The sequence below is a fragment of the Lygodium microphyllum genome, chromosome 1 (assembly GCF_053477565.2).
Source record: "Lygodium microphyllum isolate KBCC chromosome 1, Lygodium_microphyllum_v1.1.10, whole genome shotgun sequence".
Taxonomy (NCBI): domain Eukaryota; kingdom Viridiplantae; phylum Streptophyta; class Polypodiopsida; order Schizaeales; family Lygodiaceae; genus Lygodium; species Lygodium microphyllum.
In genome coordinates, this window is record NC_141135.1 from 151,598,239 (window position 1) to 151,670,327 (window position 72,089).

The 72,089-nt window shown below is 40.0% G+C and overlaps 1 protein-coding gene across 1 annotated transcript; it reads left to right on the plus strand.

The window, feature by feature from the left end:
* The first annotated feature begins 26,308 nt into the window (after positions 1 to 26,308).
* LOC148041829 (FT-interacting protein 7-like) lies at positions 26,309 to 31,931 on the plus strand. Its single transcript, XM_087683009.1, has one exon. It carries the CDS (start codon positions 27,475 to 27,477, stop codon positions 30,682 to 30,684), a length of 3,210 nt encoding a protein of 1,069 aa, XP_087539135.1. The 5' UTR covers positions 26,309 to 27,474; the 3' UTR covers positions 30,685 to 31,931.
* Positions 31,932 to 72,089: the final 40,158 nt, after the last annotated feature.

Below are 72,089 nucleotides of genomic sequence, written 5' to 3' on the forward strand. Positions count from 1 at the left end.
ACATCTCTCGTCAAGAGTGTTATCTCTAGTCATCTTGGCATTTGTAGCTTGCTAATGTTGCATTTCGCTCTGACTAGACATGGTATGAACACAATGTCTTTGTGTTCTCGTGGTGTGGCCTTTTTGCCCTTGATGGCTAGATTGGCCCATTAATGTTCTAGGGTCTTTGTTTCTCTCTGTTCGGGTATGGGCTTTTGGCTGCTCTTCTGCAAGTGAGAATCCATGCTCGTGTAGAGCCATTACTTCACCAGGGTCTTTGCAGGACCTGTCAAGGCGCGTGTTTTCTCTCCAACCTACTTGGGGGAGGTGTGGAGGGGGCAGAGCCCCCTCTGCGGGGGTTCGGGGGGGGGCAATCCCCCCCGGCCCGCAGGGCCATTACGGTAAAAGCCATGCACAATTTGGAGGACCATTTATAGCCAAATTTTGAACCACTTACTCTAAGTTTTAGCCCGGTAATGGATCCATGATATGGTTTTGGCTCTATATGGTTTCTCGGTTAATTTCACTGTCTTCAGGTTAAAATTTGAGAAAATCTAACTTCGGCCTAACAGGTCCGAATTGCAAGGTCTGAGTGGGTCACTCGGACGGGCCGAGGCACATGGGCCGAGGGCTGAGTTCAAACAATTCGGACGAGGTCGCTCGGGCGGGCCGAGGCACTTGGGCCGAGGGCCGAATGTGGGATGTGGTCGAGGGCCGAATTTGAGTCTCAGACGGGTCGTTCAGGCGGGCCGAGGCCAAATGTGCCACGTGGCAAAAGTTTTGACTTGGGCGGCCGAATGGGTTGACTCGGACGGTTTTTCCTCGGACGGTCCGAGGCCTTGGTCGAGTGGACTGGGTGGTCCGAGGGCCAAGTCTGGGCCTCGGACCAGAGTCGACATGACTCGAACGCACCGAACGCCGCATGTGTTTTTTCACCGAAGCTCGCAAAATTCGTCGTGCAAGGCACTGGGGGTCTTCCCCCTTGTCGAGCAACTCCAGATTGGTCCTACTATTGTAGGGGGAGATGTAGAATTACCTGGGCTAGCCAAAGATCTCCCTGATGCCAAGATTGAAGCGGATTTCCTCGCCAAGCTTTCCTCTTCTCTCCTGCTCTTCTGAAACCCTGCAATGCACAATGTGGCCTTTCTTGTCACTTCTGGCCCTTATACCCTCTTTCGGGTATGGTATTGGCACCCCCAATAACTCACTTACCGACCTTAGGCATCACAAGTAAGTTTTTTTTTTCTCCTAACCGCTTTTGCACGATTCTTGCCCTATTTCTGCCCTGTTTTGCAACAGTAACCCTAATGCTTATTTTCTTTGTTTTCTCCTACTCTAATGCATCCAAATCACAAAGTAAATACCTACACTACTCCATCTCACAACATAAATCTCAAGAAAAACAACAAACCTACTTGCCAAGGAGATCGAATACCATCTTCAACCCCCTCGCTTCCTACCTATCTCAAGCACCGGTTCGGGGAAAACCCTACTCCAATGCTCAATTCGAAGCGCACAAGTGCTCAAGGCTTGAATCCGTTTGTCCCGGCAACGGAACCAAAATGTGGGAGTTTTCACTCAACCGCCAAGACCCATGGACCGCTTATTGTTTCAAGCATTCCAAGCCGAGCATTAATGGCTACCTCTTACATAACTGACGCGCCATCCATACCTACGATGTAGTGAGCTTACCTCCATGCCGCTCGAGTTACCTCCTCTCCTGCGCACTCCGGTAGCTCCACGATCCAAGTGCAAGCTTCAAGCAAGCTCCATCCTCAAGCTCCACGCTCCAACCTCCATTGCCACGAGCAAGATAAGAGAAGAAAAGAGAAGAGAAGAAGAGAGGAGAAGATGGAGAGATTCTCTTCCTCGATCCCTCATCCTCACACACTCATTCCCTCACACTCTCACACTCCCTCTCTCAAGCACAAGCTCAAGCAAGCAAGCAAGCAAGCAAGAAGAAGAAGAAGAAGAAGAAGAAGAAGAAGAAGAAGAAGAAGAAGAAGAAGAAGAAGAAGAAGAAGAAGAGAGCTACTTTTGGCCACACACAAGAATGAGCTTCTCATTCACTTTTCAACTTTATATACAAAACCCTAAATCCCTTTTTGGGCGGTCATCCCCTTTTTCCCTTTTTACATGGCCGGCTGTAGCCTAGGCCCTTTTTCCCATTGTCCTTCTATCTTCCTAGCTTCCTTTCCACTGCCCGTCTACATTTATAAATTGCATGGGTGAGAGCCCGACGCTCCTTGAATTAAACCATGATGCGCTTGCACTCTTTTACAAAAGTTTTGACTTGCGCTTTTCCTTGTGCGCCTTTCTCCCTTATTTAGGACTCTTCTCCTTGCGTCTTTGTCTTCTGTTTCTCTTTGACTTGGCCTTTGTCTTTGTCTTCTGCTTTAGCTTTTCCGGATTTTCCACCTTCATTCATTTGAGGGTTAACACCGGGCATAAACCATGATGTTATCAAGCATCAATACATCCAACAGGACACCCAAATGTCAACAAAGAGCATTATGCATAAGCCGTCCCTGATAAAACCTTGCTGCCCAAACAATGTACAGTAGTAAATCCCTGCATAAATCGAGGTATGGAAGCTCAAACCAAGTCCCAAAGCATCTCAAAACATTGGGAAAAATTTTCCCAAAGTATCTGGGTATCAAATACCAAGCCTCGGGAGCATCACATAAGCTAAGAGCATGACATTTTCTTGCTGTAAATCAACTCAGATCTGGTGCAGAAAATGTTGTGATCAGAAGTTGGCAAATCTCGGGGGGAAGAAGCCATGACTGGCATTGAAGCTCCAAGCTCTAGGTTTTCAATCCGGGCTGAAGTAATGTTGGGCCAAGCTCCATGATCAAGCTCTAATCCAAAGCTCTAATACCAGTTGAAAGGTGAGAAAGATCGAAGCTTGCTTAGAAGTGAGCTATGGCGGAGAGCAAGAGAAAGAAGAGAGAGAGACACAAATGGGAACTCCAACAGTCACAATGTGTGACCGGGCCTTCATTTATTCAAACTATCACTAAAAGAATAAAGAATATAGTGACGGTGATGGGCGCCTGCCACCTACAGTGTGTAGTGGCGGGTATTGTTAGTGTAGTAATACGCGGGTGGCTAGGCAAAGGCACCTTTACCCCCAACATGAATATCTCCTACCTGAACCTGAATTGACTTTTGAAATTACCTCTGATAAGGAGATAGAAGCATGGATGTATTGTTCTCCCTGTTACATGGCCATAGCATAGCTAGAGCTGGATACAGAAACAGAGATAGAGATAGAGATAGACGCAGAAGCAAAAGCAAAGGACATAACAGAGAGTTTGTTCTTCTCTTACAAATCCCCCACAAAGGTAGAAACATAATGTGAATAGGAAGAAAATGATAATGCAGAGAAAGACTATGAAAGCGAGCTAGAAGATTCTATCCTACCCGCAGAAGGCAGAGATGAGGAAGAAGTCCTAGAAGTTCCAGAAGCCTTAGAAGCAGAAGATCCCTTTCTGCTCGACAAAATGACTATGGTACCCTTTGGATTGATTAATGAGATACGTCATAAGCAAAGCCTCTATAAAAAAATGGATTAAGAAGAATAGGCATTCCTTCAACAATGGCTCTTGTCACCCAAAGTTACCCTTCTTAAGAGAAGATGATGACGATACACCTTGCCAACTACTACCAGTTCAGCAACTTAAACAGAATGCAGAAGGTTCCTGTTATGTGACATTCTTGGATTCATCCTCGGAAGACAAGTCTTCGTGCCAAGAAGTAACTCATCCTCAAACCTAACCTAAAACCACAATGATACCCTTTCAGCATCCCAAAGAGCGAGTTAAGCCTCCATTAAAAGAGAACATCAGCTCCAGTGAATCATAAGAAGAGGAGACCACTTCCTTGAAGGAGTCTGATCTCTACCTAGAAGCAATACATTCATCTGCAAAGTGGAAGGTGAAAAGCAATTGACATTTGTGGATGCTGAAGGTACTAAACACCACCTGAAGGTGGGTATAAATCTTCTAGAAGAAGAACTATTGGTCCTGCAAGACCTACTAAAAGAAAACTTGGATGTGTTTGCATGGTCGTACAAAGATCTAAAGGGGATTAATCCCATAGCTGTCAACATCACATTGATCTAGAGCCTGATGCCAAACCTATGAGGCAAAGATAGGGGTGCATAAATTTAAATTACTCTGCCCTAGTGAAAGCCGAATTATTGAAACTTCTTGAAGCTAAGTTTATTTATCCATTGGCCAATAGTGAATGGGTTTCACCCACTGTGGTAGTACCCAAGAAGAATGGAAAGCTATGAATATGTGTGGACTTCCAAAATCTGAATTCCAAGACAAAGAAGGATCATTTCCCTATCCCTTTCACAAATCAACTATTGGATATAGTGGCAGGCCATGAGCTCTATTCCCTCTTAGACAAATTCAACGGATACAATCAGGTCCAAATCGCCAAAAAAGATCAATCCAAAACGACCTTCACAAGAGAATGGGGAACCTATGCTTACAAAGTGATGCCATTTGGGCTCTGTAACGTCCCTGCTACATTCTAATGAGTAATGATGGCTACATTCCAAAACCATCGGTATGACTTCATTGAGGTATACCTAGATGCTTTTGTGTCTATAGCCTAATCCGTGAGCATTGGGGACACCTAGAGCAGTGCTTTGACAAATGTCGAGAGTATGGGATTTCTCTCAATCTTGACAAATGCATCTTTGGCATCTCATCAGGAGTTCTTCTAGGCCATATTGTCTCTACATAGGGGATAGTAATAGATCCTGCAAAGATTGAGAAGATTGTCACCTTAACAGCATCAACCAACCTCAAACAATTGAGGGGATTCCTTGGACATGTAGGCTATTACAAAAGGTTCATTGTGCACTTTGCAACAAAGGAAAACCCTTTGCATAAACTCCTCAAAAAAATGCAAAGTTCACGTGGATCATTGATTGTGATGAGGTGTTCAACACATTGAAATAGTGCATGGTTGAAGCACCCATCCTGCAGCCTCCTAATTTGACAAAAGAATTCCATGTGCATACTTATGTGTCAGTTGAAGGCCTAGGTGCATTCTTATGCCAAAAGGGCCCCTCGAAGTTAGATCAACATATCTATTATACAAGTCAAACTACACAGTGACGGAGCTTGAGTGCCTAGCAATGGTGTTTACCTTGGAGAACTTCTGACACTACCTACTGTCAACGCGCTTCAAATTCTATGTGGACCATGAAGCCATGTCCTTCTTGATGAATAAGACCGATGTGAAGGGGAGAATGATGATATGGCTCCTTTTGTTTCAGGAGTTCGACTTTGAAGTGGTTACCAAATCTAGTCACTCCCATGTCCTGGCTGATCATCTTTTGCAGATCCCTTAGAGAGTGATGACAAAGAGGAGTAAAATGATCCAAGCCTCCTTGATGCTTTTCTCTTTCTAGTTGAAACTATAGAAGAAGAAGCTTCCATTGGAATCAACCCCCTACACCTTGTTAGGTGGTGCTCTGTACAAGAAAGGAAAAGATGAGGTCTTGCAAAGATGTGTTGCAGGAAAAGAGATTGGAATCATATTGAAAGCATGCCATGATGAGTCCTGTGGCAGACACTTTGCAAGAGAAGAAACAACCAGAAAGGCCTCACTTGCAAGATATTGGTGGCCAACCCTCCATAAGGATACCTATGACTATTGCAAACGTTGTGATGAATGCTAGAGAATGGGAAAGCCTACCAAATCCAACGCCATGCCACTGCAACCCACTCTTTCCCTAAATTCATTTGAGAAGTGGGGAATTGATTTCATTGGTCCCATTGATTCACCAACTAGAAGGAAATAGAACAGATACATCTTGGTTTGTACAGATTACGTAACCAAGTGATGTGAAGCCAAAGCTCTAAAGTGGGATGATGGCGATAGTATGGCCATGTTCCTATATGAGAACATCATCAGTCGTTTTGGCAGTCCCTTAGATCTCATAAGTGATAGAGGTACTCACTTCCTCAACAAGATTATGGAAGAGTTGACACAGCTATACAAGATCCGCCATCGTAAGTCCACACCCTATTACCCTCGAGCCTACGGCCAAGTTGAAGTTACAAGTTGCATTCTCTGCTTGATCCTGACAAGAAGGGATTGCTACATATTGTCATGATTAGGATGATTGACTTATAAAGGTCCTCTAGGTATATAGAACCTCCCATAAGGCTACTACAGGACAAACCCCTTTCCATGGTGTATGGGACAAAAGATGTCTTTCCTATTGAGCTCAAGCTACCCTCTTTGCGCGTGGCCATCAAAGAACGCTTGGGAGATGATGAGTCCCTGCAGCGCCATCTCTTGCATTTGGAATGTCTAGATAAGACTCGTAGGATGGCCCTACAATGCATAAAAGCCACGCAAGCTCATAGAAAGGTCTATCATGATAGCTTCATCAAGCAAAAGGAGTTCAAAGAAGGTGACTTAGTCCTAGCCTATGATTTGCGATTTGGCAAGTTCCTAGGCAAGCTTCAACAATGATGGATGGGCCCCTATAAGACGTATTACCCTCCTTAGGGATCCTAACAATCACCGCTGATAGCTTCCTTATCCCTTGCACAACAGTTGATACGACTTTACCTGATACTTCTGATAGCTCTCTTGTTGATCATCATGATATGGCTTCGTTTTGTCAATCCCCCTCACAACCACCTTCCAACCCTCCTTGGCTTCCTTTCCTTTTGATGCATCAAAGGTGGCAAGGATGGTTTAGATACATGTGGTGTTCCTGCCATTCTCCTCCTTCAAAAGAGAAAAAGAAAAAAGAAAAAAATATATAAACATATATTGGTCATGGGAGGAAGGACTTCAATCCCTATCATACCGACCTATTCTTCGAGAAAAGGTGAAAACACCCTTAGGAGTAGGGTAAAAGAAAAGAAAATGAAAAAAATATAAATATAAAAACAAAACTGTTATGGGAGAAAAGGAAGAAATTCCATGTCATAACAAGCCTTGTTCCAAGAAAAGATGGCACACATCCTTGGACAGGAAGGTGATTGTGGAAAAGGTGGTAACACCCCGTAGTCTAGGACAATAGAATCTCTAGCAGAACTCTTGCTACAGAAGTTCCAAAGCCGCCTTCCTTGGTGTGCTGAATCCTGAAACCTCATCAGGTGCTTCTGACCCCTCCAACAGATGACATCTTCTACAAACAATTGAAGTACTAGACCTTTTGGCTACCTCCTTGGGTACGTCTCTTCATCAACCAATCTATGTTGACACTATCAACCAACTGAAGTTGATCTTCATCGATAAACCTAGAGCGATGTGAGCTTTTATCCTAATCGGATGGGGATGTGAGTATGGGCGACTCTTTGTATTCATCAATAGAGCGTGAGATAGAGGGTGGGCTAAGTGACTAATCTTTGCACTTTATATCAAATAGAGAGGTGAGATATGTGAATAGAGTGTTGCACACATTGGATGGGCCTCTCAATGCACAAAGCACAAAATTGTTCCTGTGCACAGCACTATAAGGCTCTCTGGCCTTCCCTTCTTGCACCGTATGCCAACACAGGGTGGGATGCACTGTTGCACAATCAATTGTGTACAAGGCTTGCACAAGTGGTTGTAAGGATTCAATCAATAGGATGTGAGGAACTCAGTTGCCCTCCTGTATTCATCAATCGAGCGTGAGACCAGAGGGGGGACTGAGCGTGATTGATTTCCCTTCCATCAACTGAGAGGTGAGGATTAAGGGTCGTTCCGACACTTGGAGATATGTACGTTTTCATTTCCCTATGCACACACGAGAAGAGCCTCCTCTGCCACACTCTACACCTCATTTTGTTCAGCACATTGCATAATAAGGCTCCCTGGTCTTCCTTCTTGCACCTATGCCAAATGGGTTGGAATGCACTTATGCACCATCAACTGTGCACATTGACATACTCCTTCTGAACCATTCCCTTTGTCGATTTCTAAACTTGAGGTGAGCTATGGGTTTCTATTAAGATTCCTAGAGTGACGTGCGCCATGGGGTGAGTGACTGATCTATCATCTCCACATGCGTGACCATCGAGATTGAGTTTTGTATACCTCGCCATTGACAACCTAACCAACATTTCAACAACAAAGCTACCTTCCAGGGTGCTACTGCGTGGTCCCTGACATGCTAGATGAGTGTGTTGTGGCAAGACCTAGTACCTCCTGCTACAACTACAAACCTTCATATGACAGTGATAGTTTCCCTCGATCGTCTACAAATCGGGCCAAGTTTTTCTAACACTACCCCTTTTGATTTCAAGAGTCAATCATGTTTTAAGTGTGGGGACATACACATATGGGTTATGCTCCTGTGTTAGGCCCTTATCGTGTCATCAATCTAATCTATTAAGGTCCTAAGTGTGGGGACGTTTCCTTGCACATCAATTGTGCATACTTTTTTAGAAGCATTCCTCTTGGACGATTTGAGTATACCAAGTCTTGGTCCTACCCTAATGGAGTCCCTTTTCTACCCACCCATCCTCTTTTCAACTCATTTTGGGGAGGTTTTTTGTATGTTTTCCTTTTGAATGCACCCTACATTCACCAAATTGACAATCTCGCATTACATCCATGTTTGTCTCTTTGAATTGGCCACTTTTCCTTTTTACAACCTCCTGTTGCAAGCCACGGATTATGCGTTTTTTAAGAATTTTCTATCGATTTATCGTGTTTTCATGTGAACGTACATTTTTCGCTTTGGAACAGCAATCTAATGTGACAGCCCTGACCTCTTTTTCCCTTGGATATTTTTCTTTTTTGATGCCTGTCTGTTCTTAATTTTTCTATCATTGCGGGTATTTTTGGGTGCATTTCTTACCATTTTTTCCATGGAAACCTGCCTTAACCACCTCAAATTTTAATTTTTGCATTGCCTTGTCTGGCTTGGTCCCTTGCCTGACTTTCCTTTTTTTCCCACCTTGTTTCGACCTACCGATTTTATTTTATTGATTTTTTCATGAATTTTTGTGCTTGTTTTTCCAAAAATTTTCCATGTGCACACCCCCTAACGCCATCGGAACTACATTTTGACCTAAGAAACCTATCCCACAAGCTTCCCGTGACATTTTCCCTTTTTGTTGTCCTCCATTCCAATGCATGAATTTCTCTGTATTAATTTGACTTTGGTTTTGTTTAGACATAGCCATCATGCTTCATGGTTGAACTTCTTGAATGAATAAGAGAATGTCCAAAGTCCCATTATTGAGCTCGTGTAGCCCAACATTTTGGCTTTGTTGCTAGGACCAAGAACACATCAATTGTGCAGTTGCTTGCATGCTTTGAATAGTGAAATAGGAGGAGTGCACACGAATCAACTCAAAAATGCATGTAATATTTAGATTTCTATTTTAAATTGTTGAAGAGAAACATTTGTCTTAATTTTCATATAATAATGAAATGCTACTTTTTGTTTTTAATTTAATGAAATGACATTTCAATGGAATGCAAAAATAAAAGGATAATGTATTTGCTCACTATATCACATATGGATTATAAACTCCATGTTGCATAAGGAAGGAAATGAATGAAACACTTTCAAAAGAACATTGGGGAAGTTAGAGTAGAGCAAGCACAAGTAAGTTATGGTTGGTAATCTTACAAATTAGATTAAACAAGTACAATGCACAAATGTGCTTGATGCATCATGATGTGATGCATAGAAGAAAGGTCTTGAATGATGAGTGAGAGCTTGGTGAGTAGGGAGAGAAGTGATCCACAAAGAAATGAAGGATTGTGTAATTGGAAGAGGAAATGAGAAAGGTACCATGCAACTATAAGGCCTTTGCATGAACACTCGCCATTATGGTGTGTAATCAATTAATTTATTTTCTTAAGCAAAGCAAAAGCAGGGGAGAAAATAGAAAGAAGTGAAGCAAAAGCAAGAGTATTCGTTCTTTTGGGAAGCACCCTACTACTATCTCCATATTGCCTAATCGTGGTCTACTGCTACCTATGGTGGGGGCTCAACTTCAACATCATCATCTCCACCTCCATCTTCATCATTAGAAACAAAGATTAAAAATATTTACCTATGCCTTAGGGGTAATACATTAAAAGAAAGAGACTAGGGGTGGTATTATTTATGCCTTGGGGATGCAACATTAAAAGAAAGAGATTAGGGGGAGGCCACTTAACACCTTGTACATGATCTTCGGTGCATGTGCTGCATTTATTAAGATCGTGATATGGTTACTTTCCAATCTTTAAATCTTTGTTAAGTTTTTAATTTCTTCTTTTTGTCTTTGTGAGCACTCCATTGTGCAAAACATTAATCTAGTTTCTTCATAGAGCTTGTGTTACGTACCTTCTTCAATGCACCTAGAATTTGCTATTGATCAAAACTAGAACCTTGAATATAATTGTAACATTATTTATTCTTAGGAGCGTTCCCAATATATTAGCAAACAATGTTGACAAATATTTTCAAGCTACTCTTGGATGAATACTCATGTAAGTATGAGATTCTTTGCAGGTCAAATCCTAACATTTTTGTGAAGCTTTTCGTACTCTTGCTTTGGCTTCTTTAGCTATCTACCTGCTCTTCGTCTACCACATTCATTTCTTCTGAGTATGTGATGCTAATCACATGGAATGGAAGTTCTTAGAGGTCATCCACATATCTTTTGGGTCATAAAGAGTACTAAGGAGATAAAGGGGGCACTTTATTTTAAGTATTCCCATGCTTTTTGCCATGCAAATTGTCATGGGGAAAAGGGGTTGTTCAACACAAAATAAGGCAAGCATCAAGTACAATCTAAGGAGGGAGAGGGAGAGGGAGAAGACAAACAGTTGACAACAATAAGGTATGGGGACTTTTCTAAATCAAGATCACAAATTTGCAAAGTAGGAGGGGAACTGATCAAGGAAATTCATGCATATTTCTATCTATAACTATTGCTAAATCTAAAGAAAATTAAAGCTTTTAGAAAGCCCGTTTACCATAACTATTGCTATTTAACAAGGTTTGTTAAAGAGGAAAGAGACAAGCAATCTATATGATATTTATAGCATGCAAGAAGGTAGAATTTGGAAGATATGGTAGGGCTTATTTTAACAAGTTTAGAATTTATTTGTGAATGCTAAGAACAAGTACATTATTAGTTAATATTGCAATGACTGCTCCTTACTCCATATTGAATGTCTTGCATACATAGTAACAATGAGACTTATGACAACAATGGGACGCATCGAAGCTCTTGTTTGCATTAGGTTATGGTAGTAACAATGAGATTTATGTCTTGCATACATAGTAACAATGAGATTTATGACAACAATGGGACGCATCGAAGCTCTTGTTTGCATTAGGAAATGGTAGTAAAGTTCAGCATGCAATAATTTCCATCTCCAAGGTTTAATGCCCTCCTTTCTATCTAACATCCATTTTTTAGTTTCTCCTCTTTCAAGTCCTTTAACATAGTTAGAAACACTAGTTGCCCTCTATCTATCTAGCATCCAAGACTCTTTTAGTGTGATTCATAGATATTCACCCTAGATTATTGGTTTTAAAGATAAAATCATCACTAAGCTCATTATCTCTAAGCTAGCCTATCCCTTATTGTGTTAATTCATTATCATTCACTATATTCTTTGTCTTTGAGTAAGCTTGAATCTAATTGTGTTAAAAAATTTATCCATGCCTTAAAAAATTTTATTGATGCTCAAATCATGGTTACCTCATAGCAATTGCTTGATTATCTTCATAACATCATGGATATAAGTATCTTCAATTCAACCCTTTTTCTTGCATAGATTCTTATCCATAGGATCATCTTATGTGGTGTATAAGAAACAAGACAAACCTCTCATATGATCATGTTGTGCAATACATAAGAAACAAGGCAAACCTCTCATGGAAGAGCACTATAAATATCTATCTACAACATACATGGATTGCCTTGCACTTTTCCTCATTTAGAATAGCATGTATGCATGGATTTAAAACAACCCTATTTCTCTTATAATTATGAGCATCTCTATACATCTCAATTGAAGACGATAAGCCCTATTCTAGGCTATGGACAACCCTCTAGTTTAGCCCAAAATACCCCTTTTATGCTTCAAGACAATAGTGAACTATTCTTGAAAGTCTTTCAAGTCTTAGCTCTTCTTCAAGATTTAAAACAGTGAAGAGATAGTCCTCTGATCAATCCTTATTCTCTCTTAATGAAGTAGAGCACTAAATACCTCTTCTATTATAGTTGATGCCTATTCTAATTTAGTCCTGATTGTGCCCTATTTAAAACTTCAAACTTGCTCTATTCAGACCCAAAAGATTAGCCATGCATAACCACAAATAAGTCCCCTTAGTTTATGCATGTTGTCCACTATTTATGCCCCATATTCTCCTTGTCTTCAAGCCTTTTTCTCTTACCATACTTTAGCCTTATTCTATTCCATCCTTATTCTATTCCAACCACAAAGTAGTCTTGCATATTATTGTTTATGAGAGCTCCTATCTATGATAGGAGCCACCACTAAATCAAGTATGTAAACCCCTTTATGATGATTCTTGTTGTGCCTCTTGTTCTCACCCTTCTTCCCCTTACTTCTTATATTCTCCCTCATACATATTATAGCACTCTATATGCTTTATTGTTGTCCATGGGATGCACACACCTATTTAGGCCTTGAATTTGCACCCCTAAACTCTATGCCTACTACCTCTCAATTCATGTTGAATGCCTTTTTCCAAAACTATGCTTGCTTTTTCTCCCGTCCAATTCACATTGTTTCCTTCAAGATATACCGCTTCCCATCCAATGTGCAAGCTCAATGACAAATGCAGTGTACATCAAGCACGGTTACTTGTTGTTGAGCCTAATAAATCTTCCTAATATGTTATCTCACTGACTATTCATATCTTGCCTTCAAAACCATATAACATTGTGTGATTGTTGAGATGATTTGTATCTCCTTTTTTTATCTATGTAGTGGTAGGTTTCCTTGCTTATAAAGCATAAATCTTGTTCCACAAACCATTACATGTCCCCATCTCTTTCAAAACAATGATGCTAGCCGAGAAATAAAGATCACTCCTTTGGAAAATGTCACACCTATAAGGTCACTACTTTAGTAGACTCAAGCCTCATTGTGAGAAATTGAGGTATTATGAACTCCTGCAAACATGGTATGGTTCATGCATTATGAACTCCTAATTCACATTGAAGAGCTTAGTCTACACCTAGCACAATATAGACACAACTTAAGCCTAAGCATAACATATTATAGCCTAAGCCATATCAAAAGCCAAATGTAATAATATCCAACATACAACAATCCATTCCTAAGAGCTAGCATGATATAGACTAAGAATAGCTTAATCCTAAGAATAGTCTACTGTAGCTTAAGACTAGCATATCCTAAGTCTAAGCATAGCCTATCAAAATACCAAGCCTAACATAGCCTAGATCTACTAGTGTACCATAAACATGGCCTAGGATAGTCTAACCTTAGCCACATCCTAGTGTATCATGTATATCACTAGTCCTTATAGCCCTAGCTTAAAGATATAGATCTTGCATTCTTGTGTGTTATGCTTTGGCATGTCTTGAGATTGTAAAAATTAAAAATCCAATGTCTTGCATATATTGTTAGCAATTCATAAGATGAATATCTCATGCATAATTTGTGTCTTTCATTGTCATCATTTTGAGTTTTTTTTAGTGTACTTTTCAAAACTTCACATATAGACATTGATACATGTATTTAAGAAATTTGGATGACATTAATACATGTATGCACCACACGTCATCATATGTACATGTACTATGTATGATCATATGTATATGTACTACATGTGTATTTAACTAATGTGGTTTATGTTGTTGCACATACAAGTACCACATGTTTATCTAATCAATCTAGATTACTTTATCACATATACATGTACAACATGTTTATCTAATCGAACTGGATTGTGTCATCACATGCAAATGTATCACATGTAAGTATGTTGCATATTATCATTAGTAGAACACACCACACATTATCACATATATGCATACCACATTTATTTTACAATTTTAGATTGATTAAAATGAAGCAAAGGGTCTTGTATTAATTTAAAAAGATACAACATGCAAAAGGTGTTAAAATGGCTGATACATGGTGCAATTTATTATAACACATTAAAGAAGAAATTCATTAAATCTTGGTTTTCTTTGATGATGGAGATGAAGGGATCTTCTAAATTGAATAGGAGGGTTTTATTTGATTCGAACATGATACACTTTCCATTTAGCTCTTTTTCTGGCAGAAGTGGGTCAGAGACTTTGGCAAGCTCAGATGATATCCTAAGCTTATACATTGCTTCACCATATGCTTAATCAAAGAGGTACAATATCTTTTGCCTCTCCACTAGACCACTTTTTTATTATTTGGAAGTTGCAAGTCTTTCTCGAAGGGGTGAGATTTCTTAATGCTTGCATCTGCATGATCATTTCTTTTCCCCTCCAAGTGAGTATTTCTTATGAAACATCGCTACATCAACAGAGTAAAGTTGCCAATGTACTCCTTCATGGCTAATCCTCACACTAGTAAATATGTTTTAATCTTCCTTGCCTTGATGAATGCAAACTCACCAATATAGAGTATTTCTTACACCACAATGCTAGAAGAATTAGAAACTAACCTCAAGATATCGAAATGTAATCAAACTTTATCTTGGAGTGTATTTAGTCATGAGGAGGTTGTTCATGAGATTTCGGGGAAAAATGCGCTCTAGGATAAACTCTCATCATGTGAATATATATACAAGTTTCAAAACCCGCTTTCCAAGCTCATGCTATATTTAAACTCTTGATTTCCACCCTTTTGAGGAGACCTTCACAAAGAATAATAATATCTAGAATTGTACTATCGTGTGTGTGTTGGTCATGACACAATCATTCTCTCTTTAGCGTCCTCCATCTGTGATACTTGAATATTAATCAGGGATCCCTTTAAGGACCTATCTATAATTTTATGTTATAGAATATGTGACTAAAGTTCTAGCTTCCACTGTAGAGAGTGAAGTGTTTTTTTTTTCTAAATAAAAGAAATCTTATAATCGATCTGGCAAATACTTCCAATGGCACTCATAAAGATATAGAACTTTGAAGGTGTTGTTTTTAGACTAATCATGGTAGAATTTTCTCAATAATAAGATAGCAAAAGCATATAATAAAAGGTAGTTCAACCATGTTAATAGAAAGAAAATAGTATGAATAGATGTATAAAACAACATGCAAAAATTTTAGACAATAGCCCAAATAGAGTCGAATTCAAGCTACCTACTCTTGGAATTAGGTAAAGGTTTCTTTTGGAGACTTGTAGCATACCTTCTATGCTTCGACTTTGCTGAAAAAAACTTTTTTATTTGACTTGCACAACAAAGGCTATGTGTAGATTTTAGTCCATCAATATTGTAATCAATAGCCTATTCGTGATTGAGTCTAATATATGTGGTTGTTTGGTCAAACATCTAATAGGTTGCAATCATAATAGGGTGTAGCATTTGAGGGTTCTCCAAGACCTAGTATCCTTTTCTTTCTCCTATGGTGTGGGCTTGGGGATTGATAGAGGCCAACCACCATTGATTCATCTACCATAGATTTGGAAGTTGGAGAGAAGAACCAAACTATCTTTCATGTTGGACCGTTCATTCTCTAAGGGAACCTCACAATGTAGCAATAGCTTATTTGAGAGCTTTATAATTCACAAATTGAAAATCATATGATGCCTTTTCACAATTATAAGAGCTAAAAGAAGCAATAGTTGAGATCCTCTAGAGGATGCCATGGATTAATATTACTATTTTTGTGCAGCATGCCAATTGGGTAAAGTGAAGGTTGGGACATCTATCATCATAAGTTCTGATGGGAAACCTATTAAGGGGCAGTAAAGCCACAAAAACAATTGTTAACTAGAGAGAAGGGATTGTTGATTATCTTGTGAGAGAAGCGTATGTTGTTGATCACTACATCAAGTGTGAGATGCTATGACATGCAGGCCATGGACTTTGTGTTATGATGCTTAATTATATCAAAGGGAGGTGAATACTAATGGTTCAACTCTCTGTATTGCAAATTGAAAGTAGGGTGCTACATGTTTGGGTCTCATATGGGCGTTGAGAAGCACGATTCATCTCTTCCTCCTCTACTCTTTGTTGATGGATTGAAGTAGTGATTTGTTAGAGACAAAATGCATAGGGAAGCAATATAGGCTATTGTATATTTGTATGTGGAGCCCCAAAAGGAACACCAAGAAAATGGGGTTTCTACTACAATAAAACCTATATTGTATCACCAACAACCATCTCTTTCATATTTGATATGATCTCAACAAAGAAAACATCACCAATAATAAGAAATCTTCACGTAGCTTCATAGAAACAATTCTCCCACGGCTTTAACTTTAACAAAATCCATCATACTCTTCGTATTCTTCATACAATTCATTGATAGACATTGAAAACACAAAATAATAATACACTTTGAATGGAAAGCTATCACAGATGATTCATCTTCAAAGTTTTCGTAGCTTTCTCTCACAATCTCTCATAGGTAGATACATTGTTTTGCATAGAATTGGCTATATCTGACTTTATCTCTCTCTAAATAGTACATCATATCCTCACTAAAATACTCAATAATCACTCACAAATCATCCTTCTTTGGCTATGAATACCCCTCCCAAGAGGTATGTCTGATATGAAAGGTCACCAGAGCCACTACAGTGACTCTTCACAGCTCACTACTATCACTTCACTCTAGTCTTCTCCTGAGTCTTCAACAACTGCTTCTTCCACTTCCTTGAGCTCTTTTGAACTTTCATTCACCTCTTTCCAAGGATAGAAAACTTTCCCAAATCCACACCCTCATCCAACAGAACAGATAGAGAAGCATACATAACAGAACAAAATAAGAACAGAGGCTCTACATAAGCTCAACAAAGGGTTACAGAAGATCAACATAAAGCATATGCTCAACTAAAACCAATCAAAACCATCAAAAACCATTCAATGAGATTTCAAACAACCTCAAACTTCATCAATCATCATCGCAAACCCTCATACAAAAGAAAAATAGAACAAAACATAAGCAAAATAGAAGCTATCAGAACCAAACAGAACCTCAATAGAATATCAGAAAACTTCATATTTCTACTGAAAAACATCATGAACTTATAAAAATCATTCCACCCTATCCAAAACACTCTCAGACCACTTCCAAAACATTCAATCATCATATAAAACCATCCATTCATCCCACAAAAATAACAAAAATAAACCAAAAAACACGTCATTTTAGCATTCAACATATCCCCACAATAAGGGAGCGCCCTCACGACCTAGGAAAAAGAGAATACAAGTTCATCAAATAGCTCAACTCGATCTTCTTTAGCATCTTTAATAAACCATCCCATTTGATAACCTACATCTAATAAAGAATACAATGAAAGGAAAACCCTTTATCCATTGACATATCTTATTAACAATAGAAAATCATGACAAATCTTTAAAGGATATATGAGGATGCTTCCATCCATCTATTAGATAGAATCACAAACCACCATTCATCAGCTTCTCAATTAGGTCCATCTTTATCTTCAACTCCAAGAAAGAAGGATAATACACCACGCATACATCACAAAACATACAAAAACTCATACAAACACAATACCAGGTAGTCTAAATGGCACATGCCCCCAAAAAATGGAGAGCAAAGAAAAATGTTTTTCCATTAAGAAAAGATGATACAACCAAGAAGAGGCTTCACTTTGAAGTAGGACAAATATATTTCTTTTTAAACTACATGCTAAGCTTGAGACGCTCTAGAGCTTTACTCTCATCTACAAATCTACAAAAGACTGAGGTGCATTTTGTAGGAACTGTAAACAACACATCCTTTCCAACAAGATCATGAACCTGGTAGTAGGAAAATCTTATGCAAAGTAATACAAAACATCCATTTGAGCAACAATCATGTCCACATTTGGATTTATTATCAACTACGGGATACTCTTTTGAGTATTCAGATGAGACTGATGATGTATGAAAGCAAGATACCAACAAAAGTTAGTAGCAAGGCATTTAGAAGTATCCTCAAAATGAACATGCACCTGAGAAAAATGAAGATAAGAAGTCAAACATGTAGTAAACATCTTCCAAGACCCTAGAATAAAAAGCCAGTTAAACAATGGTCCTATCAAAGAATCATGCAACATCCATTGCCTTCGATGAAGAATGTCACTGTCATATCTAGGTGTATCCCACACTGATTGAGGAGGAAGGTTAATATAATTAGATGGAGATGGTAATGGAATAAGAGGGGAATATTGCAAAGGTGGATAAGACAAATCATAACATGAAGGTAAGTGAAGGAATAAGAAAGATGGAAAAGGTGGAGAATCTATAAAAAATGTTTGAAGGGATTCTCCTAAGAAAACAAAAAGAATAGGAGGAATTATAGATTAAGGTTCAGAAGGGGTAGGAGATGATGTAGGATTAGCAATAAAATGACAAATAGTAAAAACAAGAATATGAGGGAATCCAAAAGGAGTAAAGGATAAAAGAGAAATAGTATCAAAAGCATTAGGACATGAGAGAATAGGAAATAAGATCAATAGAATCCAACGGGTAAATAGAACAATGAAAATTAAGGGCCCAAAAAAAGGAATCAGTAAACAATGGATGATCAGCAATATAGCTCAACAATTGAGTTTGTAATGGCTGGATATTAGATTTATGAAAGACACTCTGTAAAGAATGAGGTTCTAGAGCATCATCTACCAAAGGCAGATGCCAAGCATGCCCTCTACACCAGGATATCTACTTATGATAAGTCGTCAAGCTTTTTGCTAACAAGAGCTCCAATGAATGAACATACATGACTGCTTGCAAAATCACATCCCCCACATAAACATTCAGATCCTCCTCATCAAGAATTTGCAGATGCCTTGTAAGATACATATAAGATAATAACTGGGTTTTATCTGAAACTAGCTCATCCACAAATCTATCAAAGATAGCTCTCAGCAAATCTGTAGACCATAAATTTGACCACCCATCTTCTAGAGGTTCCAAATCCACATTGCTCAAGGAAATGTATAAGGCAAACCTTTGTTGATTATACTTAATCTAGAAGGAGAGGGGAGGTGACACCAATGTAGTATAGCGAGTAAAGTCATTATGCACACAATTCATCCATTTTGTTGAAGGTGTTCGACCTTAGCAAAAAACCCATCACATAGCTTAGCCTTTTGCTGCAATTGGTCAAGCTGCTCTTTAGAAGATAAGACACAAGAAACTATAGGAGTTGGAGGAGGAATAGAGAGAGTAGTAATTTTCTAGTTAAGCTCTTCAATAAGCTTCTTTTGGGATTCATCAATGTCTTGGGAATTGTGCAATTGACCCTCATAAGTATCCAAATTATGAGGTAATTCTATCATGTCCTCAAGAGCTGCATTATTTTCTTTAGTTAAAGACGCATTCTCAACTTCCAAGGTAGCCACTTTAGTTACTAACTCTTTGATTTGGGCTTAGTGGGAATCCATCAAAGCAATAGGTTCAGTCATCTATTTATGAATGTCATTGAGGGTAACTTTTTCAAATGCCAAGTCTATCAATTCAACTGACTAGTCAATGAATTAACTTTGTCTTGCAAGTAATTATAAACCCCGTGTAAATAGATAGAAGAAAAGAAGTAAGGGAAGTCTCGAATGTAGATTGGACACTAGATATCAACTGGTAAAGTAGGAACTAGCCAGCGTCATCTGTAAAGAAGAGGAATCTACTAATCTAGCTATCCATCCCTTTGGCAGCAAATAAGTTTGAACAAGACAGGAATGAAGGGAGGGAATTGCTAGAAACAGGAGGGGTAGTGTCATGTCCTGCATAGGAGGACCTGAACAACTGAAATGGATGAGAAACTAGGCAGCCTTGTGATACATTTGCGTTTAGACGTCTGCGTTTAGTTTGAAAAAACCTAGGAGGGGGCTCATCCTCTGAATTTGAATTCGGCTATAATGGAGGAGGAGATGGAACAAAAATTGGAGCTGCTTCAGAAGAGGAGTAGGATTAGCCACCACTGGCACACTACCAGGAGGAGGGGCAAAAGTAATAATTTTTTGAAGAAAGAAACCATAAGAAACATTATTGCCTTGACCCTTTCTAACTCTCTAAAAATGTTGATCCATCTTGGCCAGCATGAATGCAGTCCAATTAAACTTGGCTACCTCAAGGATCCGAACAGATGCAATGAAGAGCTCCTTAGATAGACATTTGGAAGCAAGCTTTTTGGACATGAATCTGTCTTGGAGGAATTGACATAGGCTTCCACATCGAAGAGGAGATATGAGCAATAGAAACCCCAGAACTAGTAATGACTTTGATGGATACCAAAGGGTAGACGTCTCCTTCTAAAGAAGTGAAAGGATCTCCTCGGCAGTCAATAACTAATTGCCATTAGGTACAAAGGAAGTTGAAAGAGCCAGACATAACGCTTCACTAATATTGGCAGTGGATAGGCAGAAGCGTGCGTCATAGATAAACCAGACTATTTTTTGTATGACGTGAGGAAAGAGTAGCAGAGCTTGTTATCAACTGGTGGAAACTTAAGCACTACAAATGAATGGAGACCAGCACGATGGTGAATACAACCCACCTCAACCAAGAGAAGGGAATAGTCATGCACTGGCAATGGCACATGCTAGATCACTATCAGGGAAGTAGAGGAAGATACCATTCAAACTACATAGGATACACACACACACACAACCAAGAAAAATAGAAAAATTCTTGCCAAACCCAAACAAGCCACCAGTAAGAAAATATCAGGAAAAAGAAATAGAAGAACAAATAGGACTGGACCCAAGCAATCCACATCCTATGAAAAAATTCAACATGACCTACACACTCATGTGACCGAAAGCTTCATGCGATGCAGATAGTCAGGCACCTTGAAACCCCGTAATTAAGCACTCAAAAAGAACAAAAAGTCAAACACATCGTATCCCAAACACTAACTAGACTCAAAACAAAATCATAGATTCGAACCATCAGAATAAACATAGAAAAATATGATCAACATCTTTGATTAAGAAATCCCGATCCCTGTAAACATTGGGAGTATACCTAAGGTGCAGTGAAGGAGAGAGAAATAAAGAGAGGGAGAAAAGAGGATGAGATAAATGGAGGGATTGATAGATAAATGAAGAGAGGAGAGAGGGGGAGAGAGAAATAAGGAGAGAGAGAGAGAGAGAGAGAGAGAGAGAGAGAGAGAGAGAGAAGCAAATAAAGAGAAGAGGAGAGAGAGAATGAGAGAAGCCAAGAGAAAGAGATGGGGGTAGAGAAACAAAGACGTAAAGAGAGAGGAGAAAAGAGTGGGAAAGAAAGAGTTTCTTCTTCTAGCCCTTGAGGTACATGTATTGTTTTTCTTTTCTTTATATTATTGTTTGTAAAGAGATGCACTGAGAGAAAAGGATAGAGAGAGAAATATAGAGGGGAGATGAGAGATAGATAAATATAGAAAGAGGGAGGAAAAGAGAGAGAGAGAGAGAGAGAGAGAGAGAGAGAGAGAGAGGGAGAGAAAAAAGAGGGGAGAGAGGAGGGAGAGAGAAATAAACAGAGTGAGAGAAGTGAGAGGAAGTAGCCAAGCAAATCAAAGAGCTTCTTGAAATGGGATTCATTGAACCAAGTTCTTCACCGTATGCATCCCAGTCCTGTTAGTCAAAAAGAAAGATGTATCTTTCAGAATGTGCATTGACTACAGGGATCTCAATAAGATAACCGTGAAGAACAGGTATCCTATACCCAGGATAGATGATTTGCTTGATGAGCTTAAGGAGGCTCGATTCTTCACGAAGATTGATTTGAGATCAGGGTATCATCAGATTCGTATGAGAGAGGGTGATGAGGTCAAGACTGCTTTTAGGACTGATCGTGGGCTCTACCATTTCTTGGTGATGCCATTCGGCCTTACAAACGCTCCAGCTACCTTTCAAAGCCTGATGAATAAGACTCTGCAACCTTTCCTCTTTCAGTTTGTCTTGGTGTTCTTTGACGACATTTTGATCTATAGCAAGACTTTACAGGATCATTTGTCGCATATGAGGAAGGTTTTTGATGTGTTGAGACATCATAGGCTTTTTGCTAAGGAGAAGAAGTGTTCTTTCATGCAGACTGAAGTAGAATACTTGGGACATATAGTCTGTGAAAAAGGAATACAGGCTGATCCCAAGAAGGTGCAATGCATAAAAGATTAGCCAACGCCTACTACTACTACCTCTCTTAGAGGATTTCTTGGTCTATCTTCATTCTATCACAGATTTATAAAGAATTATGCGGCAATTGCAGCCCCTTTAACTGACAGGTTGAAGAAAGAGGCTTTCTTTTGGGATGCTCTTGCAGATAGCAGCTTCAACCAGTTAAAGGAATTACTTACCTCTGCTCCTATTCTTGTATGCCCGGATTTCTCTAAAGAGTTTACTATACAGTGTGATGCTAGTGGCCGTGGCATTGGGGCTGTTTTGCTTCAGGAGCATGGAGTAATTGCATTTGAAAGCCGTAAGCTTACTGATAAGGAGATGGCCATGAATGTTTATGACCAGGAAATGTTGGCTATTCTGCATGCAATCAAGAAATGGCACCATTACTTATATGGCAGCCGGTTCAGAGTACATAGTGATCATCGGGTACTCAAGTATTTCCTTACTCAGTCAAATCTCACTCCAAAGCAAAGACGATGGGTAGCAACATTACAAAATTATGACTTTGACATCACTCATACAAGGGGCAAATATAACATAGTGGCTGATTCTCTCTCTCGTATGTGGGCCTGCAAAGTATCAGCCATGATAGAATTACATAGTGATTGGATTGAAGAGCTACAAGAGGCATATCTCTTAGATGAGGAATTCAGCCAAATCTTTCAGAAATTACAGCAAGGTCTTATGGAAGAAAACTCACATTACCAGCTTAAAAATGGTATTGTTCAATACATCCCAGAGGCTGTTATAGGTCAGTGTGAAAAGAAGCTTCGATCACGTTCTATTGTGGAATATTTGATTAAATGGAGAGGTTTACCCTATGAAGAGGCTTCTTGGAGACCTGATTCAATATTGGATGAGTATCCATACTTGAGGGATACATTGGTGGCTGAAGCCTATTGCTTATGGAGCTAGTATTGATGTAGACTAATTCAGGACAGCACGCTGTTTTAGAACAGTTTTTGTCGTACTTCATTTTTAGAATTGAGCTATCTACATGAGCTTAAAGTACTCTTCAAGAGCTTCGTTTTGATATGTGGTACATCTCATTTGGACACTTCTATCAAAAGTTATGGCAGATTTGGTCTAGCAAGGACTGTTATTTCAGCAAGCTGTCTACTTTCTTCTGGAACTATTTGTTGAAGATTCTATGGCTCCAATTGCTTCTGAAGTTCTTCAAATCATGTATATAATGGGGTCCTCTTTTCGTTCTTCAAATTCAGCCCTTGTAATGATAATCTTTCATTCATTTCCCATTTGTAAAGCTGTAAAACAGAGTAATACTCTGTTCTATCCATCTCTTCTTTAGTTCTTTCTAGGTTTGTTTTTGAGGACAAAAACTTTTGGGAAGGGATGGATTGTAAGAAGCTGGGAATAGTTAGAATGCTAATAATATGCCATGTCACATAGACACTGGTATATAAGGAGAGAAGTTGTAATTTTTCACATCTTTTGACAAATCAATACAATTTTACAATCTTTCTCTCCCTTCTTGCTCTAAGCTTCCATGGCTTCTTCATCTTTCTTGTATTTCTCTCTCCAATTCTAGTCTTTCTCTCTCCTCGTCACTCTATTTCTCTCTCTCCCTGTAGTCTTCCTCTCTCCTCTGCAGTCTTTCTCTCTCCTCTTTCTCTCTCCCTAGTTCTCTCTCGGACATAATTATTTATTAATATCCAATTAATTATGTAAAACTATTAATAAATATAATATGTATATTAAAATTATCATTAATACAAATAATGCATGAAAGATAAGTATACATAATAATTATTAGCTAAAATAACAATATACTAATTAATATTATATATTATAGTTATACATTAGCATATATACATAACACGTACTACATACTTACTTACTTATTAATTATTATACATGTATATATTATATATTTTTATTAACAATTAATTAATATATTAATATTTATTATTAAATATATCAGTAACTATAAGTAATATATATATTATTGAATTAACATACAATTAGATCATATTTACTATTCTTTATATATATTAAATATAATAATATATAAATATGTATATGTATTAATTATTATGTGTATATATATCATAATAATATTACATTATAATGTATAATAATAATTATTATATTATCTAAAAATTATGTATAATTTACATAGTAATAGTTATAGTTAATGATTAATACATAATCATTGTATGTGATTATAGATTACATATAATTTACATAATAGTAGTTAATAGTTAATGATTAATACATAATCATTGTATGTGTATGGATATAGGTTGGTGTGTATGTGTGTGTATAAATGATATGCATGCATAGACACATGTTTTTCTTTTTGGCTACTTTTATTTTTTCTATGCTTTGTACATGTGTGAACATGTATGTATGTATGAATGTGTGTCTAATATATGTATGTGCATTTGTGTGCTCTCGTAAATGTATGTTCTCTCTCTCCCTCTCATCATTTTTATTTTCTCTCATTTCTTTTTCTTCATATTGTATCTCATCTTTCTTCACTTCATATGTGTGTATGTGGACACCTGTGTGTCTATGTGTATATACATAATTGCATGCATTGCACACATATATATATGCATACATACATATATACACATATATATAATATTATATATTTGCATATGTGCATGTGTCCATATTTCTAAGTGTGTGTTTTATAAGTGTGTATCCATTCTCTCTCTCTCTCTCTCTCCATTTTTTCTCTCACTCATATATATTTACATGTATATAAGTACATCCACATATATGCATGCATGTGTGTATATATGTATATATGTGTTATGTGTTTGCACATATATGTGCATGATTACATGTTTATGTGTGCATATATTGTTCATGTCTTTTTATAGTCTATGTGCATTTGTGTGTGGTTTTAGAGTTTGCATGAACATATTCAATCATTAAAATTATTATTCCATCCCATAACGCTCAATTTTAAAAAATCAACTCTTTTTTCATAGTGTATGTGCATTTGTGGATGTTTTTAAAGTATGTACACATTGCATACACATGTTCAACCATTGAAAAAAAAATCATCTCTCTAGAGAGAGAACACCACATACAATTTTTCAAACGTTTTCCCTTTCCATGATCATATCCTATATTTAAAAAGGAGAAAGAGAGCGTGTTTGTTTTCTAGAGACTTTGAGAAATGGTCATAAGGTTTTGTTGGAGATATGGTTTAAGCTTCATCATGTTAGTGTTGGTCTTTTGCTCCATATACATTAGTGAGTGCCACATCCCCTTTGTATGGCATGTTTGTACATGCAACATTGTATTAATCTAAGGTGCCAAAGCTTTCAGCGCTTGGATTATGTTTTTAATATCAAACTCCCATTAACTCTCTTACCACATGAAACATGCACTCAAACCCCCTGGAAAACCAGAGTGCCTAATTATATTGTAAAGGTGGTTTTTATGAGCTCTCGAGTCTCGAGTCTCGACCCTGGATGGACTATGTATGCCATGTAGCGTTTCCTCTTTTATTATATGGGGTGCTACTAGCTAGTCAGAGTCCAGACCAGCAGTCACGTGCAGGGGTGTGCGCGTGTTCCGGGCCTTACTACTTAGTTGCAACTTGCATGCAGCATGGCGGCAGACTAATAGCCAAAGGAACTTGGAAGGAGGGTCCGGACTCCGAGCTGTCGTTAATTCTTATCAATCAATTTACGAACAGCAGTGATATGGATTTTAATTTTAAAATGAGCACGACTGTTCAGTGTGTTGTCTTGACTCTTGACGATGTGGTAATCCTTACATCATTGTCTAAATGCGCTGCCAACTCCAAATGTACGGAGATGTAGGGCTGGAGTTGGCACTGCCCGTGGCCCACCGCCTACAGGTCCCAAGCTCGTTTCTAACCTTTAAAGCTTTCCGGACGGCCTGTTCTTATTATTATTATTATTATCACTTATTATTATTATGTTATTATTAGTAATTTCTTTTACAAGGAGCTACTTTCCGTATTACAACAAACAGTATTTAAGTGCATTGTTAATTGGTTCTTACACAACCTATAACAAGCTGCTTTTCACATTTGGATCAATATTAGCATTTTGTACAAGTCTCGAGAGAACAGCACTGACCTTCTTTCTGATGGAAGTGAGCTTTCGAGGCCCGGGCAGCCTCGTCAAGGACGAGGCGGTGCAGCGGGGAGAGCTTTTGTCAGAAGAGCGTGGGCGATGGTACTGTAGCCTCTGTGACGATGGTGTTGGTGACACACAATAGTATAAGCCTACTGTAGTAGTATAGTGCCTAGGAGAAAGAACAGAGAAGGTTCAAGGTGGGAAGAACATGTTCGAAGCTACAGAACTGTCAAAGGAACGAGGGATGGCGTTTCATCCGGGTAAGGCAGGCAATGCACCTAACAGACGGAAGAGAACGAGAGGAGTGGATAGGTAGAGGCTCGGGAGTTCATGAGAATGAGCTTCTTCGTCGAGATGAGCTGAAGCTCATTATTCGCACCAGGACGTGCTGCAACTATTTCACCCCCCCAGTCCCCCTAAGAGCTGCTGTCACTGTACTCAAGATGAAACAGGTTGCAACCAGAGATGAATCTGTTTTGCTAATCATATTAGACCGACCACCTTTGATTTGTCATTACAAACACGGGGGATTGACACCAGCTTAGTCGCTAGGATAGAAGAATGGCTTCCTTTTCTTTGTTTTGCTTATTATTTACGCTTCTCTCACTGGCTTCTTGACATCACATGGCTGCTATTGGTGGTGATAGTGCTGCAAGTATTAAAAACGATCGTTTAAACAGTCAAAGAGATCCCCGGATCTTCGCATTTGCGCGAGGACGGAGACAGCAGGTAAGAGGGGCGCACTCTTCTTGTAATCATAACATTTTATTATCGCCATATTGTAACAGCAGCAACAGGAGGAGCAGAAGCAGAAGGAAGTTGGTAGTCAATTCGAAGTGTTGTGGCATAACAATAACAATATAATATCACGAAAAGCTAGTTTTGGTCTCAATCTCTCGCGCACCGGAGGTGCGCACACAGAAACATACACACACATACACTCTCCACTTCCATCTCTCTCTCTCTCTCTCTCTCTCTCTCTGTGTCTCCCTGTGGTGCCAAATCAGATCTGAGAGAGAGAGAGAGAAGACAAGGCTTTGTACATACACACTGTATCTACTGAATCCGTGGACGTGCCTGGTTGCGTCATGTAATGATCGGAGTTCCGTGATCCGACACCACAGCAGCCTGCAAAACTTGATCAGTCATGACGACCCGAAAACTTGTGGTAGAAGTGTGTGAGGGGCGCAACCTGATGCCCAAGGATGGGCAGGGTTCCTCAAGCCCTTACGCACAGGTGGACTTCGATGGCAGGAGGCTGAGGACACAGACTAAAGTCAAGCAGCTGAACCCCGTGTGGAACGAGAGCTTCGAGTTCGTGGTGAGCAGGCCAAGCGAGATGGAGGACGAGTGCCTGGAGGTGAATGTGTACAACGACAAGCACCTCAAGCGAAGGAAGTTCCTGGGGCGCGTCACCATTGGAGGGGGCTGCTTCGCCAAGAAGGGGGAGGAGAAGCTTACCTTCCACCCCCTCGAGAAGAGAGGCCTCTTTTCCCACATCAAGGGCGAGCTTGGATTGAAGGTGTACTACTATGATGAGGAACCGGCTAAGCCTCCTGAGCCTGAGCCGAAAGCTGAAGAGAAGCCTCCTGATGAGGCCCCTGCCCCTGCCCCCGCCCCCGAACAGCCCAAAGAAGCAGCCCCGCCCAAGGAAGAAGGGAAGCCGCAGGAGGAGCAGAAGCCCAAGGAAGAAGAGAAGCCTAAAGAAGAAGAGAAGCCCAAGGAGGAAGAAAAGCCCAAGGAAGAAGAGAAGCCCAAGGAAGAGCCTAAGAGCGAGGAGAAGCCCAAAGAAGAAAAGAAAGAGGAAGAGAAGCCACCCGAAGAGGAGAAGAGCAAGAAGAAGAAGAAGAAGAAGGAAAAGGCAGAGGGCGGGAAGGAGGAGGAGAAGAAGAATGAAGAGAAGGAGCCATTAGTTGCTGCAGCTGTGGAGAAAAAGGATTCAGGGAAGGGAGAGGAGTCCGAGAAGTCTAAGAAGGAAGAGAAGAAACAGGAGGATCAGCCGAAGCCTAGCATGGAGGGAGGCCGTCATCATCACATGCCTCACCCCCACCCTCACCCCCACCCTCACCCTCACCCTGAACCAGATCCTGCAGATTTTGCATTGAAGGATACAAACCCGCCGTTGGGTGGAATCCATGGTGAGAAGCTTAGCACCTATGATCTTGTCGAGAAAATGCAGTATCTCTATGTGAGGGTGGTGAAAGCCAGGAACTTGGCCGTAAAGGATGTAACTGGAAGCTCTGATCCTTATGTAAGGTTAACACTGGGTAACAGAAGCATCCAGACACCCACCGTTCAGAAGAGCGTGAATCCTGAATGGAATTTGGTGTTTGCATTCGGGAAAGATGTGTTGCAGGGACCTGTATTGAAGATCACAGTGTGGGATCAAGATGTGGCCAAGAAGGATGACTTCCTTGGTGCTATGTGGTTTGATCTGCAGGACATCCCGACCAGAGTTCCACCTGACAGTCCTCTGGCCCCTCAGTGGTACCGCTTGGAAGAAATCAGAGGCCAGGGGAAGGTCCAGGGGGACCTCATGCTCTCTGTATGGATGGGTACCCAGGCAGATGAAGCCTTTGCCGAAGCTTGGATATCTGACACAGGAGGCTATGCCCACAATCGGTCGAAAGTCTACCTCTCCCCTAAGCTCTGGTACCTCCGGGTGAATGTGATTGAGGCACAGGATTTGCAGCCCACGGAGAGAACTCGATACCCCGAGGTCTGCGTCAGAGCACAGCTAGGGTTCCAGGCTTTTAGGACTAAAGTCTCCAGGAATAGAAGCACAAGCCCTTTCTGGAACGAAGACCTGCTCTTTGTGGTAGCTGAGCCCTTCGAGGAGCAGCTCATAATCATGGTAGAAGACAGAGTGAGTCCAAACAAGGATGAGGTTCTTGGGGCTACCAAGGTTAGTCTGATAACAGTGGAGAGGAGATTAGACCACAGGCAAGTCTCATCCAGGTGGTTTGATCTGGAAAAGAGTGGAACAGAGAGTGGGAGATTCAAAGGAAGGATCCATTTAAGGATCTGCTTCGATGGAGGTTATCATGTCATTGACGAGTCAGCCTACCTGAGTTCTGATCACAGACCATCTGCCAAGCAGCTGTGGAAGAGGCCATTGGGAGTGCTGGAGCTTGGAATCCTGGGTGGGCATAGCTTGCTGCCTATGAAGACGAGAGATGGCAGGGGGTCGACTGATGCATACTGTGTGGCCAAGTATGGGCACAAGTGGGTACGCACACGCACTGTCATGGATAGCTTCCAGCCACGCTGGAATGAACAGTATACCTGGGAGGTGCATGACCCATGCACGGTACTGACAGTGGGAGTGTTTGATAATTCCCAATTGCAGCAGCAGCCTGATAAGGGAGGCATTAAAGATACCCGAATTGGCAAGGTCAGGATTCGGCTCTCCACCCTTGAGGCCTTCCGTGTGTACACAAATGCCTACCCCCTGCTTGTGTTGCACCCGTCCGGTGCCAAGAAGATGGGTGAGCTGGAGCTGGCCGTCAGGTTCTCTACTGCATCCACTTTCAATGTCCTGCATGCATACACCAAGCCCCTGCTCCCCAAAATGCACTACCTCTATCCACTCGGTATCGCACAGCAGGATTACCTGCGGCAAGTTGCCATGAAGATGGTGACCGTCAGATTGGCACGCTCCGAACCGCCCCTTAAACAGGAGGTGGTTAGCTTCATGCTTGACACAGATTCCAGCCTCTGGAGCATCAGGCGCACCAAGGCCAACTGGTATCGGATAATGTCGGTGTTATCACCGGTCCTTGCGGTAGCCAGATGGTTAGATGATGTCTGTCAATGGCGGAATCCAGTCACCACGGTGCTGGTTCATGTGCTGTTTCTGATCTTGGTGTGGTTCCCGGAGTTGATTCTACCGACGGTGTTTCTGTATGTGTTTCTGATAGGAGCCTGGCATTATCGCTTCCGGCCGCGTGCGCCTCCACACATGGATGCACGCATCTCGCATGCAAATGCTGTGACACCGGATGACCTAGATGAAGAATTCGACACCATCCCTAGCTCCAAGCCTCATGAGATCATCAAGCTTCGGTACGAGCGGCTCCGTGCTCTGGCAAGCAGGATCCAGACTGTCCTCGGCGACATTGCCTCTCAAGGTGAACGGGTCCAGGCCCTCTTGAGCTGGCGGGATCCGCGTGCCACGGCCATCTTCATTTGCTTCTGCCTTGTAGTGGCTGCATCCCTGTACATCCTGCCATTCAGGGCTGCTGCGGTACTCTTCGGGCTCTATTATCTCCGCCACCCACGCTTCCGAGACCGCCATCCGCCTGTGCCCTTGAACTTCTTCCGCCGTCTTCCGTCGTATGCTGACAGGATCTTGTAGCTCTAGAGATTGCGATGATGATGAACATGCGTGGTGCACATTCTGAAACACTGGTGTGGGCCACTGTTGGTGTAAGCTTATGATTGCCATCCTCCTTGGCCTGAAAATTCATTCGTCGCATGAAAGCTTGTGCAGCGAGCATGCCACAACATAGTTTGTGTGGTGCCGCTGTTTGTAAGCTTAGCACGCACTCTCCTCAAAATTGGGGCGCCTCTGTTCCTTCCCTAAGCAGAGGTTATGTGGCACAGCCATGCATTCGTCAGAAACCTAAAATCGAACTCATCACAGGCTGCGGCATTTTCGGCTTCACACCTCCCCGTTAGCAATGGCTATATAGCGTTTGTGAAGTTGGGAAAGAAGCTCATGTGAGGGGGTTTGGTTCCGCACGGGGTCACAATAGAAAGAGAGACACATCGAACGGAGTTGGCTGCGAATCAAGGCAATTTGCAGTGTGGTTCTAGAAGGATGTCGTAGTTCACGGAATAGTCGGTGTGAGAAGGCCCTCCCAACATCTCTCCTTACTTCCAACCATTAGTAAGGGGGGAACATATTTCTGGATTAGAAAAGCAAGCAATTTGGACATACATTTGGAAAAGTTCACACTTTATTCACACGCTAAGACACTCTACTAAGTTTGAGTCTAGTCTAAAAGGGAATCCTCAAGTTAGTCGGCTCTAAGGCCGGTTACACATCGGGCTATGGATGGTGTAGACAGGCGGAAAAAGAGGCGTCAGTTGCCTTATGTATCAAAAGGTCATTAGGTTTGATTTTTGTGGTTGATGGACACTTTTGGGCAAGAGATCTCCCTCGTCTTGAAATTTGGGCGCACCCAATGTACAAGTCGACAGTACCTTTTTTCATAAAAAGCACTATGAGCCTTGATAGGAATTCAACCCCCACCAATCCTCTCACACTTCAAATTCATTACCAATGGGCCAACACAATCCCTTTTGGTGAAATTTGTGGGCGTAGTTTAGTGTGTAATCAAAGCAATGGACAACTTGCACATAACCTAGTCGCCTAAGATTGTGTGTAACCACCCTAATATAGTTTGAAACGCCACTTTCTCGATAGTGTTTCCAGATAGTTCCTAGTTTTTCTTCAATCTAGCATGAGATTACAAAATTACAATTCCTTGGTCACATGGCAATATCCAAACACAAATCTTCAGGGACAAAAAGCCAAAGCATAATATTTTTCATTTCCCCTCGTCTCTTTAAACGCCACATACAACATAGAAGGGTTGTCAAGCACGAAGTGGTGCTACACGAGGAAGAGAAGACACAACTTCTCACTCGATGAAATTCACTATAAGATATACGTCTTATATCGATGTTAAAAGTGACGAAAATATAAATAAAGATATTTGTCTCTGTCGTTGTAAAAAGCGTCGTTATTGGCGATGCCATAGAACAGTCGACAGTAGCGTCGTTGTTAGCGTCACTATTTGCGTCGGTATCAGTGTCACATTTTACCGACGCAAATAACGACACTGATAACGACGCTTTGCGATGTTAATAACGATTGCCAATAACGACGTGTATAGGTAAATTTGCAACGCTAATAGCGACGGTAATAGGATTTTTTTTTTTTTTGTGGTAGGGCAGCAAGCTGCTTTGCTACATATAGCACTATGTGCTTTATTTGGGTCATATAAAATAGTTTTTGCATTGTGTACAATGCTCGTATAATTAAAGATAGAGTACTTAAATTATAATATTGATACATGAAATAAATACATGATCGTATAATGAAAGCGATTGGTACAATCATGGCAAGATATCACTATTACATAGAAAATGTCCACGGATCACGTGACAAAAAAAAGGATGTGTGAGTTCCAAGGATCCAAGGGCGAGCTATAGATCCTCGCCATCCGAAAGCTCATCGCAAAGGAGCATTGAACGGACATTGTAAAAAAAGAAATTATACATTAGTCCACCATACAATAATGCATTTTAATTAAACATGGTAACTATGGATAAGAAAGATGAGTGACTTACAGGGCCGTTGCGTCCATATAATTGGTAAATTAATGCAGTGAGATCGTGCCTCTCTGCATATTGAGTCTCAAGGTCAATTGAATCGCGATTTGTAATGAAATGTTGCAAAGGTAACAAAATACTAACTGCTAAAAACACGATTGTCAACGCAAAGGATATTGCAAAAAAATAACCAAGCAAAACAAAATAAAAACTTATAAAGTCTTCCAGATATGTCCTGTGGTTGCCACTCCCAAGATGATGGACTACTTCGGCCTCTAGTCGTGCTCTCGTCGCCTCGCGCTGCTGACTCTAACGTCTTGGAGAATTTGTAGCCTTCTCTCTTAGTCGATGTTAGTCGTACACGTTTAGTCACTCGAGCTTTGCAGTCCTACTTTTGAGTGCCTTGCGTGCATTCGATCGTCTATGTGACATATATGCATGTATGCACTCCTTTCAGCTTGTAGAAAATCTATTTGCTGTGGCTAGTAGTGGAAACTTCTCATGCAAGGATGTTACTATGTAGTCTTTGCTCCCATCCGGTATGTTTTTCCAATGATTCAAGACGTATCAAAAAACTTGTTGGCACAACTTTCTCATACTAGCCATTACTCTTCTTTCTTTATCATTTATGATAATGGCTCTTGACCTATCATCTACAAGGTAGGCATACTCCTCTAGGGTATGCTTAAGATGGGTTCTTTTTCACCTACGACCATGCTCTTGGGCATATCCAGGAGATTCATGTACATCTGTTGTACTGACCAGGGTAGTATCGGAGTAGCACCCATAGGGATGCCACTTGCGGATGGTTGAGCAAAAGTCGGAGTGATTGGAGTAGACGTCTCCGCAGGTGTGACAAATCTCGAAGGTGACACAACTCTAACAGAACGACAAGATAGAGACACCGCGTCCATGCCTTTACAGCAACCACTTGAGCCACACTTTGGAATCGCCACGAGAGCGAGGAGTAACACCTGTATCTTGAGTCGACCATGGGCTCACTGTATCTGTATCTCTGTAGCATTCCCCTGATCCTGAAGCACTCCCTCCATATGGCCTAAGTCTGGAGTGTCGATCTCGTCTGCACGAAGCTGAAGCATATGATCACGTCGAAGTAGATCTATTAGAGCGGCCTGACGATGCCCGAGACAGCTCTTGGTTTATCATGTCTTTGAATCTCGCCATTTGATCTGGAGACATGCGCGTGAAGATATTTTGCAACTTCTCATCGCTCATCTCTTCACTCATCTTGATGATCTAAGTATCCACAAAGGTCACTTGTATAGACAAAAAATTATGTTTGCATAATTAAATTAAATTATACAAAGCACGGTAATATAAATCTTAAAAAAATGATTTTACTTAAAATGCATATATTATGTATTCTTATAAGCGATTAGTCGACGAATTGAGTAAGTGGATGCTTTAAGTATGAAGTATCCTATGGTATTATATCAATCTTTTGACACAACTCTGCATAAATTAGAAGGTCGATAGACATGTCACCACAAAAGAATGAGTCTACCTCGTTCTCAAAGAATTCTTGGATTCTTGTATTTTCATCATTGTTACCCGATGTTGGCTCCTCTGCATGCTTTAAGCTTTGGTAGCCTCCATTCCTTGCAATATCGATTCCTCTATTTGCATATTGTTCTCATCTATGCTCGAAACATCGCTTTAATCATATACTCTTGCATTTCGGGAAGCTGAAGGTATAACATACTACCATCGAGGTTGTCGGGGGTTTGGATAGATTACCTGTTCATAAACACGTATAAGAGAGATTTAACTATTGTGACATGTATCATGTCGTAATACAATTAACAAACAAATAAGTTCATGCACTTGTTCATAATGGATCGGTAACACTTCGGGGAGCTGAATGTATAATATACCACCATCGAGGTTGTCGGGGGTTTGGATAGAAGATTACCTGTTTACAAACACGTACAAGAGAGATTTAACTATTGTAACATGCACAATGTTGTAATACAATTAATAAACAAATGAGTTCATGCACTTGTTCATAATGGATCAGCAACACAAAGGTGTCGCACAAATTCGTCCATTTTTTTTCGGAATCTATTTCGAGAAATTTAAATGGACCTCGTCGAACTGTTGCTCTAGCTCCTTTAAGTACTATTTTGAACCACTATCACTACCACTATAATAAACAAGAAAATAAGAAAAAGAAACAACTATTACTACTACAATAACAATAAATAAGAAAAGAAGAAAAAACTACTACTACTACTACTACTACAATAACAAAAAACAAGAAAACTAAACAACAATAAACAAGAAAAGAAAAAAAAACTATTACTACTATTATAACAACAAACAAGAAAACAACCTCTCCCTTCTCTCTCCCTTCCTTTCCCTCTCCCTCTTTGTCTATTATGTTTAATATTTTCTCCCTTCCTCTCTCTCTCTCTCTCTCTCTCATTCTTTCTTTCATTTTCTCTCTTCCTCTCCCTCCCTCATCCTCACCCTCTTTTTCTCTCTTTCTCTATTATGTTTAATGTTTTTTCTTTTCCTCTTCCTCTCTTTTCCTATTATATTTAATGTTTCTCTCTCTTTCCTCTCTCCATCTCTCATTTCCTCTCCCTCCCTCTCTCTCTTTTCCTATTATGTTTAATGTTTTTTCTCTTTCCCTCTCTCATTTCTTTTTCTCTCTTTTTCTTCCTTTCTCATTTTCTCTTCCTCTCTCACCCTTTGACTCTCTTTCTCTTTCCCTATTATGTTTAATGTTTTTTCCTCTCTCCTCTCTTTCCTTTCCCTCTCCTCTCTTTTTCTCATTTCCTCTCCCTCTCTTTCTCTCTTTCCCTATTATGTTTAATGTTTTTTTCTTCCTCACCCTCACCCTCACCCTCTCTTTCTCTCTTTCCCTATTATGTTTTAATTTTTTCTCTTCCTATCTCGTTTCCTCTCCCTTCCTATTCCTCTCCTTTTCTTTCTCTCTTTCCATATTATGTTTAATGTTTTTTCCTTTCTCTCCCTCTCTATCTCTTTCTCTCTTTCTCTCTTTCTCTCTCCCTCCCTCTCCCTCTTTCTCTCTTTCTCTATTATGTTTAATGTTTTTTCTCTCTCCTCTCCCTCTCTCATTTCCTTTTTTCTCTTTCTCTCTTTCTCTCATTTCCTCTCCCTTCCTCACCCTCACCCTCACCCTCTCTTTCTCTCTTTCCCTACTATGTTTAATGTTTTTTCTCTCTCCTCTCATTCTCTTATTTCCTTTTCCCTCTTCCTCTCCCTCTCTCATTTCCTCTCTCATCCTCTCTTTCTCCCTCTCTTTTCGTATTATGTTTAATGTTTTTTCTCTCTCCTCTCCCTCTCTCATTTCCTTTTCTCTCTTCCTCTCTTTCTCTCATTTCCTCTCCCTCTCTCCTTTTCCCTCTTTCTCTTCCTCTCTCATTTTCTCTCCCTCCCTCTTCCTCTCCCTCTCTTTCTCCCTTTCCCTATTATGTTTAATGTTTTTTCTCTCTTCCTCTCCCTCTCTCATTTCCTTTTTTCTCTTTCTCTCTTTCTCTCATTTCCTCTCCCTTCCTCACCCTCGCCCTCTCTTTCTCTCTTTTTCTATTATGTTTAATGTTTTTTCTCTCTCCTCTCCCTCTCTCATTTCCTTTTCTCTCTTCCTCTCATTTTCTCTTACTTCCTCACTTTCTCTCTCATTTCCTCTCCCTCTCTTCTTTTCCCTCTTTCGCTTCCTCTTTCATTTCCTCTCTCTCCCTCTCTTTCTCCCTTTCTCTATTATGTTTAATGTTTTTTCTCTCTTCCTCTCCCTCTCTCATTTTCTCTCCCTCCCTCTCTCTCTCTCCCTCTCTTTCTCTCTTTCCCTTTTATGTTTAATGTTTCCCTCTCTTTCCTCTCCCTCTCTCTCTCATTTCCTCTCCCTCTCTCTCTCTCTCCTCTCTTTCCCAATTATGTTTAATATTTCCCTCTCTTCCTCTCCCTCCCTCTTCCTCTCCCTCTTCCTCTCCCTCTCTCATTTCTTCTTCCTTCCTCTCCCTCTCCCTCTCACTCTCTTTCTCTCTCATTTCCTCTCCCTCTCTCAATACACAAGAATTTTAACAAAAATAAGTAAAAGAGAAAGAGAAAACACAAAAACAAAGCAAGAAGGAACAATGCACTCACCATAAAGGCTCGAATAAGGGTTTGGTCGCTTCTCTTCACGACGGTGGCTCCTCTTCACCCTCCGTACACTTCCTTCTCTTTTTTGTGAACGGCGACGGCGACGGTGAGAAGCTTTCATTCTCCCTCTTTCTCTCTTTCTCTCCCTCTCTCTCTAAAATGCAAGATATTTACTCTCTCTTTCGCTCTCCCTTTCGCTCTCTTTCGTGTATGCACGCAAAATAACGTGCTCGGGTTTCGACCCGCGTTTTTTTCGTCTGAGTACCGTCGCTATTTTGCGTCAAAAACTGCTATCGCTATATCTCCATATCCTTGTAGTGATTATCAAGGTCAAGCATATTTGCCTTGACACCTTAGGGCTTTATGAACTATTATGGAAGAAGCTTGTTGTTGCTTGCATGGTAGCTATCGGTGTGCTAATATGTGATGATAGGATTATCAAGGTGAAAGCTAAGGGCTCAATTGTATAATATAAAAGAACAAAAGGAAAATATGTAAAAGCCCAAAAAAGCCCAAAAAAATGCATGCCTTCAAGTTCAATTGGTCGAATTCAAAAGTATATGAACTTAGCAAAATTTTTTCCTTCATTTATATTAGAAAAAATGGTTGAATTGCTTCTCCAAACTAATGTAAAAATATAACAAGAAGCTCATTTGAATTCCTCTAAAATAGTAATTGGGCTATAAATAGTCCCTAGCATTTTCTTGGTGGTCGTGGTACTATTGTCAAGAGAATGATGCCCTTAAGTGGTTCTCTCTCGTGCCATCAAGCGGATCATAGCTTGAGATGGTTATCTTTTAATATAAGGGAGTTCTCAAGGGGATGATAGCTTTAGATAGTTCTTTCTTAGGTTGAGAGGTGGCAAGGGTGGTTGTCTTTGTAAGCATTGATACACATGTATATATGGAAAATATTTAGGAGTAGGTATTTTCGTGATATCCATAATAGCTAGTCAATACCATGTATGTGCGAGAGTTTTAGAGCCCAATCGCACCCAAGCCAACAACATTATGAGAAAAATATCCCTCCCCCACTAACATTATGGTTGCATGGTGGGGGAAAGGAACTTCACACTAGGCATAACGAAAAAAAATTGGCAAGAAAAGCAAAACCGATGATTGATTGTAGCTCACTAATCAAGTTGTAGAATAAAAAAGGCACACAATCGATTGGTTACCACCTTGTTGGCATTGTAAGCTTTTCTTTAGAACATCCATTTTCCTTCAGGTATGTGGGGTGATGGCAGGGGAAAGCAAGCCCCACTAACCCCACTCACCTTGGGTCAACCATATAGGTTAGTAAGCAGAGTGACTACTTGCCCTAAGTACGATAGGGCTCTTACTTGTATTAAGTGCCCATGGAGAACTTCTAGACTATTTAATTGTAACAAACTAAGCTCTTATTTCATAATTTAATGAATGTATTTACTTTTAGGATCATAAAAATAATGTATTTTAATATTGATTCTCATTATTATATCTATTCACCATAAGTTTTAGCTTATTAACTAAATGCAAATTTTCAAAGGATTTGATCATTGAGTCACGTCAAGTATTTAACTAGTTTTTTAAGGAATGAGATTTATTTACTATTTTGGAGATCTATGTTTATTATTTCCTCTTCATAAAGCTTTAATCATTAATGAAGCTTTCAAGATAATCTAATGAGATTGATTGCACATTTAATATCTCTCCTCAATGCTAATGCTTCAGAGCAACTTGTCTTGATCTCTTCCTTCTCTTCAAGGCTTGAGGAATGCACCAACCTCCAAGATATTATACACACTTGTTCTCAAAACCTCTCAAGTCACTCTTCTCAAACTCGATCAACAACCCTCGACATGCAAGGGTATGATTACTCTTTCCTTTAAAAATCGTAGCACCCAACTCCCAAGCCCACTTATCCATGTAACCCTAAGGAACTCTTGCTTTACACATCAAGTTGATTTTGCATGCATATGGGGGGGCATCTTTCTCTTGTATTGCATGCATGAATGCCTCCTTTCCATTGAACTTAACTCCACTCCAATCCAATGCATGTATCTAGTTCTCCATACCATGCAACTCCACTTTTCCATGCGTGCAAATATGTTTATATGTGAATCTGTTCTTTTACTTGAATATCACTAAGTCTCATTTACTTTGATTTTGAATCTACCATACACTCTTAGATTATGTTCCCACACAACAAGCCACCACGAGGTAAAATGGGTGTTCCTATCCACACGGTGACTATTTACTTTCCCGATGATGTTACTTGATAATTACACACATGTTAGACTCCAGAACCTCTAGTGTATCATCATGTTGAGTTATTCTTGAGCTTCTATGGTCTCATAAACTGCATTTTACAACTCTTGCAAGCTTTGTATCAAACCAACTCATGTGCAATTTACCTTATTTTGACTAAAATTGCAACTTCCTCTTTGAAGTGAATTTTTGCCTTGGAACGGTCCTATACATGTCGTATGGTCGGGTTCAAACTACACCATTGAAAGTGCCATAGCTTTTACTCAAGGCTAAGAATGGGGTCATATCTATACTCAAAATGATTGGAACTAGAATTCTAAGCTCACCCCACCTCAACAGTTTTTTTTTTTGTGGAACTCTCCATCTTTGTGAGAATATTTTCCTTTCATTGTCTTAATGTGTTTGGTGCAACATTTGACTCCAATACGCGTGTGCCCCCCCAAAACACACACACACACACACAAAAGAAAAAAAAAGTTTTGGAACTCTCTATCTTTGCAAGAATATTTTCCTTTAGTTGTCCAAATGCATTTGGTGCAATATTTGCCTCACATACTAGCACTCTTCTTCTTTAGCTTAAGAGCTTAAGCAAGCTTAAGATTAATGTGAGAAAATCTCCATTTTATGCAAAAGATACTTCATGTGCAATAGAAGCTTTAAGACATGGATCTACTCCATATCATTTGTTTCATAGCATTGTACATGTTAATGATGTAGTTAAAGGTCATCTTTTCATGCGTAATCAAGTGAAGCTCATGATTGCCATAGTGTAGTACTAGAAAAGTCATTGTCAAGAAGCATAAGGCTATAAGTCACAAACCTTTGAAAGTCAAATGTGGTTTTGTTCGAAAGATACGGTGATTTTTCTAAACAATTGAGTTTTTGTTCCAATTTTAAAATGGTGTAGTTCACCTTGTTGGTTTCATGTGTAAAGCTAGATTAACTACAAGGGACGGGAAGTTATTGTGCTAGCATGCGATTGCTTAGTTAGCTTACACCAAACTTGGGTAGTCTCTCTCTCTCTACATCGCTTTAGACTAGTAATGGAGCTCTCATGCACCAAAATCCATTGCTCCAATTTGATCATGACAATCCATCCTACCTTGAGATTAGTAATCCCTGATGAATGGTTGCTAAACCATACATAAGATGATGACCACGATGCATGGATTCTCATCTATATCTCTTAGAATGTATACTCAAATCTTGCCAGTAAACCTCTAATGACCATTCCATAACATTGACACCATTGCTGATTGCAACCCTAGTTGCACTCAAGAGAAAAAGAGAGACGGAGAGAAAGAGAGTGTGTGAAGAAGAATGTTTCAAGTTAGGTTATCGAAGCTCATTTACTAGGTTACCTTGCATCGAAGATTGAGCATTCCTAGTTTGTGACCTTGGATACTAGAGGAACTCAAGACCAACAAGAGATGTTTGTCACCAAGTGGAGTTTCCACACTCACAAAGGCCCCAAGAAGATGTCTCAGCATTGCTACACCACCATCCATGACTAATCAAAACTCATCAAATCCTCTAATCATTGAGGAAAACCAAGTGTATAATAAAGACCCACTTTAGTTAATAGAATGCAAAGGAGTGATTAAGTTAACCTTAATTTTGATTATCCTAAGGACTACTTTTTGGTTGATGCTTGTGATTATGAGAGGAGGGTTTTCACTCGGTAGTGAATAGATTGGATGAGTGGATTTTATATAGCCATGGATCACCATTCCATTGATGAGGCAATGAATTTGGAAGGGCATTGCTTGATGTATTGGTCTTGAAAATCAAGTGGTGAGAAGGCCACTACAGAGTAATGCTCACTCCTATGATAGCTTGAGACCCACAGAAGATTTTGACATTCTCACGCTGGTCCTACAATGGGAAAGAAACCTTCATGGAACCAATGTATGTATGAGTGTAGAAATGACTAGATTATGAGCTTGAAGAGGGTTGGGATATTTGATGATTGGATATGTTTGGGGAGAGAGTTGTATAAGCTACTTGAAGATATTTTTAATAAAACTATTGTCAAAATATTGTTTGAAATTATTATTTTTGTATGTGCTTTATATTATGTGGAAGGAACCTAGTGTAACAAGCTAATTAACTAGAAGTTATTTTTATGTGTATGCACAATTGTGTAGGGTGTTTAATGGGAAAACTAAAGATGTTGGGTGTGTGGGTGAAACGTGGGTGGATGTTGATCCCAAAGACCCTATTCTAAGGGCAAATAGACCTAGTTAATCAAACAGATTTTTTTGTGATTGTTTAGAGCTAGAGTTGATTGATCATGATTCCCTAAATATTAAGCTAGTATCTAGACCAATATTGTTAAGGTGGAAGACTAGAAGACTTCCACACTCTATGATCCAAGGGTGATATTGTTCACTCTTGTCCTTGAGAGGTTGTGAAGTGGTCTCTTTAGAATGGGTGTCAAATTGCTATTTTAGGAAGACCTTAGCATATAGGAACCCTCAAGTCCATCTTTTTGAGTTGAGGGCTTGAGTTTGAAAAGTTAAAGATAAATAGTCTATTCTATCTCTATGGTGTATATGAGGATCAATTACCCCTTGTGAATGTGGGAAAAAATCAAGAAAGTGAGGGGCTTTACTTATTCTCAGCCTTTAAATCCATTAAAATAAAGTGTTTTGTAGCCTCCCCAAATGAACTTGAATCTAGAAACCTGTTACTCAAAGTTTGTAAGCCTCCAAAAGTATGCACCACCAATGCTAGTGGCTCAACATATTGTCAGGTTTTGCTAATTATTAAATCCCCCTCGTGACACATGATCTGAGGCAATGAGGCCCACAACCCTTGAATATGCTTGACAACACCTGACTTGAGGCAATGAGGCCTACAACCCTTGAAGATGCTCTTATTCGAGCCAAACCCTTGGCCTAAAAGGATTAGCAAAAGAGGTCATGTAATGCACAATAATTATGGATGAAACTTTTTGAACCATGATAACCAGTAAACAATGGAATTACTCATATCAAAGAGTAGAGAGGGGTAGGCAACGAGCAATGCTTCCAATGTAAAAGGATTAGGCACCTAAGGGTGGAATGTCCAAACAAATCATGAAACCCAGACCTTAATTAACTAGCCATGAGAGGCAGAGAAAATGGAAATAACCCAAAAGGTCATGGAACAAGATGAGTGGCAATAGCTTGAGTGAATTCATGATAGAGCTCACCTTAGAGGGAGAGGTTGAATGAGGATCCATTCATATGTCCCACTGAGAATTAAGGGAACTTGCCACACCGATGTTTTGTCATTTAGATACTAGGAACTTACTTAGGTAAGAATTTTAAGATCTTCATTGAATGTGGAAGCACTCACTCTTTCCTAGCTCTAAATACAAAAAACAAGTTGCATCTAGATACTAGCAATACAAAGAAAATGAATGTAGAATTGGCTATTAAGAATGGAATCACTACTACTGAAATTGTATGGCAAGTTTGGTTTGAGTTAGATAGGGGAAAAACAATGGTTGCCTTTCAACTTCAACCCCTAGGATGCTACAATTGTATAATGGAGATCCTATGTGCTAAAGAGGACATTATTTTCCAAGACTTGGAAGGCAACACACTATAAGAACATAGGGAAAGGATGGAAGAACAAGGGTACAACCAACTCAAGCTAGCCAACCCTAGAAAGAGTTAAGGAAATGACAATTGGTCTACTTGATCAAGTTGAAAAAAGTCAAAGAGCCTAGGGAAGGCAAAGCACCTTCATGGATCAATGACTGAGAATGCATTTTGAAAAGTGCTAACAAACTTACTTCTAACAAGGAAGCCAATCACAATATATAATCAATCCCACAAGTAGAACCCATATTAAAAAGGCCTCATTAAATGCCTACTTAAAGCTATTGAACTCAAGGAGTGGTTACGGTAGTTGATTGAGCATGCCTTCATACCCCAAGAAATTTTCCTTAAGGAATATACACTCTTTTCTAGAAAAAGAAGGATGGTTCCCTTCGAATTTGCATTGACTTCATAGGTCTAAACTATTTGTCAAGAACAAGTATCATATTCCAAAAAATGATGAACTCCTACATTGACTATATGGGACCAAAGACTTCTCCAAGATAGTCAAATTGGGATATTATCAAATTAATATGAAGAACAAAGAAATTCCAAAGATGGCCTTTAGCACTCAACCACCAAGATCCACAAGATCACTTATTGTTTCAAGCATTTCAAGCCAAGTGCAATGGCTATCTTTCACATAGTTGAGTGCACCCTCACACCTATGATTGTAGTGAGCTTATCTTCATGCATGATCGAGTTGCCTCCTCCCATAAGCTCTCTACTAGATCCACAATTCAAGGTGCAAGCTTAAGCAAGCTCGATCCTCAAGCTCCAAGATCTAAGCTCCATTGTTGCGTGTGAGACAAGAGAAAATAAGAGAAGAAGAAGAGAGGAGAAGATGGAGAGCTTCTCCACCATGGTCTCTTACCCTCACACACTCACTCCCTCACACTCCCTCTCTCAAGCACAAGCACAAGAAAGAAGAAGAAGAGAGCTATTTTTGGCCACACACAAGAATGAGCTTCTTCATTCACTTTTTACTTTTCATACATGCCCTATTCCCCTTGGGCATCCATCCATTTTTTACATGACCGGCCATTTTAGTAGTGGTTCTGGTTTGGGATAGAGGGGCAAATGGCCTCGGAACCATGAACTGACTAGACGGGTGACTTTTTGGCATTGAAATCAATCATTGTGGCCTCTGTCACATGGTTTTTGACTTTAGAATCCAGTAGTTGCTTCATAATGCCAAACCTTGCGGTCATTAAATGGGAGGTCAAATACGCTCCGATTAATGAATGAACACTTGCGTTGGATTCCTGATGTCAAAATGCATGTGGGAAAACTCTAGCTCCTTGGTCCATGATGGTTCTATTTTTCACCAAAAATGCCTCTTTTATGGGTCTCTGACTACCTTTGCACTTGAATTTCAATTTTAAGATAAACTCTCATTAGCGACCATTGATCCAAATAGGGATGGGCCACAACATGTTCTTCTAAAGGTCAATTGCACATGATGGCCAATCCTTTGAATGAGGTAGGAGCCACATAGGTCGGATCATACTTAGAGGTTTTAATTGCATGTCTCTATTTGACATTGGTCATAATTTAGTAGCCCTCTTGCTCCCATTGGAGATGGAGAGCATACCATTTTTGCAGAAAGGAAGAGTCAGAGTTGGCTAACCATTTCAGCTCTTCTAATTCCTAGGTTGTTGCAGAGAGTTTGCTCTTACTATAGGAGGTGAGCGCTGTTTGAGAGCTTGCTCTCGACAAATCTTGTTGGAAATTAAGTCCTCAACCACCTTTGAAAACTTGACGAACATGAATTTTATTCCTCTCAAGTGCATGGCAAGAAGTATACTTCTATTGCTAATGAGTCATTGAGGAGGCCCAAATCCAATTGTTCGTAGCTTTTAGCAAACGTGGTGTCTAAGTATTTAATGTAGGTGACTAGCTCATCCCTCATATTCACGGCTAGGTTTGAGGCCAAAGTAAGGATAGATCTTTGCTTATAGGAGGGTCTAAGGCTTGCAAGAAGTTGGGGTTTGGTTGGATTGGATAACTTAGCTACAAATGCTTGCCTCATGGGTTACTGCCAACCACTTGTGAGATGGGTTAGTCTTGCAACTTAGTTGATGTGTTTCTTTCTGCTTGTGGAGCAGTTGGAATAGTAGGGGTGTCAGGTTGAGTTGGTTCATCATATGCAGCATGCTGCAGTTTTGGTTGATAGACCCGATGAGGCTCGATTGGTTTGGTTCCTTTTAGATTAGTTCATTTCTCATATTTAGCTGGCTTACAATCTCGTGGATATGGATTGGATAGCAGTGGCTGAGGAGGACACACATGCTTCTCGTGTCTTGGGTAGCCAAATCCAATTGTTTCTTTCGTATTAGCCTTAAGCGCGCAATAGGGATTTGGGCACCCATTGCAGCTTACTCGTTCGTTAGTTTTTGTAGCACCAGCTTTGTCTTCTAGGCCTAGAGCATAAGATTCTAGGATTATGAGTTCGTGCGGGTTGGCTTCTAGGCGACTACGATTATTATTTGGGTACCCATTTGAGCTACAACTCAGTGGCTTTGGGTGCATTTGTTTTTGGTTGCGGTGGGTTTGCTTTAGTGGGGTGGGACAAGTCATGACACCCCTCCTTAGGCTTGGTACTAGGTTCCTTTATACTGGTGGCACTACGGGCTTAGATGGAGTTGCATTGCCCTTGCTAAAAGCCATCACTATTCAAACATTGCCAATGGTAAGGTGAACATGCTGTGAGTCGTAGTCAACATTGCAATCTACCTATTTCTTGAATGTACATCCTAGCAATGATTCCTCACCAATAGCTTTGGTGTTAGGCAAAAAATAGAAGATCATTGGTAGGCTTTTAGTCTTGATAGAGATTGCTACCTTGCACTTTCCACAGTGAATAAGACTATCTCCCAAACGGGTTGAGTTTAGTGTTAGTAGGTTGTAACTTGGGCTAGAGGGTCCAATGATCATATGCAAGGATATTACAGTCAGTCCCTTCATCAATGAGAGAATCAAAGGCATGTGTCTTGTGTCTAGTGAGTGATATGCGCAAGTATGCAGGTGCCACTACTTCTTCATCCTCATTCTCTATCTTAGTGATGGTGGCTACTTTATGTTCATAGGTGGGTCCAGCATTGGAGGCTTGTGTAGTGGGTGCGTTGGAGGATAGTACTTCTTAAGGTGACTACCATTAAATTATCCTATGCCCTCACCCTCTAAAGTCTCAAGCTTTGCATTGTCGATTCGACTAATGTTGCGGACCTTGAAAGGTCCCAATCCTCTGAACTTCATCTTTTGCTTATGGCTCTCCACAAAGTATAGGAGCACTAGGTTACCCCACTCAAAGTAGCATTGTTTGACATGTTTGTCAAACCAACTCTTGCATCTCACCTTTTTGTAGATTAGTGCATGGATTGCCAGGAGTCAGGTTTCAGAGAGGCGTTCTAATTCCACCAAGCGTTCCACCCATACTTCCTTTCCATCCCATCTCTCTTATATTGCCGCTCTCAAGCTTGGAATAGAGAATTCCAATGGCAAGATTCCTTTAGTCCCATAGGTCAACTTGAATGGTGTCTACCCTATGGCTGCCTTACAAGCTGTCCTATAGTCCCATAGTATTGCCATGAGCTTATTATCCCAATCATCAATGCGCAAGGTGGAGACTACCCTAGTTAGGACATTCACTAGGATTTTATTCATAGATTCCACTTGATTGTTAGCTTGAGGGTAATATGGCAAGGATTTCCTATGGATGATCAAGAAGGTGGATAGTAAATGGGCAATTAATTCATTAATGAAGTGTGTGCCTTGATCACTAACTAGTTCGATGGGGCAACTGAACTATGAGATCCTCTGCTCTCAAAGGAACTTAGCTATGGTCCTAGCATTATTTTTCTTGGTGGCCTGAGTTTCAACCCATTTCATGAGATAATCTATCGCCACAATGATGTACTTTGCCTATGAGTACTACGCTGTGGGACTGATCAACCCAATGAAGTTGATTCCCCACTTTTCAAAGGGTTGTCATGCTATTATTGGGGTCAACTCCATCTTGTCCTTATCGATGGGGACTTTAGTTCTCTCGCACTCGTCGCAATGCTTCATGAACTTAGATGCATTGCGGAATAGGGTGGGCCACCATAATTGAGATAGCACCATCTTGCAATCTCAGATGTGGGCCACCATAATGGAGATTGTAGTATCTCTATTGAAGTGTCCTCCGGCAATTCCACTATGCACTTCAGCAAGTGCATCATACATCTTGTGCTCACACATGCATCTTTGTAATAACCCATCCTGTCCTAATCTATAGAGCTGGCCGGCTATTAAGGGTTGAACCTTGAGGATAAGGCACTTTAGCCTAGCCTTCTCTATAGGTCTTTCAATCAATCCATGTTCTAGGATTTGAACTATGTCATTTTCCCAATATGGTGCTAGATTGGCCTTGAACAATAGGTCTCTCTCACTAGACATGCTAAAAAGGTGCACATCTAGTAAGTCATCTACGATGCCCTGGTCAGCAGTCTCTCCTATGGGTATGCGGGACGACATATGGTTTGCCATATAGTGGTGTTTACCCTTGCGTATACCCACTGAGAAATCAAACTCTAGAAGCAAAAGTAACCATCTAGCTATGCATCATGTAGTGCAAGGTTTGTTTACTAAGTAAAGCAAAGCCTGATGGTCAACGAAAAAGGTGAAAAGCGTAGCTAAAAGATAATGACGGAACTTTTTCAGAGTGAACACCATAGCTAGGCCTTCCCTCTCCGTCATGGAGTAATTTATTTCTGCATCTGTGAGTTGTTTGCTATAGCAAAGCTCACAATATAATCTAGATGATATTCACCGGTTGGCACAAAATATCTCCCATGGTAAACTTTGATGCATCAATGTGCACGTGGAATGTTATGTTCCAATTTGAGGCTTGTAGAATCGATGTGGTTGTAAGGGCCTTCTTTAGTTCCTCATAGGTGCATTGGCATTCCTCAATCCACTCAAATACAATCATCAATTTGTAAAGGGGTCTAGCAATCAATGCATAGTTTAGAATGAACCGTCGATAGTACTCTGTGTGTCCTAGGAAGTACGGAACTCCCTTATAGTTTGTGGGTGGTGGTAAATCGACAATGACCTTGACTTTGGAGAAGTCGATGGCAATGCGGTTCTTAGACACCATTTGCCCTAGGATGCATCCATGTTTTACCCAGAATTGGTACTTCAAGGGGTTCAAGGAGAGATTGTACAATCTACACCACTTAAAGACTACATGTAGTTTATCCACGTGTTCCCTCCAATTGGAGTGGACACATAGATTATGAACGAATATCTCCAATTCTTGTCTAAGCATGTCCTTGAAGATGGTGCACATGAGGTATTGAAAGATAGCTAATGCATTCATCAGCCCAAATGGCATGACTATGTAGGCAAATATGTCCCAGTCAGTTGTAAATGCTAGCTATATCTGTCATTAGGGTGTACTTGCCCATGGTTGTAGAGCTTGAGAAGCCATCCAGGAAACTCTAGGCTTTCTTCCCTGCTACTGTGTAGGGTAGTGGATAGTTGTCCCTCTCAATCGCAACATTGACCTTTTTATAATTCACACACACTTGAATCCTCTCGTTCTGCTTCAGGACGATCACTAAAGATAACATCTAGTCCATGTGTTCAATTTCATAGATGAATTTGGCTGTCAATAGCTTATCTATCTCGTCCTTAATGGCATGTGCATGTTTCAGATTCATTGAGTATGGTCGCTACTTAATTGGTGTTGCATCAAGAGTCATAGGGATGTTATGAGTCACAACCCTCTCTATTCCTTTTAGTTTGTCTAAGGACCAAGTGCAAACACATGTGTGTACTCTCGCAGAAGAGCAATGAGACGAGCCTCCTCTTGCTCAGTTGGGTCCTCAGCTATGAATACGGGTTGAGGCTTTTCACCTTCCCTTGCTAAGTTGGCCTCTTAGACCTTAGCATGCCCTTCTATTGGTTTGCTTGCTTGTCCTTGCCTCTTAGCTCCTAGCAAGATCACTACCTTTTCATCCTTTTTGAACTTCATGAAGTGCTTCAATAGATCTTGGGGCTTTCTTTGCTCTTTGGCTTTTGACCCCTTTGACTGCCTCCTCTTTTCCTCCTTCAATCACTTTCACTTAGGTGGATTGGTAGGTCCCCTTTGGTGCAGTTGGTCTTAGGTGGTTGGGATATATTTGGATTGCTCTCAGAGTTCACTTCCGATTTAGAATTAAACTCACAACCCTTGCTAGAAGGAGTTTCCCTTGGCGGTTACAGCTTTGAGGCCGATTCAGTTCTAAAGAGTGGTACAATATTTGGTTGAACTAATCCAACTTGCTCATAGTCCATTATACCTAGGTGGTCCAGGTCGGTCACATTTTGTCATGATGACTCCTCTTTAAATCCTAAAGATGTTGAATTTTTGTGGCTTGGAGTCTATTGTATCTATTCGATCACTTGACTGTCCATATCATACTCTATTATATCGGCCTCTTTCTCACTTTCCTCATTTGTAGAGTAGTAGTCTTCATACTTGTCCAAATCATTATATTTTGACTACTTATCTTCTCCTAGGCTTCTACTCTCTCAGCCTTCTTTTCATCCGTGATTAGTGCCCAATTGTACAATAGATTCAAGTTGTGCACTTTGGTCCATTGCCACTTCGGCTTGTCCATGAGGGGGTTTGAGATTAGCAGCTGGGTTACTAGCTATAGCTCTCTTGTCAAGTATTTAAGAATCTCATGGAGTTCGAGTCTATTGGATGGGACATGGAAGGGCATCATGTGGAGTGATATTGATGGTGGCATTCTACTCTTTGACAGGTTGGGATGGTGTGACTTTGTGGGACTCGCCGCTTGGCCTGGTAGCCTACTTATAATCCTCCTCTTCATCTGAGAACTGCAGATTGATGGTGGCTAGCACATGCATCCAATCCCACTCATCCTCGAGGCAAGGGATATACTTTATTAGTGGCCCATAGAAATTGTTGACTTGTGAGTCTCCTTTCAAGATAGCAAAGATGACATCTAGGTCAACCGATGTGGTCTTTCAAGTTTCCATCTAGACTCTTATTATAGCTTTTGATCTATTGCTTAAGAATATTATACCATTGCCTCAGTCTTTTATCACTTGTGCGTTTTGCATCCAGGGTCGGTCTATCATAGTCCACTCCCTTCATGACTATGAAGTTTACTGACAACTAGGCTCCAGCTATCTTCGAGGGCCAATCTTTTAGTACTCCAAATGGTATAACCTTCGTCCCGTTAGCCAGCGCGACATTAAACCTAGAAATCTCCACAGGTGGGTTACTCCAAGCCTACAAGATCGTGTGTTGAGCACACTGACTTTTGCTCTTATATCTACAATTCTCTTCCTTGTACTATCTTCTAATGCATTGATAGGCAAGACTATGTGCATTTCTGTGCCTTCCCAAAAAGAATTTATGTGTAACAACTTAGGCAGTGAGTTTAGGGCTAAGCTCGGTATGTGTGTTACCGTGTCATTGTCAGGAAAGTTGGTCGCTCTGAGCTTGTCAGGTCTTTTTTCTCTACTGCTTTAACCCTTGCCATAGTGTCTGGTTCTGCCTAAGTAGCTCTCCTAGAGGTAGAGTCCCAAGGGGCTAATATTAATGTCATGAGTAGGTTGTGAACCACTTGCTTTTCATTAGGCTCTACACTCTTTTGCCAGTGATCTCGGTTGGTTTGCCTACCTGTGGCATCTAGGCTTTGTCTATGTGGTGCTACATGGGGTGCAAATGCGTCTCTCGATCTTAACTGTGTAGGGGAGACTGTTGTGCTCACGCTAGAGAGCTTATCGATCTCGTTTTCTATGATAGATTCAACATATTTTAGGTGCTCTTGGGCTTCTCTCACCCACTCCTTGACCTTATCCACTACTTCCAATTGGTGCCTTGGGTTGGGATACTCCCCAATCTTGGCACTCCCATTTTTTGCCATCTTAGAAGGAGATGTTTTCGCTTCTAGATCCGTGACTTGCTTCCCCTTGGGTAATGTGGTGGCACTATTTGTCTTAAGTGTAATCTTCATCTCAACCCTCTTTCTCTTTCTCCTATAGTTCTTCTTTCCTATTGAAGCTGTGCTAAGGTCGCTAGGTCCAGGTAATGAGATATCGGCTTGCTTCGTTTGTACTTGGGTCATGACATTCAACAAGATCAGTGTGGCCTCACCATCAAGTGTCTCAAACTTTGAACAACCCCAAGGGTATGGATATGGCATGATTGTTGAACTAGTGGAAGGTTTATGCCTAAGGAACTTGGCATACAAGTTTGTGATCCCGCACTCTAGATATCTCAAGTTAGCTTTGTCTCGATTGGCTTGCTCCCTTTTGGGGCAGCGAGATGAGATATGCTCTGGGTGACCGCAAGTCCATGGGTTTTGGTTTTGTCTTGCCTAGACCTCTACCCCTTCCCTTGTGTAATGCCATCATTGGCATTGGTTTGAAATCCATCAAGACGGTGTTACCCTCTTCCTTGTACGAGATGTAAGGGTTCACGTATGCTTTGTCCTTGTTCCGCTCCTCTACATAATGTATCGGAGTGATGGGTCACGATGGGTCCAGGTGGTCTACGTATCCCTATAGGGTTGATTTCTATCTTAGGGATGATTGGGTTTGAGTTGTTGGGTATTGGGAGAGCTAATGAAGCTACCCTCTCAAAGTGTGGCAGCCTATTCCCTAGGTAATAAGGCAGATTGCATGGTTGCAGGTATAGGAATAATCTTGACAATCTACAATGCATCGCATCATGGCTAAGCCTACTGCAATTAGCACATGGTCGTGACCTAGAATCCAAGCACTTGACTGGGAGGTGATTTCCTCTGTAATGCACACATTGCACATGAGGTCGTATAGGCCTTCTCATCATCTCTGGAAGCTTAGCCAACTCTAGCTTCATGTCTCCCAAATCTTGGCTCTCTGGTCAAGATATCCTTTCCCTTGTCTTGTGTGCTCTAGCTAGATCTCTTGTCAATGGTCGTAGCTCTCTCTGAGGATCTAGAGGTAGTGCCATCTAGGGTCGTGGTTCTGGAGCTTCTCTCCTTGAGTGGGTCATTCATGCATATGGCTTCTTTAAAGACCCTAGCTAGCATGTCCATTTGCAAGTTTGAGTTGCTCACCAAGGCCTTATAGATCTCTTCACTTCGGATTTCATTAATAAATACAGTGGAGATTGCTCATTCATTAGGTCATTCTTCTTGTTGGGATTCTCTTAAAGAAACTCCACACATGGGTGACATAGTCTCGGATATCCTCCTTATCCTTTTGGGGGACATTCATCAACTTGATGATGAGGTTGTCAGAGTATCCTGCTTTGGAGAAGCTCTTAATGAAGAGAAAATGCAGAATGTAATAATTATAATAACCTCAAGAGTCTCTTCACGAAGTTGTAGTATGGGTAATGAAGCTATATGGGTCATTGTTGAGCTGATACTTATCTAATTGCTTAGCAAGCACATTATCTCAAGCATCGATTTGGGGCACACCCTACTTCAATGCTCGATTCGGAGTAGGAAAGCACTCAAAGCTTGAATTCGTGGTCCTAGCACGATGGAACCAAAATGTGGGAGCTCTCGCTCAACCACTAAGACCCACCGATAGCTTATTGTTTCAAGCGTTTCAAGCCAAGTGCAATGGCTTCCTCTCACATAGCCGTGTGCACCCTCACACCTATGAGTGTAGTGAGCTTACCTTAATGTTGCTCGATTGATTTGCCTCCTCCAACAAGCTCTTCGGTAGTTCCACAATTCAAGGTGCAAGCTCAAGCAAGCTTGATCCTCAAGCTCAAGGCTCCAAGCTCCCAATTTCTGTCTACTCCTTGATTACAGTGCATGAGTTTATTAAATAAGAAGAGTGCCTTTTGGATGCCATACTTAGATTGTAATATTTCTACAACAAAATATTATGACCCTAGATCCCGCACAAAAGCAATTTGAAGTAATCTCCCGCAACAAGAAACTCTGGCCTAAGTGCTCCATCCTCGTGTACTAACAATACCAGCCCCCGCATTGTGCATATGAAACCGTGGCTAAAAACCACAAACCACCGTAGGAACTCCCCTTCAAGGGAAAAAGGGATAATCAATAATTGTAAATTTTTTTATATAAACTCCCTCTCCTTCTCCCGTTGCATGGTGGGAAGAGAGTGTGTGTATTAGCCTATGGAGGGGCATGGGGAGGAGAGCATGCGACTGCCACCTGTGTGGCCACTCCCCCCCCCCCCCCCCCCCCCCCACCTTCACCTTATATAAAACCCCCCTCCCAAGTTTGGGGGGGCATCATCTGGAGCTGCCCGCTGTCAAACTGCCTGCGCCGTCAGCTGCCGCCACACCGCCAAGCTGCCGCCGTCATCGCCAGGCTGCCACCACCATCACTAACATCTTCCTCTCCCTCAAACGATTCATCATCGTCATCCTTACCTTCATCACTCCATCGTCATCACCATCATGTCTTCTCACATCATCTTTGATCATCCAGAAGCTTGAGAAGCTTCTATTGAAGCTCCTCTAGACCAAGTTCACCCACGGCTCCCGAGATTTTTAGACCATGTCCTGCAAGGCCTATTTCTTGTGCAGCGAAGGAGATCTCGGTCAGTAGTAACTTCGGAACTTATAAGGGAGCCAAGGGAGAGTTCGTTGAGTCAAAATTTACTTCGTCAATGGCTCCTAAGAAAAAGTTAAGAGGAGCACACGTGGGAGCTTCCACCCAAAGTACGAGAGTGGACAAAGCCCCGATATTAAGTGCCCAGGTTCCGAAAAATATCCCCGCATGGAAAGGATGCATAAAGCATATTTCAATTCACATAGAAAAACTTAAATGCATTAGAAAATTTATATATTCGGCTTCGATGTAAAAAGTTCAGTTGCATGACGTGGTACTTGCATTGCTTGCATAGGTTAAAAGATGCGATTGTGCAAAGGCGTCCTTGTTGCACCACGCAAAGGATGGGGCATATAACACATGATACACTTATGTAATAGATTCCTGGCTATGACTCGTATATAGGATAATTATGGAAGGTCATTACATGTCCACTAAATAGTTGCAATGAAAGGAAAAGGTTTATGATCTTTGACAAAAAAAAAAACATATAGAACGCAATTCACATGCAATGTTAGTTACATTTAGGGTTGAGTTAAGTGATAAAGGAAGGATTAAGTCAATGGTGTATTCATTGGCATCTGGTCATGAAGGAATGGTGCATCCATGCATGGAGTTCTTTTATCAAAGTTTGCAAGTGGGAAAGGATGCATCTTCATTAAAATACTAAAGCTTTGAATTCGATGCATAAATGTAGGGTTTATAAGAAATAGCTCTGAATGTCAATCAATATCATATAGGGCAAGGAAAAGAAAGATCATTGTAGATCCTGTAGTTGCACAAAGGCAAAAGGCCTATGGTCTTGAAATTGCATATTCGCATGGAATGATACATCGCATACATCTTGCAGTTACTTTCATCTTCTAAGGAAGGTACTTGCAAATTTTAGGGGAAAGTATTTGCATCTCTAAAGGAAGGATCATCTTTATTCGTAAGATAGTTAGATCAATTAAGTAAATCGCATGTAATTGAGTAACTCACATGAGATTCATAAAGGCGTGAATAGTTAGCATACGACGATCACCTCAATGTGCTAGGTTATGTTAAGTTATGTTAAAATTCTGCTTAGTATCGTACTTAGGATGCCAATTTAATATTTTCGATCTTAAAAGTTCAACCCACATTCATGAAATGTTAGGGTTATCTAAATGCCCGTGCAAGAATGATCTAGGGTTCTCACCCTAAGGATCAGATGACCAAATGCCAGACTTTCGCAAGGAATTTAGGGACCCTAGGGCCAAAACGTTTATCGGCCTAGTAGGGTTAGGGTTTTGGATTGGGTCAATGGGACTCCCAAACCCTATAACTTGATCAAAGGTATTCTTGATCAAGAAATACCGTATGATGAGAGATATAATCCCTCAAGTTTGTTGAGAAACACGAATCTAGAGCATGGCTATGGTGGTTCAAAGACGGGAAGAAGACTCATGTAGACATAGACTCAGACACTGACTATCACACAAGTGAATTAGGTTTCAAGATTGAGACTTGAACTCATAAACACAATCTTGTGTGTGGACAATGACACTGACACTGACACTTTACTGGAAGGAAAAGAGTACTATCATCGCATTAAGAAAAGGAAGCAAGTACAATGCTTTATAGGAAAGTAGGAAACTACAGTAGGCACTACTGTGCATATGGGATAGGTAAGCCTGCATGTCCTTGGCCCTGAAGCTCCATACAAAGAGGCTATTAGTGAGTGTGATTGCTGAATCTCAACACCCCTCCTCAATCACAACTAGAAAGGCACAAAGTGTGTAGAGGCTGTAATGAGAACCACCTGCAAAGTGTGGGCACATCACAAACATGGTAGACACTAGAGGCTGTCGCAGAAAAGGCTAAGTGTGAGCACCAAAACATGATGGACATCCAGAGGCTGTAACAAGGGCCTCACAAAGTGTACAGGGACTGTAGTGCCAAGTTACATGAGGAGTTTACAAAGCTTATGGTAAGAAGCATTAGGGCTAGGAAATACAAGGCTTTTAAAAAAGTCTATCGGAGTAATGAGAGTAGAAGGACTGATGATGCTTGTCCTTCCGATCCTGGTGGTCTTCATCTTCATCTTCATCTTCATCTTTTGGTCCATGGTCTTCTTCTTCTTTCACAGCTACAAGATAGGCCTTTTGGGACCTCTTCCTAGCATGACAGGACTTCTCAGTGTGTCCGGTCCTTTTGCAGAAGTCACAGAAGAGCGGTTCCTTTTTACCTTTGTATCTGTTGTTTACATATAACATTTTTTCATTCTTTGAAGTGCTAGGATCTTATTTTCTTTTAAGTTTCTTTTCTTCCTCTAGCAGAGAGGCTTTAATATCAACAAGTTGAGGATCAGGCATATTGGTTAGAGTGGTTGATACATTATCATAGGCAGGAGGCAGACTTTTTAACAAGACACCAATACAAACATCTTCATCCATTTTTAGCTTTATCCCTACAAGCTGGGTTAGGAGACTTTCCATGTAATTTAGATGGGATGCCAAGGATGTATGAGGCTTTATATCAAGTCGGAAAAATTCAATCAATAGACCATACTTAGACGACTTTGACTGTGCACCAAACAAGGTATCCAATTTGTCCCAAGTGTCATGGGACGTGTCACAGGCATCCACATGATGGATATAGCTATCATCCAATTCTAGCTTAATGATGGCTTGTGCCTTGTCATCATTCTTCTGCCAAGTAACTGCAAGGTCTGCATCTCGAGGTTTCTTTTCTTTGCCATTTGTGATGGCCCAGAGACCCTTCTTCATCAGGATGAGCTTGTGCAGCTTTGCTAGGAGTGAAACCCAACTCCCTTGAACCGAGCATTTGGAGAGTCTTTTCCCATGTTGGATGGTTGGAGCAGCAGCAAATCAGCTCCAAGATTCTCAAATTTTACAAGTGAAAGAGCAGATTACAATGTGTCAAGAGACACAAGTAATGGTAGTGTGAAAACACACTATGTAGAGACTTGATGTTGAGCTTGAATCTTCCTTGCTCAGGGTCGTTGATCCTTCTTCAATATTCTTAAGTCCTTCCCCTCCTTGATTTGGTATTGGGACAGTAGATCAGAGTGGCAGTGGGTTGCTCTAGGTGGCACGAGAGAGAAAATGATGAGATTTTTGAGCTTTGATGAAACTGGCTATGGCTGTGACAGTTTAGGGTTTTAGACAGGGGCCTGGTTTTTTGCAGATTGCAGGAGCTATAGTTGATCATTTTGAAAACTTTTTTTATAGAAATGAAGCTTACTTAAATCTCTTCCAAATCCCTATCCTCCTCATCAAGATCGCGGCATCTACAGCGTGCGCAGAGCGGACGAATAGACCAGGCACAGATTTTGTCAGCAAACACGAATTTCGACAATGTCATGTTGGTTGATCAACAATGTGGATGATTTTTGTACCAGGAGGGAGCGCCCTAAGTAGAGAAAGATATGTCTAGAAGAGAGTTCATGAAGATATGCTCTATAGAGAGAGATATGAAGGCTCCATGGAGGGTATGTCCTGCAGGTCACAGTTAAAGACTATGGTAGTGACTAAGAATTTTCACAATGCTGAGCTTTAGATAGCCAAATCTCATGGATTGATGTGATATAGGGAAGCTTTGTGAGCTGGGAAACACTTTTCCAGAAGGAAGCTCCAAGAGATTTGACCTGTGGAGTGAGATATAAGCGACTCAATCTGACAGGGTGCTGTTGGCTATGGCTGCCATGGAAGCTCAAGTGAAGGTAGAGTTGGGAGATGATAGAGTTAGGTACTGACACCTATCTAGTGCAACAGGCTGCAAGGTCATATGCTCTTGCGTCTAAATCACAAGATAAGTACTGCTACACCTTAGACCAAGATTGGCGAGTTCTAATTACAAATTAGATTCTCTAAGAAATGTGTAGTTGCCCTACTACAACACTCCCTCTTGGGAACTGTTTTGTCAAGCTTAGGGTAATGGTGAATTGCCAAGAAGAAAATTAACCAACCAAGTTAGGACGACAGGGTTATCCATGATCTATTGACTATAATATAAGGAAACCTAAAGTAGTGACAATTTGGGGACAATAGGGTATAAACCCTAACCCAAGGAAAAAGGGTAAACAAGCAACCCAACTTGCTAAACCTTGGGATCTTGCCAAGTTGCAAATGATCCAGGATCAAATGCTGGGAGTATTCGGGAAAAAGGAATCACACCTTAGCAGTTGGCCGTACGAACGACCACTGGAATGCTCGTGATTGTACACTTAGGTGCACTGTTTGTACTTCTTTGCTTAAGGAACTAATTCAGGAAAAAAAACTAATGCTTCAGGTTAAAAGCCTAGAGGGAGAGGCAGTCTCAGTTACCTCCGACTGTCTGCCTGACCCTATCCAAGGGGGTTGTTAGTCGCACCAGGTACGTGGACCAAACCCGCCACGAGAGGTCTCTTTGTGGGTACTACTTGGAGCAGGAGGACGCTTGGGTGCTAGGGAGGCTCTGGCCGTAAATTCCTTGTCTCCGGATCTTGCACAAGAGGCCGACGTGACTTGAGATGGGATCTCGAGGCCCGTATACTAGTCAACGGGCGGAACTTGGAGTAGCGCTCCCTAAGGATTGCTAGGATAGCCTTCGGGCAGGATATTTGATTTATTCCAAAGACTATGATAAATAAAGATCAAATGTTGAAAAGGAACTTGCTTGACATTGTTTTTCTATGTCAGTATCTAAGTTACGTGAAGGAACCAATGTTAATTGGTTAATTAAGAAAGCTCTTTTTGCTTGTCAAACATAATGTGGTAGGTAATTAGATAACTAAGCAACCCGAGGAAAGTGCGTTGGACGTGACTCTGGGTCCGTCCTACGGAAGAGTGGTCCCGATTAGTCGGGAACTTTTCTCGAAGGAATTCATAGCGAAGTAGCAATGATCTAGAATCAATAGAGTTAGAGTCCCGATTTATGCTCTTTTAGGGGAACAGAATGGGACCATGCCTTACGGGCAAAGAGGTCGAGCTTCACATCCCTCTCGTTTCCCATTCTCCTTGAACCAAGTGTAGTATAAATCCGCTTCGACCCTGATGTCATTGCCCAAAGTGGTTCGTCTGGGGCTCGACACTAGCTACTTCCTAAAAACTTGACTATTAGGAAAACCCTGATTCGGTCCTAAGTGGGAACGGCCAGATGCTTCCCCTTCGTGGCAGACTCGGGAAGACCTTGATCAGAAACCCCGTGACATTCCTTGTGAGTGCCGAACGGCACTTTCTAGACTCTCTTCCCGATGGGCTACTAAGACGTATCCTACCAGTGGACAGGGGGACATGTTACAGTTGGTATCAGAGCAAACCAACAGGATCTAATATTTACATGGGAACTTAATGGGGGAAGTAGAGCAATGTTGCCATTAAGAACATTTCCTTACTTACTTACGGATGCTGGGCTGCAGAGTCGCGAAGCATGGAACAAATTCTTGGTGTTCCAGGTTATGTTTATGTGACTGCAATGGGTGCTTCGGATTATCGACGGAGGCTAGGCATGATGAATATTCTAGACCGCATCTACAACCCTTCACCCCTGTTTAGGTTCAAGGATTTCAGTTTCTTCGTCTAGCAAAGGAGGGTTTTCATAGACAGGGTGTATAGGTAGTTGTTCTCTAAAAGGTTGTAATAAATTGATATGAAAGGTGTTGTGGATTTTCCAATGTTGTGGTAATTCTAGTTTAAATGCATTGTCGTTGATTTTGTGTATGATCTTGAATGGTCCATAAAATCTAGGTGCTAATTTGACAACGGGATGTTTATCTACACTTTGTAATCTTCATTTTTCAATTCGTAACCAAACATAATCATCAACTTTAAAACTCATAGCTTTTCTTTTCTTGTTTGCTTGTTTTGTGTATGATTGCTGGGCTTTGGCAATCATATCTTTAACTTCATAAAAAATAGTAGCATGCATGTTAGCAATATCATCAGTAGTTTAAATTTTGTTTGATAATGATGTAACAGGTGTAGGCAATCGATATCCATAAATAATTTCAAATGGTGCTTTCTTTGTAGTTATATATGGTGTGTTATTATATGCAAACTGAAGTAAATGTAGATATGTATCCCATGTGTGTGGTTTTGAAATTGTGTAGGCACGCAAAAGATCTAAAATGGTACTGCTAGTAGCTTCTGTTCGACCATTTGTTTCAAGATGAAATGCAGATGAAAAATCAATCTTTGTTCCTAAGTTAGTAAACAAAGTAGTCCAAAAATTATTGCAGAATCTAGAATCATGATCAGAAATAATGACTTTTGGTAAACCATAGTTAGTAAAAATAGTTTTCAAAAACACTTGAGCAGCTTGAGATGCAGTTAAGGTTTTCTTGCATGGAATAAAATATGCTTGTTTGCTGAACCTGTTTACAACAGTCCAAATCATATCATGATTAGCTTTAGTGTTAGGTAGACCAGTGATAAAATCCATTGAAATCTGTTCCCATGGTCGTGATAGAATGGATAATGGCATTAGTAAACCATATTGTTTACCATGGTGTCTTTTTACTCGTTGACAAATTAGGCATTCAGATACAAAATTAGATACATCAGTGTCCATATGTGGCCAATAAAAATCTTCAATCAATGTACGCAAAGTAGATATAATTCCTCTATGACCTTGATATAGGGGACAATGAATTTCATGCAAAACAAACGATCGAAATGGAACAGTCACACATAATCTTTTTTCATAAAACATAAATCCATTAGTGTAAGACAATGAATCAATAGGAATCCAATTATTTGCAACTAGTTTATTCCAATCAGCTTGAAAAGTAGGATCTTGGTGATAAGTATCTTTCATAGGGATAAGGGAATCAAATGATATCATAGAAATATTGTGAATTGTTGGTCTTCTACTCAAAGCATCAACAACAACATTCTCTTTTCCAGGTTGATATTGTATAAGGGGATGAAAACTTTGAATAAAAGCAGCCCATTTAATGTGTCGGTCAGATATTTGTGGTTGACTAAGAAGATGTCTAATGCTTTGTTGGTCAGTTTTGATCATGAATTCAGATCCCATTAAATAATGTTTCCATTGACGTAAGGCTTGTACTACGGCTAACAATTCCTTGTCATAGGTAGAATATTTAAGTTCAGATGGTTTGAGTTTGAAACTAGAGTAAGCTATGGGGTGAGAATCTTGCATAAGGACCGCTTCTATTCCAGATCCACTAGCATCAGTAACTACTAAAAAGAATGGTCTATTGAAGTCAGGTAATTGTAATATAGGAGCATGAGTTAAAGCATGTTTCAGCAAATCAAAGGACTTTTGTTGATTGTTAGACCAATTATACACGATACCCTTCTTTAAGAGTTTTGTCAAAGGTAATGCAAGTAATGAGAAATTCCTCACAAATTTTTTGTAAAAGCTAGCAAGACCTAGAAAAGAACGTAAATCATGCACATTTTTGGGTATCGACCAATTTAAAATTGCTTCTATTTTTTTAGGGTCGACTTTAATACCTTTTGATGAAATAATATGTCCTAGATATTCAATTTTTGTTTGGAAGAATTCACTCTTTTCTGGATTAGCATATAATTGATTGTCTTTTAGTAACTTAAAAACTAAAGACAAATGTTCATAATACTCATTCTCATTTTTACTGAAAACTAATATGTCATCAAAGAAAACAATGACACAATGCTAATGTTTCAAAAATATCCGATTCATCATACGACTGAATGTGGCTAGTGCATTAGTTAAACCGAAAGGCATGACCATAAATTCATAGTGTCCAAATTGTGTTCTAAATGTAGTTTTGAATATATCAGATTTGTCCAATCTTACTTGATGATATCCAGATTTAAGATCTATCTTACTGAATATGGCAGATCCTTGTAGCTTATCCATAAGATCATCTACCCTAGGAATCGAGTATCTATTCTTAACAGTAATTTTATTTAGGACACGATAATCAATGCACATGCGATAGGTATTATTTTTCTTTTTCACTAATAAGACAGGTGCACCAAATGGAGAACTACTAGGTCTAATTAATCCTCTGTTATAAGCAATTCATCTATTTGGTTTTGAATTTCCTTTTGTTCAATTTGGTTATGTCTATATGGTGCTTTACATGATGGTTGTGTTCTAGGAATTAAATCTATCTTATGATCTTAAGGACGTGCAGGTGGTAATCCAAGTGGTAAATCAGCAGCAAAACAATCTTAGAATTGGAAAATAAATTGTGCATGTCTAGGATGCATCTGTTTTTCTTTAGCTTGAATTTCATTCACCCATATTAAATAGGATTTGCTACTTTTACGTAATGCACATTTAGCCTGAGTATGAGTAAGCAATGGAAAATTATTGGAAGCATGCATACCATGCAGTATGATTTGTTTTCTTTGCAAATAAATTTTAATTGAATGCGTAGAATAATCTATATCAGGATTGTGTTGATGACGCCAAGGCATTCCTAAGATAATGTCACTAGATTGCAAAGGTACAACTAATAAATTTCTTCGTTCAATATAATCACCAATTTTAATTTCTAAATTATACACCTCTTGTATCTCGTACCTAGGAATGCAGCCTTGATGCGATAATGTGTAGAAACAGTATGTAAATTCAATTCTTTGACCAATTTTGCAGAAATAAAGTCATGTGTGCTCCCATCATCGTGTAAAATAGTCTTTTCTTTACCATGCATAAAACATTTCATTGTTAATAAGGAATAGGAAGTTGGCATACCTGGCAAAGTATAAGAAGTAGTACCAATATCTTCATCATCTTCCATAAAATCCGGCATCACTTCACGTTCTTCATCTTCTATTGCTCCCAGATAATTGATATGAACAGATGGCTTTTTGGATTGACAATTGGCTGCTAGATGTCCAGGTTGATGACATTTGTAACAAACTATGGGTTTTGCTTTAGATACATTATTGGTAATGGCAGGAAGTTTAGGAATGTTGGGATTTGACTGTAGGGATGGCTTAGGGTTTGGATTTGTGTTTGATGGCAAAGCAGGTGGTCGTGTCCAAGATTTACGGAATGAAGATGGAAGAAAATGACTTTGATTGAATCTTCGAAAATTTGAATTGAATTGTTTGGAACCAAAGTTACCATTAGTTGGAAATTGTTGTGGTCGCTTATCTCGTTTGCGAATTTTGTCTTCAGTGTCATGGGCCAAGGAAATTGCATCTTCAAGGGTTGTAGGCTTGAACATATTGACCTCCGCATAAAAATGTCCAAGTAGGCTAGACATAAACTTGCGTTTATGAGTTACTTCAGGTACATCTTCGAGCATTCGTAGTTGCAATAGAGCATTCCAAAAACGTTCAGTATATTGGGAAATAGGTTCGCGATCCCTTTGTTGTAGAAGATCCCATTGTTTGATTGCTTTTTCGTGGAACTGAGGTGGAAGGAAATTCTACAAAAATTTCTTTTGGGAAGTTTCCCAAGTAGTGGGATAATCAACGCTTTTGCGGACCACAGTCCACCATAAGGATGCTCGATCAACTAAATGGTTAGTGACACATTTAATTTTGTCTTTCTCAGCATATGATTCTTCATGGAAATAATCATCAAATTGACTGATAAAAGCAAGGACAGTCTTTCCATCGCGTGATCCATTGAAAGTACAAAATCTGAAGTTTATTTTACTTATCTTTGTTTCTTTCCGAATAGATTAGGCTTCAAGTGTTGCATCGATGGTACGTCATATAAGATCTTCAGGTTGCGATCCATCTTGGTCGGTGGTAGATCGTTGCAGATTGGCCAATTGAGCTTGCAAAGCTTGTTGTGCTCTTCGTTCTTCTTGAAGCTGCATCATAATCAAATCCAACTTTTGCTCCATTGTTGGTTCGAATAGATCACCTTCAACCATAAAATCTTCCATGGTTTGATCAGTCATCCTGCAAAATTCCAAAAGACCTCACACACTCGAAACCTTGTTAGCGGGATGAGCGTAGCTCAAAGGCGGGTTTACAAGGCTTGTATATATATTTTTAGTTTGGATTTTGTAGTATTTCTCCTTTACGATTGCGAAATTCGATGTCACAATTGTCTTCCAAGAAAGTAATTTTGCGTATAGACTGTGTATAGACTGCGTGTTGATGATTGTTTGCTGTAATCTGCTTCTGTCAGTTCATAGGTGTGAACAGGGGCTTCCAGAGGGTAATAAACTGATTTGTGAGTTGCTGAATATGAACTGCCACTATAGTAGTTGTTGAAGATGATCTTTAGGACCTTAGTGACTTGGAGTACTTGGAGTTTTAGTCTTTTAGACTAATCATTGATTTCTAGGACCTGGGTATGTTGACGCCCGATTTGGCGACGGGCAGTACATGCTGCCACTGCCGACGGGTGAAATTGAGTTATGAAGCTTTTTTTTTAATAAACTTCTTTTGAAGCCTTATAGCTTATCTTTAAAGCTTGAAAAGCTATGGTTTAGAATTTCTTATTTGTGAGGAAAAAATCGATGACTTCATGAAGGATCTTCCCGCGTGGTCCTCCGCCTGCAGAGGTCGGTCCCTCGCGATCTGAGTGTACAGCAGGGGGTTCTTGACTGCCAAGAACATGCTGGTATCAACCGTTTTCCACGAGACTGACTGTAGATCTCGATCATTCCAAGAGCTCCGCCTTCACACAAGATGGTAAACGATTGGAAGCTCTTGATCTCAGCTTTGCTCTGATACACTAGTGCATAGATCGGACGCCGTATGCGTGCGTAGTGAGCATCAGAAGGTCCCCAAGAACAAAAGAACTCTACTTTTTGCACAAAAAACAATGAAGAAAGCTTGCATGACATGAAACAAGAGACTAATTGGGTGCAATCTCCCCCCATGCCTTGTGTGAGCACTCCACAAAGCATGTATTTTATATATTATTCATCTTCAAGCTAAAAAAAATAGCCCAATTTACAATTAGCACGCTTTAGGTTTTGTGTTTGCTTTTGTGCCACTAAAGAATTAAAGCTATTGGGCGGCCAAGAAGTCAGGTGGTACCCAAATACAATGTCCAATACAAATATTTTAAATTGTGCGTCCATGCGCATACAAAAGTAATAAGTAAATATCAAGCGCTTTAATAAATAAGCACTTCAAAATATGGACGCTATGCCTAAGATACGCGCCTATAAAAAATTGATGATAATTTGAATATACGCTATCCTCCAATGCTTCCCAATGCCACCGTTGCTTGCTCTACACATCAACTGAAGCATTCACAATTGTTAGAAAAATAATACAATTAAACCAACAAAAGTGAATACCTAATAGTCTTCAGCTATAAAAATAAATTGGTTAGAACTCAATCCTAACCTTAATTTATGACGAGTGCGCACTCTAAACTCATAAACATTTATTAATTTAAATATTTATTTTGCGGAATCACCTGCTATGGAATCACCCACTTACACATTAAATTAACAACATGCCCGAAAATGATAGACATCCCCATCGACTTTTTGCACAAAGAATCCACCTTGTGTATGAGCTCCGGTAATAAAATTTTACGGAATCCACCGCAAAACCTCACGGAATCCACCGTGGAATATGCCTCCTGGCATCAAAAGAAATGAATTGCTTTAAAGAAATTTAATACAACAAGCTATTTACTACGCAATGAGTAAAGTATCCTCTTGAAGAAGCCATGGAAATTGTTCCAAATACGAAGCATGTTTCCAAGAAGACTCTTCCATAGGCCAACCCTTCCACTTAGTGAGATACTCCACAAGATTTTGGTTCCTTAGGACCTTGTCCTACTTGTCAATAATATTTTTGGGTTCAAACCATCTTCACATCAAGGGGGGAGGTAGTTCTTCAAGAGCTTGAATTTCAAGGCCAAGATACATCTTTAGTTGAGATACTTGAAAGATATGGATATGAGTAGTTAAAGGAACATCAAGTTGATAGGCATGATCCTTGACTCAAACTCCATATTTGGGAATTTTGGAATTTCCCATCAATGTGGGATTTCCAAATCAAAATGGATTTCTTGAATTTTGGAAATTTCATTAATTTGGAACTTGGTGCAATTGACATATTATTGCTTATGGTTGTTTCCAAGAGATTGAAAAAAACTAAAAAAGGTAGTGTTAATAAATACCTTAGTTTTAATATCCTTGAAAATCTTTAGTTGGTGTATTCTTGTAGACTTTGTTTGGCCTTCTATACAACCTTTGGGGGAATGTTAAATTTTTTGGGAGATTTTGTGCCTTTGTTCATCCAAGAGAAGACAATGCTATCTATTATTTCCCATTGTTTATTAGGATCTTTTTGGTAGTACATCCAATATTTATCCCAATAATTAAGATACACCTCTACATCTGTAGCATTTTGATGAATACAAAAATGGGTGCCCAATATTGTATACATACCTTGTTGAAGTTTTTGGAATTTCTATTTTTATACATCTCACTGTGTGCAACACCAAGCCATATTGGATATACTGGATATGAAGATCTAACAAGCACAAAGTATTATTTCTTAACATCAAGCATTAGTTCAAATGCATGTTTGGGTCATTTGTTGAGAGGATCACAAAAGTGATCATTTAACTCTTTCAATCCAATAAAGTTATCTACATTATCTACATCTATATTAGTTACACCACTTTGTGTTCTTGGCTAAAAATCTATGAAAAATATATATTGTTGGACGTTTGGAGTTTGAAGAGCGTAGATCATATGTTTTTAATAATCAACCACTGATGTTATAAACTGTGTGAACTCTACTTCAGGTCCACCATCTTTTCCAATACTTCAAATAATCTTTAACTCCACTTACTACTTCTTGATGATACCTAACATACTTGAACATGGGCAACAACATTGGAACACCCTTTGGAAGAGTAGGCTTTCGTCTGCAAAGTCTCTCTTCCATAATTCAATGCTACCTTCTCTTGATAACCAGTCTAGGGACTTTGGATGCATCTTGTAGTGCATAATAGGTGCATCTCCTTGCATATAAAATCTAAATTGAAGAGGTTTTGAGTGACCAAAAAGTGTACCTTTGGAATCACACAAGTATCCCTCAATGTATCTCTTAAAGTTAGGTACATGTGTAAATAAGAAAGGTGTAGGACTTGTCATCTAGCATGATTGAAAATGTTTCATAAGATGAGGAAAAGTGAAGGTCATGCTTGTCAGCTTCTCTAAAAATTTAATGAACATTGCATCAATGTCTTCATGTGTATGGCCCACCATGAGAAACCCAAGCTAGATCATCTTGAATGTTTCTCATGCAACAAGCAATGATAGATATGTAAAGAGATAGAGATTTTTATTTTTTGATCCATAATTATCAAGTTGAAGCAACAAGTTCTCTGGCAATCATTTGATGTCCTTCCACATACCACTTTTCCATTGAAGATGAAGCTATATTTCCTTGTTCCCATGTGATCAATCCTACGTGATGATCCAAACTTGTCATAAACATAGTTTGTGCGGTCTTCAAATTGTAATCCCCAAAAGTACTTACATACTTGTTGCATTACTTCTCTATAAGCAAACTGACAATACTTTTCTTCGTAGCAATCAATCATGGAAACTTATGAAATGGAGTCCATAGAAGTCCTCAAGTTTGCACTCTTAGGGGAAATAATTTGAGGTTTTCTATTGACCATACAATATGATATTTTCTGAACAAAAATTGATTTTTTTGCATATACAAAATCTTCATTGGTATCTTTCATGTTTTTGGCACAAACATTTGTAGAGATAAATTTCATGTATGATTGTTGTTGTAGCAACGATGTTTTATCATCAAAAGTGATCTGTTTAATAGGCCATCTTTCCAAAGTGACACAATGGAGGTTTTCACCTATATATGTTCTTGTGGTTTGATCTAGTGTTTTATCTACCACCACACAAACATCCTCTTTTCCCAGCAATTCAAAGTTTATCACATCATATGGAAAAGCCAATGATATAACCCCTATCTCAACGCACATCATGTTGCCTTCTATCCATAGTATCAGTCTACGTTCTCTCCAACTTTCACAAATGCTAAGCACATCAATATTCGTAGAAAGTAGGACATGGTTTGATTCGTAATCATCTCCTTTGTCATGAATTGTTATTGAGTTTGAAACAACCACTACATCTTTTTTTCCCCATTTTGCAAAACCACCTACAACTTCATGAACCCTCATTGCATCAATTGTTGGGAATGGCAAATATGCCGCTACATTTAGACATTTATCAATAGCCATTGAAATATATCCATCTTCAAGTGTTTCTCCATGGCATGTCTTATTTGGATGTATTGCAAGCACTCTCCCAAGTGCAACAATATCATGATCAACTAGTAAATTCACAGTTTCTTCAAAATAATTTTTTAAATTCATGATACATGTACAAGTGAAAAAATGGAGATTTTATCATTTGTATATTGTCACCTCTTAGAAAGAAAAAAATAGTAATGAAACTGCTAAATACAATGAAGTATCAAGTTTCATTGAAAATAAAAAATCACTGAAACATTAAATAGAATGAGTCCAGCATCCATAATATAAAGTATTAATGGAAACATCTTATAGATTTGAGGATAGATTTGACCATATGGCCAAAAATAAACTTTCTCATGAACTCCTAAACTAAAAAAGAAAAGATTCTTCTATTATTTTTAGCTGCGGTTGATTTTACTTTATATTATTAGCTACTCTTTGTGTAAGCAAAAACTTCCTTGTGTATTCTCTTTGGGGAAAGATATAGCAAATGGTCAAAACTTGTACTATATCTATCCAACATGAGAACAGTGATTGAAATTCATTACAATGTATAAAGGAAAAGATTTAGCCACTTGGTCAATAAATCTATTGTATGTAATCCACACCCTAGCAAATATAAAAATTCTTTGTGATCCCCATAGAAAGAGATAATCAAATGATTTGTAATATTTCCACACAATAAAAGTTAGTTGGTTAGTTCAAAAGTTAGTTAGTCAATTAATAAGTTAGTAAGATCACTATCTAAAGAATAACTAAGGTAAAAACTAACTAGCATTAATAGCTAATAATTTTTATTTAATTAATATATATATTTCTTTTTCAATCAAGAGTTGTAAATCCGATATTTTTCTCGGATTGACAAGGACCGTAGTCACCCTTCACGAAAGTTACAATGTGAATGTGACTTAAAAGCCTTATTAATCACTAGTATTAATGTGTATAGTTTGGATGGTCCAAAAATATTAGATTTTTTTGGGGAGGGAACTAGTATATTTTAGATATTATCCTAAAAAGATAGAACTGAAAGTCATTTAAAAGAAAAGACAAGTGATGTTTCAGTTAATTTTGAAGATTTTATTAAAAAAAAAAAGAAAAGTGACAGGCGAAATCGCATGCGCCGTGATCGCAGTCTACAGGCAGTAGACATTACTTCGAACAGAGAAAAGAAGGAGTGAACTGAGAGCTTTCTAATCGAATGTCTTGGGGTTTTACCCCCCTTTTGGAGCCAATGCAACCATCAGATTTATGACCTGAGCATTAGATCACTGAGTCTTCTAAGAGCCCCTCCACTCTTATTCTCAGTCTCATCCCCTCCTCTCTAATTCATTATAAATATGAGGCATGGGAGGCACAAGAAAGCATAAGGAGACCCCGAGAGGGAGAGAGAGAGAGAGAGAGAGAGAGAGAGAGAGAGAGAGAGAGAGAGAGAGAGAGAGAGAGAGAGAGAGAGAGAGAGAGAGAGAGAGAGAGAGAGAGAGAGAGAGAGAGAGAGAGAGAGAGAGAGAGAGAGGAGTTACCCCGAGAGGCTACACAATTCCCTCTATCTTAATCCTCGACTTAGCCATCTTCTCTTACCCTCTCCCATCTCTGCCTTCTTAATCTCTTAAGTCTACTTGCAGACGATGGCCTCCTAGCGAAGAATGCCGCATGCAGATGACAATCCTACAACCAACAATGAAGCTTCGGGCGAAGACATCATTGCGATACCAGTCGTAAGAAATATATTTTCAAATTGATAGATTCTTGTTTTGATTCTCGCATGAGATACATTAGGCTCCATACTATGATGGACAAGAATAGGTCATGGGAAGGGATAGGCCTCTTCTCACATATTTGAAAGATGGAATTTGCAAAATGCAATTATCAAGGGAAGTTAATTGCAGTTAGTTGCGTATGGCTTATTCGTTGATAGAGCAATCGGTTAGGGGTTATGAATAGCATAATCGTAAAAATAATGACATTAAGAATTGTGCATACAAGTATTAAGAAAATTTTGCTTAGAATCGCTCTTGGATCCCAAGGGGAAGAGCGAATATACGGTGGATTTATTATCACGTCTATTCTTGTATTGTTTGGAAAAAATATAATTAGTTTTTTTAGTTGATTGAAAACACCCTAAATGTTTTCTTTCAATCAATTGATTGTTGCATTGTGATTTGGATAAATATTCCAAGGCTTGTGTTGATGGCCAATGCATGGCAGGGGTCTGTAATGACAAGTTGCCATGGGAATAAATGAATGTTTTCCTAAAAGATGATATTAGGGCTGATTGCCTTGATTGTGCTTGACTCTTAATTGGATTAATTAAGGAATGATATTTTGCACGTGTGGATCATCTCCAAGATCGCACCGCGGATTACCCCGAGAGGGCATTGCTTGATTTACAGGCCGATGGTCAAGTGGTGAAAAGGCCAACCACGGAAATGGCATCTCACTCCTAGACCGCTTGTGAGTCAGGTGGAGCTCTGGGCACCCCTCGCTTGTCCAGAATGGAGTTGGAGATCCCCGTGAGCCCAACGTCTAGGGCATTGGAAGATCCTATTCCAGATAAAGGATGGAAATGTTGGTGCCATGTGATTTGGACCACGTACTTTTGTGGACAGAAGGGATACATAATTCTCCTATATGGGTAGGAGACAAAGATTAACTTGAAGATAAGTTAAGGAACTTGTTTGTCAAAAGGACTACTTGGTTTATTTTTGTGTATGTGTTGTAAGTTACGTGAACGAACCATGTTTCCTAAAAGGCTTAATTAATGAAGCTGATTTTAAATGTCGCACATAAATGTGGTAGAACCTAATTAGAAAACTAAAGCTATCAAGGGAAGCGAGTGGGCGGAATCCCCGACGGGTCCATCCTACGGCTGGGTGGTCCCAAGGAACTAGGAGGCTTCTCACAAGGATTTATTACCGTTCGACTTTAGGTATTATTAAGTTAGAACCCGATTCATGCCATTTTAGGGGACCCGAATGGGACTAGGCCTCATGGGCAGAGAGGTTGAGTGGTGCATCCCTCTGGTTTCCCATTCTATTTGAACCAAGTGCAATATGGATCTACTTTGGATTGGGTATCTCTGCGTAAATTAGGATGCCCAAAATCCGATGCTAAAATGCTGTCAGGAGACGTTGACAATTAGGAACCCAGATTTCAGGTTGATCCTAGTGGGTTTGGCCGCGAATGTTCCCTTGCGAGGTGGACTCGGGAAACCCTAGGTGACAAACCCCAGAATATTCCATGGGAGTGTCGAGTGGCAACGCTTAGATTCGTGCCTCAATGGACCGCTAAAACGTGCTTGGATAGCTGATAGCAGGCACGTTAGAGTTGGTATCAGAGCAAAACTTTCTAATGCTACATGATTGATTAATGGATGGTTCTTAGATACATTCCAAACAACATAACCTAAGTGATATGGCCTGATTGTTAGGCACCTTCTACACCCACGAATACTGACATGTAAGTGAAGAAATTCATTCTCAAGCAAATTAAGGCACCCGAGTTTGATGGAGAAGGGATAGATATCGCAGCAAAGGCGGAGATATGGATTGAGTCGATGGATGATTATTTCTCTGTTTCAGGAACTGCCTCCATGAATCAAGCAATGATTGGCAAATTGAAGTTAGTTGGCCAGGCTCAGTTATGGTGGAAGCAATGGTGCAAAGATCAAGGTGTTTCTAAAGCGGTTGTTACGTGGACTCAGTTGAAAGATGTTGTACGTAGATAATACCTTCCGCCAACCTACCAGACCTTGAAGATGAATGAATTCTTCAAGCTCAAGTAGTTGGAATTAACCTTGGAAGCTTACTACTCAAATTTTGTAACCCTACTAAAATGTGCGCCACCTATGAATATTGCACAACAAGTATCCAAGTTTTTTCATGGCCTGAACACTCTTGAAGCAATGCGTCCAACAGACTTGCAAGATGCATTACTTTGAGCAAATCCAATCGTCCAAGAACTTAAATCGGGCAATTGTAGCAAAGATGACTCTCAAGATCAGGGTAAGAGATGCCATACGTGCGGAGAGATAGGGCACATCCGTAGGAGATGTCCCTACCGTCAATGCTTCCATTGTAATGAGCTAGGACACATCCAAGCAGACTACCCTGATCTAAGTCTAGAAGACATTGAGCCTCCAAGAAAACGAAGCTACACAGGTGCAGTCTATGGATATATAGAGGAATCAAATGAAGACAAATATCTAGAACCCACTACACCTTATCAGGAGGACTAAAAATCCTAGAAGCTTAGTCAACATGTAACAACACAATTGAGAATAAATCCTACTCTTGTACCTGTGGTTAATTGGAATAATATGAGTACACTACTTGAAACATTAAGAGTAGCATAGCGGATGCAAGGTGGATCCTAACCCATAGGCCCTAAGCCCCATTAATGCTTGTCTTCCTTGGCTTCTCTCGAGGTGAGGACATCTCAATTTCTCTAAGGAGAGGAGGATGTAATATTTCCACGTAATAATAGTTAGTTGGTTAGTTTGAAAGTTAGTTAGTCAAAGTTAGTTAGTCAATTAATAAGTTAGTAAGATCACTGGCTAAAGACTAACTAAGGTAAAAACTAAGAAACATTAATAGCTAATAATTTTTATTTAATTAAAAGATATTTTTAAACAAATGAGAGTCGTAAATCCGATATTTTTCTTAGATTGATAAGGACCGTAGCCACCCTTCACGAAAGTTACAACGTGAACGG

Bases quoted from the DNA above. Each gene is read 5' to 3' on its own strand.
- LOC148041829 (XM_087683009.1), top strand. From the start codon at position 27,475: ATGACGACCCGAAAACTTGTGGTAGAAGTGTGTGAGGGGCGCAACCTG.